Genomic DNA, 72,089 nt, shown 5'->3' on the forward strand with positions numbered 1-72,089 from the left:
TTTACGGTATCCTTTATGGATTTTTGGATAGAGACCCAAAATATTCTAAGTTTCTAATTCTGTATGTCTATACAGGTCCTGCTGTTCCTCCTGGACTAAGAAGGGAGATTAAAGCATCCACATATGTTCATCTTGTCACTGTGGTTATCAGGTACTTCAGTTCTCATTTTAGCTTTCACTCCCATCTCAAACATGTGAGCCACAGCCAGGATGAAGCTGCCTCCTGAAAGCAGCTCAGGCAGATTCTTGTGATGCCAGAACCTCCAACTTTCCAGGTTTGGAAAATTATTCTTGCTTCCACCCACAAGGGAAAATATTGAAACAGTGAAGGTCACTCCACAGGCCTTGCCTGGACTGAATTCATTTAAGAAATTATTTTTCTTCCACTGTGTTGTTCCAGGGTCTGTGCAGTAACACGTGCAGGGTGCCAAGGGGGTCCAGAGGAGGAGAGGCTGCAGGAGATTTGAGTATGGGGCTTGTAGTGGAAGTTAGGGACAGTTTCCCAGAGGAGACAATGTCTCAGCTCATCTTCCCATCACGAAGCCTATATGTTGTCAGACACTGGACTCGTCGAAATGATTATAGTTATTTTAGGGAAAAAAAGTCATGGGATTTCTGGCATTCTAAGGAAACTCAGAGACCATCGATTTCATTTCCTAATTTCATAGATACATAAAATGATTCAGTGAAAATTGTCAATCACACCATTGCATCAGCTGATAAAACTCACTTGGTATAATGTGTTACCCTAAATAATCTGTCATTCATTCTCAACTCATAACATTTAACTCTCCTTGACCATACTAGTTGGCTTTAGAAGTTAACACACCTATTTTGATTTTTTTGGAAGAAGGAAACATTATAGGACATGAAGAGATCATTTTGTCCAAAGAATAAAATTATTTGATATATCTCTGCATGATTTATTCTATCAGAGACTAAAATCACAAAGCAATAATTACATATTAAGAAACAGTTCAAAACCCCCAAAAAACAGACTGATGAACTACAACCGAGATTGATAAAATCAATTCAGATGATTATAAGAATCCCTAACAATAGAGAAATTACTATTTAATAAATAGTATTGGGCCATTGTGATACTGGTATAGAAAAAAAATTCTCTTAGAGTCATTTCTCATACCACACAGTGTATTAGTTTCAGGTGAGTCAGAGTTTAACATTTTTTTGATAACTAGGAAAAAAAAAACAACAGTTCCTCTCCAGCTATGGAAAAGAGATAAACCCCTGATACTGAAAAAATGGAATCTATTAGAATCTCGTCAGAGGCAAGATGGATGAGCACAGATATGTAAAACTAAAGCATCTGAACTATAAACCCATGCACATATGGTCACCTTATTTTTGATAAAGGAGGCAAGGACATACAATGGAGAAAAGATAGTCTCTTCAATAAGTGGTGCTGGGAAAACTGGACAGCTACATGTAAAAGAATGAAATTAGAACACTCCCTAACACCATACACAAAAATAAACTCAAAATGGATTAAAGACCTAAATGTAAGGCCAGAAACTATCAAACTCTTAGAGGAAAACATAGGCAGAACACTCTATGGCATAAATCACAGCAAGATCCTTTTTGATCCACCTCCTAGAGAAATGGAAATAAAAACAAAAATAAACAAATGGGACCTAATGAAACTTCAAAGCTTTTGCACAGCAAAGGAAACCGTAAGCAAGAGGAGAAGACAACCCTCAGAATGGGAGAAAATATTTGCATATGAAGCAACTGACAAAGGATTAATCTTCAAAATTTACAAGCAGCTCATGCAGCTCAATATCAAAAAAACAAACAACCCAATCCAAAAATGGGCAGAAGACCTAAATAGACATTTCTCCAAAGAACATATACAAATTGCCAACAAACACATGAAAGGATGCTCAACATCACTAATCATTAGAGAAATGCAAATCAAAACTACAATAAGATATCATCTCACACCAGTCAGAATGGCCATCATCAAAAAATCTACAAACAATGAATGCTGGAGAGGGTGCGGAGAAAAGGGAACCCTCTTGCACTGTTGGTGGAAATGTAAATTGATACAACCACTATGGAGAACATTATGGAGGTTCCTTAAAAAGTTAAAAATAGAACTACCATACGACCCAGCAATCCCACTACTGGGCATATACCCTGAGAAAACCATAATTCAAAAAGAGTCATGTACCACAATGTTCATTGCAGCTCTATTTACAATAGCCAGGACATGGAAGCAACCTAAGTGTCCATCGATAGATGAATGGATAAAGAAGATGTGGCACATATATACAATGCAATATTACTCAGCCATAAAATGAAATGAAATTGAGTTATTTACACTGAGGTGGATGGACCTAGAGTCTGTCATAGAGAGTGAAGTCAGAAAGAGAAAAAAAAATACCGTATGCTAACACATATATATGGAATCTAAAAAAAAAAAAAAAAAATGGTTCTGAAGAACCTAGGGGCAGGACAGGAATAAAGATACAGACGTAGAGAATGGACTTGAGGACATGGGGAGGGGGAAGGGTAAGCTGGGATGAAGTGAGAGAGTGGCATTGACATATATATACTACCAAATGTAAAACAGATAGCTAGTGGGAAGCACAGGGAGATGAGCTCAGTGCTTTGTGACCACCTAGAGGAGTGGGATAGGGAGGGTGGGAGGGAGATGCAAGAGGGGGGGATATGGGGATATATGTATATATATAGCTGATTCACTTTGTTATAAAGCAGAAACTAACACACCATTGTAAAGCAATTATACTCCAACAAAGATGTTATAGAAAGCAACATAATGAGACCATGCAATAAATATATCTGATGAAAACATACTATCATACACACACACATCTGTGTGTGTATAAAGGACTGACCTGTTATACAAATCAGTACCCAGACAGCGCCTCATAAATAAAGGAGATACACAAAATTTCACATGAAGAATGAGATAGAGGACTCTCATACGGGGGGAAAACACAGCCTTACAAACAATTAAAAATGATAACTAAAATAACACTAAGGTATCTTTGCATACCTACTGACATGGCAAATAAAATTAAAAAATGACAAAGCTTAATGTGGGACTTCAGGGAATTAGAATGTATACCTCAGGGTCACCAACTGGAGTCCGGTCAATGGGCTGCATCAGACCAGAAACATTTTTTTCCTCACAGTTTTCAAAAATACTTCCAATGTTTTGCCAATACTTAAAAGTTGTGAAATCTCCTCTAAAACCTGGATTTCTAGAATCTCCATATATTTTTGAAGTTCTATACCAACGTCAGAATTATCTTCTCACAAGGCAACATCCAGGCAATGTTGAGTAGAGGATGCTGCCCCTTCTAGATGGGGGCTGTGCCCTTCAGGTTGTTTCTGTCCTCAACACCCTCTGTGGTCAAATACCTGGCCAGCTGCACTCACTTATTTTACCAGTTTGGAAAACTGAGAAAAGCTCACGTATTCAGAATTTGAGTTTGGAATTTAGGATCTATAGGTGGCTGAAGTCACTAAAAATGTGTTTGTTCTCTCTAAACAGCTATTTGGAAATATTTAACAAGAGTGAAAAATCTATTAACATCTTTTGATATAATAATTGCACTTTGGGAATAATAATTGCACTTTCTTTCTTCAAAGAAACCTGCATGTATCTCTTAAACCCCCATCCTTCTTCCTACTCCAGCCAAAAGGAACAACACATGCTCACTCAAAAATAGCAAGAAGCAGGGGAAAAACATCTACATGTCCCACAGTTTATGAATAGCTAGATAAACTAAAGCACAGAAGAGACTTCCACGCAGTTATTACAAATGAAAGTAGATGGTGTTCCTAGATTGATGAGAATGTGAAAAAGTGATTAACGAGAAAAGTGTCAGGTCATGCCAACTACTTAAAGGTCTGGGGCTTTATACTGACAGAGGTGAGACAAATGAGGAATGATGGTAACCGAGTTCAATACGTATGAAATATATTTCACACAAAGGTGTTTACAATCATAATAAAAATCTCTAAAAGGAGGTACCTGTGCCTTTCCTTACATTCTTTAGAAGATTGACCCGTACGACTAGGAAAGTGGTTATGACCACTTGCTTCTTGAAGATCTTTCAGACCACACAGCCCCTTTCTTAGTTCATTCACTGTTTCAACACCCTGAGGATCAAGAACTTCCTCCATGCATCAAATCTAAAGCTGTCGAGTTCCTTGAAAGCGTACTTTCTCTTAAAATTTGAAAGGGTGGAACAACTGATCTACACTTATATAAAAATATTACTTATGTTTAAAGCCAGTAGTCAAATTCTAACATTCTACGCCCCTAAAAGTCAGTGAGTCAGGAATGTCTATTGATTAAAGTCACAGGCTTGGGAATAAGTCAGAACTGGATTTAAATCCTACCTCGAAACCCAAGCCATTTATCCTTTCTGGTTCTCAGCCATCCTGTCAATTAACAGGGTGGGTAGTGATTTTGGTCACATTAGGAACGCTGGGAGTGTGAATGTGCTAATAAATGGGAAGGGCTTAGTTTAGTGTCTAGCCTACACAACAAGTATAGCACTATCTACTATCTTTATTAAAATCATTCAAGCTTTAGCCTTGTTTTCCCTTAACATTCTGATATAAGTCTCAGTTTCCTCTCTGTAATATCTTTCTCTTCTTAGAACCCTCTCGGGATTTTTCTGCCTTCTTCTTTCAAAGTCTGACTTTCGCTATGTGGTGGCAAAGCATTCTGCAGTATCAGCTTCCAACAGGTTTGGCACCCTAAAAAGTGAGGCAAAGACTCCATAATAATAGTTGTTATGATCAAGGCAGGAAAGAATTTACTCTAACCTTCAGCGATCTGTCCTATAGTCACCATAAACTACTCGAAAGTCTACCAAAAAAAAAAAAAAATCTAGACACTGAAAACTATGTAAGAAAAAGAGCTTCTCAGTAGGGGCTCATTATCATCCCATTAACAAATCAAGTAAGCTATAATTTTGCCCACATACATTGCATACCTTCTAAACCTTTTGAAAGAAAATCTGATGCAAGTACTAAAAGATAGAAGCATGAAATTGTCCCATTAAATTCCCTTTTATTTATTTACCATTTATCATTCAAAGCCTATTTTTAAGGAAACTGACAGCATAACATTTTTTCTTTAATGTTTTAAGAAGTAACATGTATTACTTTGCATTTGATCTTTAAAAAAAATTAATGAATCCGTTTTTCTTCTGTTTTAAGAAAAACTGAATGATTGCACAGACTCCAGTGGAAGTTAAAGTGACAAGAATATACTTGTGACATTTCCCATCACTAAAAAGAGTGAGGAGACCCAAGGCTCTTTGGAGGTAAATATGCTTCTGACTCATGTTCAGTTGGAGGTATCAGAGATTTTCTTTCAAATGGAAAGGTACATCCACTTAAATTTTTAAATGATAAGAAGAAGAACAAAAAGAGAGGGGATTCTGATTATTTTTAGTCTTCAGTTGTATTTTATCTATTTTTTATTCCAGTTTTATTGAGATATAATTGACATACAGCACTGTATAAGTTTAAGGTGAACAGCATAATGATCTGATTTATATACATCATGAAATGATTATGATTAGTGATAGTTTAGTGAACATCCATCATCTCATATAGGTATAAAATTAAAGAAATAGAAAAGAAATAGAAAAAAAACTTTTCCTTGAGATGAAAACTCTTAGGATTTACCCTCAACAACTTTCATATATAACATTCAGCAGTGTTCATTATATTTAACACATACATTACATCCCTAGTACTTATTTATCTTATAACTGGAAGTTTGTGCCTTTGATTTTTTCAATTGTGCTTTTTTGTTTTTTTGCGGTACGCGGGCCTCTCACTGTTGTGGCCTCTCCTGTTGCGGAGCACAGGTTCCGCGGCATGTGGGATCTCCCCGGACCAGGGCATGAACCCGTGTCCCCTGCATCGGCAGGCGGACTCTCAACCACTGCGCCACCAGGGAAGCCCCTCAATTGTGTTTTTAATAGTTTACACTCCATAGAGATTTTAGTAGAAAAATTTTTAGAAGGTTAATATGAGTTTTGTTACATTTGGGAGTGGGAGTAGGGGTAAGTATGTCCTCCTAAGTATTAGTAGTATTCACATCCAAATACAGCCTTAGAGGAGGTAAAATTATACTTATTCCTACTAAGAATAAGAAACATGATAGGATGTTTTTAAACTACATGAAACCAGCTCCATTTGATTCATAAACCAACAATACATTTGTTCTATGACTGTGGAAAATAAGTGACAAATTTATTTTTGTCTATTGAAAAAAATAATAAAGGAGGGAGAATGAGTGCCATCTTGTGGAGAGACCTACAGCTACCACATCCAAGTTATCTGTGTCCTAAGCTTTTCCTTCTTTTGTTTTTTCCATACAAAGCTTCCATCCACCCTGCTCTTTTCTTAGTATAAAATAAACACTTTATTTTTCCAGCGGAAAGGGTACTGTGGGTTGGATCATGCTTGGAAAAAGCAACACTGCAGTCCAGACAATATTAAGAAAGAAGTCCCGGTTGGGATTCTGGGGCATTCAGAGGGATGTACAGACATTTTACAACCTTGTATATGATTGCCTAAGGAGCAATATTCATTTAAAAAAGGGCAGGTCCTAAAGGTGACTAAACAACTCATGTATGTGGTGATCTGGGTCCCTCTAGAATTTCATCTGTTCTGTTGAGGCAGCTTACTATATTCAGCATTTCCAAATTTCATAATTAATCGTTCATCATACCAATGAATTCAAAGTTCCATTTGTTTATTTTGTATTGGATATATTTAACTTGACACCTTCATTAGAAAAGAGTTTACTTTCAGTATATTTTAAAAGATCAACTGCTAAATAATACAGGAATAATAATAATCACTCTGTGAATTATACTGGTAGCAGTATTAGTGATAGTAATTATAGCAGCTATGATTTATTGAATACAGCATGACAAGAACTTTAGATATGATATAGAACTTCCTTAACAACCCTGCAAGGTATATGTCACATTATTAAGCAAACTGGTCAAGATCACAGGGCCAGTAGTAGCAAAGTTGGAATCTGAATCAAAACTCACAACTTCCCTCAACACCAAATTTACTCTCAGGTCTGAAAGTAACAGCACTCACAAACAACCATCTTGAAAAACAGAAGCCTTCCAAAATATGGCCTTAAATCCCATTTTAATTATTCTGGCTATATACCATTTTCCCAACATCTCAGCCAGGACTAGAATTATGAAAATCACTGTATGCTCCACTGAAAAACAGTTTCATTAGCATAGAATGTAATCCAGCTATTCATCGGTGGAGGGACAAAAGTTACCCTCGATTGTAAAAGCTTCTTAACTAGAGATTGCTTGTCAGTTGACTATCTCTATTCAACATTAGATAGCTCATTAACTATGAACCAGGAAGCGACTCAATATTAACATCTGCCTCAAAGCAGAATTTTCGCAGGTTTCAAGTTCTGTATCTGACCATAATACTTTTTTTTTGGAATGGAAACATTTTCTCTTTAAATAAAAACAAACTAAAAACTCAATAACATAAATTGAAAATAATTCTAATTATTAAAAAATAATTCTAATTCTTTCACTTTTGCCAGAAGTGGATGTGAAGACTTGGTTTTGTTGATGTTGTTGTCATTGTGTCTTTTTTGTTTGTTTTGGTCCCAATTATCTACCTTAGCAATTTTTAATAATAAATCACATATGTAGGTAATTAGCATAGAAAATTATTAAAATTACAAATATTATTCATAGCAGCAGTATATCTCCTGATGTTTCTTTACGTCAAAGTAAGATAGCGAGATTTCATCTGAAAAAATAAAATCTGTATATTCCAGGGAAATGTTTATCTAAAAACAAACATAATTTTCCATCCTTTTGGGCTTCCTCTATTTGTCTCAGGTATGGATTTCAATAAAGGCAAATTAGATAATACATTTTTGATTCATCCTCCTTTTATTTTTATTGTTTAGTGTCTGACCATTTAAATAATTCAGGGATCCCTTTGGGCTGCATTTTCCTCACCTGATTGATAGTGATCTTTAAAATTTTAGAGCAATGGTTTTCAACTTGTGGGTTTCAGACCACTGTAGATATGCTGAGTGATTACAAAGAGTTTGGGAATTCTTATGGGTAAATTTTTGTGTAGCTTGAATTAGGTCATACACTCTCATATATATACACAGAAACACATTCTTTATCAAATGTATCTGTTGCTTTTGATTAATTCAGTGGACGTTCATTTATAGTTTATTGGTCTCATCACTGTCATTTTTCTGTATATTCTTAGTTACACGAGATGAAGCATGCAACCATCATAGATGGGGTCAGGTTGGGAAACACTGTCCAGAGGTGACAGAGCTGCTTTTTCCCTGGTGGTCATCATCTCAATGTCACTCAGAACAAAGAGGTGCATGGAGCTGTCCAGGTGTAGCTTGATAAAGAGCACAGACAATGAAGAGGAATGTCATGTATCAAAAACTAGCGGTGGCCCTTGCCTGATTCATTACTTTTCTATTTCTCCTTCTAAGATGATCTGAAGGTCCACCCAGATCAAATGTCACAACTATAGCTAACTGAATGTGGTAGTCATTATGTATAAAAATGCCCAATATTTTTTCTATTGCTTTCACACAATGCCCAAAACTAACCTTTGGAAACTTTTCCTAAGGAAGAAAAGAAAAACTTCTCCATTACCCTCAGCCTCCTCCTCTTCACCCTTTTTTTTGAAACCATGGACTTTGGGTTGTTTTTGCCCATTATTCAGGGAATGATCAGTGAGGAAGTGCAGGAGGGACCAGAGCAGCCGCTGCTCTTTGGTGTGGGTCAGGAAGGCAGAGCTGTGCAGCCCGGCATCCTTAGCACCGAGGTGCAGAGACCACTGAGCCGTCCTGCTACAATGTGCAAGTTCAAAAAGAATAATTTCAATGTAAAAGTTCAGTTGGTTGCTCTGTAGTGAAATAAATTATTTCAGCTGTTACATTTTTGAAGTTACTCTATCAGAATTTTAAATCCTTTTCCATACAACCCCTAAGGGCGTGTGAGCTGAACCAAGCTTCCTTTCTATTTTATGATTTCTAGGCTGACGGGAGTTCACAGCAAAAATAACTTCCGAACATCAGTCAGGCTCTGTCCATCTGCTCTTTTATTCAACATGCTTCCTTTTCATTGTGATAATATACTCTTTTTTACATTTAAAACATGACATTCAATACAAATCATTCGTTAAGAAGAACTTCATATGAAATGCAAGCCTTATCAAATGCAGGAAAATTAATAGAAACCATGAAGGCAAAAATGAAAGAGCATAATATAGATTCAGTAGAATCATCTTTTACTGTACTAAAAGGGAATGCAATACAATTCCATGATGCATTTGAGTGCTTCTGTACTCTTATTTTAAACAAAAGTAACTTTAACCAATGTGAAAGGAGGAGGGGTATATTACCAAAAAGAATGATCTGGCATGAAAATGGAAAATACTTTAAAAAGTTCATAAATCTTCATAAGATTTTTCTAGGTGTTTCAAACAATTCCTTGGTTTGATTCTGGAAGGAATTCAAAAGCAAAGTGGTTACTTCTTGAAATGAAGTGTTTTATCAAACTGCAGGTTGCAACATTTTAGTGGGTTGTAAAACCAATTTAGTGACATTAGTTAATGAAATAGAAGAGACCAGATCAAAAAATATAGAACATTGCACATGGCAAAGATGGACCTTTTTTGTTGCTGTTAAGAATGTATATGTGCAAGCTAGCAATATAAAATGTATTAACTTACTGTGTACCAGACCAGACCAAAATGTTTGAAAATTTCGCTAGTTCACTAGTACATTTTACATCAACCTAATAGCATACAGCAAGGCAGGTTCTGGTGACAAAACAATACTTACAGCTTCTCTCTATATGCTCAGAGGATCATGGTTTGCAAAGTGCTTTAGAATTCTTCTATAGAAATATAATTACAAATCCTGCATAGTGTATATTACTTAATATAAAGGCAATGTGTACAATCCATCAGGGTATTTTTGGAAACAGTCAAGAATCATGACTCTTCACTTTTATTTTAGCTTATATACCTCTGGTTATTAAAAATATAAGTGTTGCCAACAGACTTAATTAATATCATGTTTGACAATAAAAGGACAAAACACCATCTTTTGAGAGCCATAAGCACACTTCCAATATCTATACATTCTGAATACTAGCCAGGTGTTTCAGCTACATCCAAGAGTCTCTAACTATCTGTAGAAGGAGCCACTTAACAATCAAGAGAACACCAGTGTTTTTCATCATGTATGGATTTTTAAGCACTCTGATGTTTGCCATAATTTCTGGTTAATAACATTAATGATAATATAATACGCAAAATATTAATAATGGTCGCATTTGTTGGGTAACCTAGTATATGACTAGACACTATAAATATATCTCATTTAATTTGCAGAATAACCCTATGAGGTAGATTTATGGCTTCCATTTTATGAGGAAAAAAACTCAGAAAAATTTAATAATTAGTGGAGTGTCCCAGGATTTAAACTCAAAAGCCAGTGTATCTTCTCATTGTCTCTCAGGATAAGGAGAAATAACAGAGAAGTTGTTCTTCTTCTTTACATTAATATTCCAGATTTCTTAGTGCTTTAGATGGAAGGATGGAAGGAAGGAAAGAAGGAAGGAAGGAAAGGAAGGAGGAAGAAGGCAAGAAGAAAAGGAATAAATGGATTCAAGTTTAAGTTTACAAAACTAAAGTGAAGTGTCAGAACCTGAGATTATGTACTTTTTGTAATAACTCATGAACACAATGAAAATGTACTTTTTAATCACTGTAGCTCTATTTCAAACGTGAATCTTGGTAAATGAGAAGTAGTTACACACATGCACGAGATAATAAAATGTTCATTCTTAGTTATCGCTCAGAAGAGAAAACAGGAAAAGGAGAGAGAGAAGGGAGAGAATGATTAAAGAGGAAGGGAAGAGGCGGGTCAAACAGCTGTCTCAACAGTGTTTAGAGGTGACTGAGGACCCCACCTGCTATTCCTTTGCCTGACATCCAGCGCTCACATGGCCTGACTACCTCAAGAGTAGGGTCATCTGATGGAAGCCGTGAAAGGTAGCCTGGTATAGAGGAGACTGCAGAGGCTGAAAGGTAAGAGAGACCTAGATTCACAATCTTGCTTTGCTCCTTCCTTGCCATGTGACTTCAGGAGAGTTAATTGAGTACAAATTAAAAGCAGTAATAATGTATGAGGAAGTGCCTATCACTGTTTGTGAGCATTCATTGTGTGCCAAACTTGTGGGTCTTATCAATTGAAAAGATTTAACAGCTTACTCCCCTCCAACAATATATTAACTTCTAATATCTAAAGATTAGTCAATTCCAACTTATTAAACAGTATTTTCTATACTTTTCTTAACCCTACCTTACTGTCATTGTATTTGTCAATCTAAGTACCACCCATATTACGGTGTTATTAATATTTTTCTTTAAATCAATATTACTTTTACTGAAAGAATTATGTTTTTACTATAAATGGGAAGTCTAAAATAAAGGTGTAACCATTGAAATTAAAACTTATTCATCCACATTACTGCCTTAAATAATGAAGAGCCACACTTGGAGAAATTATATTTTAACAGACACAGAGAGAAAAGCCTTGAAGGCATTAGAAAAGCATAGTTTCAGCAAATGGTAGTGGAACAACTGGATGTAGACAGGCAAAAGAATGAAGTTGGACCCCTACCTCATACCATATGCAAAAATTAATTCAAAATGGATTAAAGACCTAAATGTAAGAGCTAAAACTATAAAATTCTTGGAGGAAAACAGGTGTAAATCTTCATGACCTTGGACTAGGCAATGGTTCTTCAGACCTGACACCAAAAGCATAAGCTACCAAAGAAAACATAAACAAATTGGAACTCATCATGGGTAAAAACTTTTGTGCATCAAAGGACACTTAGAAAGAAAGTGAAAGAAAACCCTACAGAATGGGAGAAACTATTTGCAAATCATGTATCTAATGAGGGTCTAATATCTGGAATATATAAAGAGCATTTACAACTCAACAGTAAAAAGACAAATAACCCAATTTTAAAACGGGCAAAGAATTTGAATAGACATTTCTCCAAATAAGAAACACAAGTGGGGACTTGCCTGGTGGTCCAGTGGTTAAGAATCCGCCTTCCAATGCAGGGGATGCAGGTTCCATCCCTGGTCAGGGAACTAAGATCTCACATGCCATGGGGCAACTAAGCCTGAGTGCTGCAACTACTGAGCACGCGAGCCACAACTAGAGAGCCCACATGCCACAACTACAGAGCCCATGCACTCTGGAGCCCATGCACCACAACTAGAGAGACCACACGGCACAACTACTGAGCCCATGCACCACAACTAGAGAGAAGCCCGCACACTGCAGCAGAGGATCCTGCATGCCACAATGAAGATCCCAACAAAGATCCTGTGTGCCACAACTAAGACCTGACAGCCAAAAATAAATAAATAAATAGATAAATATTGTTTAAAGAAGAAATGCAAATGGCCAATAAACACATGAAAAGATGGTCAACATCATTAGTCAGTCATTAAGAAAGGTAAATCAAAACTACAATGAGATATCACCTCATATCACCTCATATTATGATGGCTATAATATTTTTTTAAAAGTGGAGATAACTTTTGATATGAATGTGGAGATTCAAGCATTTCATACATTGCTGATGGGAATGAAAAATGATGCAACTACTATGGAAAATCAGTTCCTTAAAAAGTTAAACATAGTTATCATATGACCCAGCAATTCTACAACTAGGCATCTTCCCAAGAGAAATAAATAAATATGTTCTCAAGAAACCTTGTACACATATTTTCGTAGCAGCATTATTCACAATAACCAATAAGTGGAAAAACCCAAGTGACCATCACTGATGAATGGATAAAATGTCCATTAACTAATAAATGAATAAACAAAATGTGGTATAGTCTTACAGTGGAATTATTCAGCCATTAAAAAGGCATGAAGTACTGATAAAAGCTAAAATATCGAGAAAACTTGAAAACTTTACCCTAACTGAAAGAAGCCAGGGGGGAGAAAAGGTCACATATTGTATGATTCCATTTATATGAATGTCCATACTAGGCAAATCGATAGAGACAGAAAGTAGATTAATAGTTGCCAGGAGCTGGAGGGAGGGGAGAATGGGGAGTGGATATGAATGGGTAGGAGTTTCTTTTGGGGGGGAATAAAAATATTCTGGAATTAGATGGTGATGATGGTTACACAACTGTGTGAATTTACGAAAAGGCACTGAATTGCATACTTTAAAATGGTGAATTTTATGGTATGTCAATTATATCTAAGTAAAGAAAAACAGAGCATAGTTTGGAAGGTTGGGGTGGGGACAGGAAGAGAATCTTGGAAAAGAAAGTAGTTTGAACACTGGGCTATGGTTTCACTCAGTCACTCAATAAACATTTATGAGCACCTATTATGTGCCAGGCATTTTGATAGTCACTGAAGACACTGAGAGGAGCCAAACTGGCAATTATCATGCAACTTTAGTGTTGCTGTAAACAGTCTGAAATTTTAAAAAGTCACGTTCACTGGACAACACAGATAATTTAAGGAACATGGTAAGAAGGTTCCAAAGATGAACAGTATCTCTACACTAATTTTGCTAGTGAGGTCAATAGGTAAAAATCATGTAAAAAATTTGTAGAGTGGAATTATGTCTTGCATATTTCTTTTTAAAAATTCATTATCATATTCTTATATCATCTGCACAATTAACAAAGAAATAAAACAAACCTGCACAACGTCCCTTCCTGGCAGTGCATTCACCTCACTGTGACTTGACTTGTTCCTTCGTCCATGTTGAAAGCCAACGCTCAGAAAGGGAAAGAATCAAGGTCTGAGGCTCTTTGACCTTTCTGCTCCATTCCATACATTTTGTAGAATGGCTACTGCTCTTTGGGCACTAAAGAGGTAACCTGAAGAAGTCCAGGGTGTAATATAGTATGTGTGTGCATATGCTAACACTCGAGTCTTTTTCCTCAGTTGTCGATTATGAATATTTGTTCCTGGCTTCCTCACATTGACGTTTTTCCTTTCCTTTTTTTACTCTTTATTTATTTATTTATTTATTTTTGCGGTACGCGGGCCTCTCACTGCTGTGGCCTCTCCCGTTGCGGAGCACAGGCTCCGGACGCGCAGGCTCAGCGGCCATGGCTCACGGGCCCAGCCGCTCCGTGGCACGTGGGATCCTCTGGACCGGGGCACGAACCCATGTCCCCTGCATCGGCAGGCGGACTCTCAACCACTGTGCCACCAGGGAAGCCCTCCTTTCCTTCTTAAAGTATATTTCTTAGAGAGTGAAGAAATGGACCATTTTCTTTACTGTTGCACGATGACGAGAACACCCTATTATACTGTCAGCATTTAGTTATGCACAGTAATGCAAAGAATCTGTTTTAGCTGCTCAGCAATTGCTCCTGATGATGAAGCTGAACGCTATTGTCCTACAGATAAAAATGTGCTTTCCCCTCAATCCACAAATTCTCCACCATAATGCGTCTATAAAATAGTTCATAAAGGATTATCAGGCAGAAGAGAAAGGCTTTAATGTAGATTTTTTACCAGATGGTTCTGGTTTCCAAAGCCATGTCCAAAGATACTCTAAATTATTACCATCATTGTCACCTTCTTGAGGGATCATCTATCTACCTGTAGATACTCATTCAATGTTAACTAACAATGAAGGAGACCCTTGAGGCTACATATGAGGAACAGTCAAACGGCTACATCATGCTAAGAGTAAAGCTAACAAGCACAGAAAAATAAAAGCCAAGGTTGAAACTTAGCTTAAACTGCCTGTGTAGTTAACACAACATTCTTGTGGTCTCTGTACCACTAAAAAGCCAGAACAAAATTTAAAAATTAATCCATATCAGATGTAAGCTACTGCCAGATGTGTAAGGCTGTTTGATTAATACAACTAATTTTGTTTTATTCCTCTTCTAAGATTCTTAGATTTCCCTATATCCATCAATTGGGATGGATATAATTGCACTTTTTTGCACTTGTAGTGTGGCAAAGCAAGAATAAAATAGATCTCTATCATTCTTTCTTTCTGGCAATGGTATTTACTGTTAAATCACAGGAGAAGAAAGAATATTAAAATAAGGATTGTAGAAGCAGCAGAATGTGTGTCGCTGTAAGTCACAGGATCTGAAATCCAATGGTCAACGCTTAACACTGGCTTTGTTATGAGAACTTAGGCTACCTCCAATCTGGCCTTTTCTCATATATAGAATAGATGAAGTACAAGCATGCCCTCACAAACTTACTAAGGCTATTTAATTAGATAAATTATTAGGTGAAAGCATGTTATAAAACAAAAAGAACAAATACATGCTAACTGGTCATAGTAAGTATACAATATAAATAAGGGAAAAAAATCCATCTTCATGTTTTATCCTTTTAATTGTTTGTGGTATGTTAGATGAGAGCAGGGATTTCTGCCTGATTTGTTCATAGCTATATCTGTAGCACCTAGAACATTTCCTGGCACAGAGTAGGAAATCAGTAACAGTTTGCTGATCTAATGAATGAATGAATATGTAATATGTATATTACTTTCCCTTTTGTCTTTTCCTAAAATATATATATCTGATAAAAGTATCATATATTTTTAATTTCTGCTCCATATACATCATAAAAGATTGTGTCATTTAATCTAATCAATTACCTGAAAGCAATAAAAGCACATTTTCAGTACAAAAAAGAGAAATTCAGTACCATGCATAAATCAGTACTGACTGAACGCATGTTACACAGCTACACTAACAAGAAAGGAGAATTTGAAATATTTCTAATGATTTTTCTTGATTTACATATTATTTGGACCTCAAAGCAGCAGGCAAGAAGTGACAAAATTTAGTAATATCTGGAATCTCTAAATCTACACTTCATCCCTCAAAAAATGGGCACCGCTTTTTTTTTTTTTGACAGCTTATTGGAATCACAAGAGAAGTATAACCAGGGTCAGTAAACTTTTTAAAAATGATATCCTAGGAAAGGGGACTTCTGTGAACAATTTATAACAGCAGACATCTTTCTTGATAAAGGGAAGCAACTTTATTTTAAAATAAGATTTGAAAATATATTAGACATCCCCATGTATCAATCATGATTCAAAGGAGTTTTCTACATTACCACATTTAAAAATTTCATCAGATAGGCATTCTATTTCCATTTTATATAGGAGTTGACAGAGCAACTAACTTGCCCAAGACCCCATAACTAGAAAGCAGTAGAGGCACATTTGAATCCAGGACTCTGACTCTACCTCCCATACCCCTTCCTCTGCATCTCTCCTGCCTATTTATTCTTGGAGAACCAGCACAAGTCACCAAGTAACCTCCAGCATGGAAAATCTCCCATGGCCGGGCAAGTTAGGAAGCTTGGATGGATATCATGAATTTTATTGGTCAGTGGGGATCCTGGCTGATTTTGGAGCCATAAACAGCTAGATGGGGAAAATACAGTGCATAAACTTGCTCTAGGGACACAGATTAATGGACAGTAGCTGCAGGTGACCTTAAATGCAGTTACAATGCTTCTCAAATTGCCCCTGGCCCGGTACGGACTCATCCAGCTCCTAGGATATGGAACTGTCCAGTTATCAGGGAAAAAAGAATTACCAAAACAGCAGCAAGTAATTCTAAAATTAAGTGCTCTCAGAAATTGAGAGCAGCTTCAGGCCCTTCATCTGAGTAGCTGAATAACAAAGCTCAAGACTTTAAGCCAGGAATTTTGGGAGGGAAGTTAGGTGTGTATCCATGTATGTACAAGATATATACAAACACACTTCATTAGCCTACAGTTGAAGCAGAGAGAGAAATGGAGGGTCACAGGAGGTAGTAATGTAGAAAATTTGTAAAAAGTTATCTGTAGGGCTTCCCTGGTGGCACAGTGGTTGAGAGTCTGCCTGCCGATGCAGGGGACACGGGTTCGTGCCCCGGTCCGGGAAGATCCCACATGCCGTGGAGCGGCTGGGCCCGTGAGCCATGGCCACTGAGCCTGCGCGTCTGGAGCCTGTGCTCCGCAACAGGAGAGGCCACAGCAGTGAGAGGCCCGCGTACCACAAAAAAAAAAAAAAAAAAAAAGTTATCTGTAGAGAGGAGCAGCGATATATAGCCAGGAAGCAAGGAACCCTCTGTGCGCAACAAAAGGGACCCAGTGAATGAGGAGAAAAGGGGTGAGAAAGCCTTGTTGTGCCATTGTTTCTGATGGTGAATTTAACCCTCATTGCTGGGGCTGGGAGGGTAAGAAGAAGGACCCAAAAAAAGGATAACTTCAGCCTCCATATAACACCTTTGAGATCCAGAAGTAGTTAATAGTCACCTCTGCTCCATGGGCCTGTGGGAATATTCCTGGGTTTCCAAGAACTTCTTTGGCAGGCAGGCAGGCAGTCTGTACAAAATCCCCTACTGGCAGTCAGTTACTCCTTGGCTCAATCTACGAGGTCTTGAGCTCTCTCTGGCCCCCTCAGAGATGCTATTGTCTAAGGAGGTAGAAATATAGAGCAATAAAAAGAGCCTGAAAACTGGCCAGACTAGAGCTTAGATCCTGGCTCCTGCATTTAGATCTCACTTTTGCTGTATGACCCAAGCCACTTCCTTGAGCCTCAGAATCCTCCATGTTAGAATGCTGATGACACATGTACCTCTGGGGTCATGAATACTAAGAAGATAATGCCTGTCAAGTGTTTGACACTATATCTTCTCACACAAGTTAGATGTTCCATACGTGACAACAAGAAAATCGTCTTCACCACCATTAATATGAACTATCAGTAGATTTCAGCCTTGGCTGCATTTTACGACTACATGAAGGAGAGGGTCTAAATAATACCAATGACTTGGCGCCAACCCAGATTACTTGGGTGGAAATCTGGAGCCCAGGCATGTTTTATTTTAAAGTCCCCCAGGTGACTCTAACATTCAGCTTTGGCTGAGAACTACTGATCCAACATGAGTCAATTCCTTGACTCGTTTCTACAGCGGCTCTTACTCCCTCTGGAACGACCCGCCTTTAAAGCTGACAAGGGCATCGTTCTGTACTCAGATGGATTTAAGATGAGTTTCTGAAATTTGAGCTTCAAGCTTCCTCACTTCCATAAGCCCCTTCTAAGGCCCTGGGTCTAATTTTGTATTCATAATTTTGTATTATTTTTATTAAATATGGTTTCCTTCATTGGATTAGTTTTGAGCTCCATGAAAGCCAAATCCCTAAAACTTTGTTCAACTTTTCTTGACATGAACAACGAGCAGAGGACCACAAATGCTTAGCTTGTGCCTGGATTGAATCTGCTGTTCAAACTTGGCATTGATTGTACTATTTGTTGGCCCTCTCTGAATATCTGAAGAGTTGGCGTTACCTTGAATTCCTACTGACTATCATTAAGTCCTTTGTCCCTTAAAATTGACTCTTCTAGTCTTTCTATTTTTAGCCTGTCAAAGAGCTGGCCCAGCTGGACAAACTACCTCAACCACCAGCTGAGAGATGACCTGAGTAGTCCATATTTGTACATTATATACGTACGAATATGAGAAAATCTGGAAGATATTTGTAGCAAGCTGACTATTATTTCTGGTCTCTTTCCAGAACTCAGAGTAAAAATTAACATTTCCTAAAAGTAACGCTACTCATTGACCTCCAGTCCAGTCTCTTATTTTCTTATCTAATAAAAATAACCATGTTTTTAAATTTTTATGAGAAATTTTCTTTCACTATCTACCCAGAATCAAAACAGCCCTATTTCTCTCAATCTTCCATTCCTCAAAAGCTTAATTATCTTGTTGTCCATTAGTGTTCTTGAAAGAAACTTTTACCTCAAATGAACTACATCAACTATTCACTTGATTCATAAATGCGATTTTGAAAGAGGCACTGTTCTTACTATTCTATTAGAATTTGGGGTTTGTCTCTCTACATAAAGTGGTATGTTTTTCAGCATGATCCTCCTAGAAGAAAAAAATAAAACCTCACGACCTAAAATATTCTGTTATTTCAAAGGCTGACAGTTCAATTCTCTGTCGAGAGATGTAGGGTCAAGCTGCACGAGTTAAAGTAGCAGATTTCAGCCCAGTGTAATTTGGTAAGGATGGAGGGGAAAAGGAGCAGCAAATCATTCCCTCCCGTAGGGACACACATGTCTACTGATGCCTTGAACTGTGTTTTTTTTCAAGGAGATAAATATCCATTGGATGAGGGTATCATTTTACATTAGAAACAAAAATTAATAAGTAGAAAGTAGGGAATTTAAGGAATGGGACCCCAAGTTGGGAAGGTAGAAGGTTTGGAAAGGTCAGGAAAGGTTTAGAAGCTGGCCTCAGGTGCCCTGGAGAAGACAGCATTGGGAAAGCCAGGCAGCATATCACATTAGATAGTGGTTTAGCACAGTGTAACTGCAAATGTTTTCGTATTTCTTCTCTTTGGAACAGAAACGAATTTTGAGGGAATTGTTAAGAAATAGGCAGTAATTTCAAGAGTGCAAAACTTTAAAAATAGATGTTTTTAGGTAATCTCCAAAATGTCACTTTAAGCAGATGGCTGTTTTTGTTTTTTCGTGTTTTTTTTGTTTGTTTTTTACTAAATCATCATCCTGGGTTTAAACTATTGACATCATACTAATCCAGACAGCAAATATTCCTGTTACTTCATTAGGAATCTTTATCATTTAGCAATAAGGAAATCAGAGCTAAACCTTGAAAAATAAAATGAAAACATTTACCAATTCCAATGAATCATCTCTCCCACCACCTTTTTTTCTCAGTATATATATTTTTTAATTATTTCATATTTTTAGTATTTTTGTTTCATTTGTTATCTTCTTTGACCATCCCTTAGTTAAGAGTGTTGTTTTTCCTTGACTTAAAAGGTTTTCAATACCTGGGGAGCCACTAAATGTCACAGAGAGTATCTGTTCATCTATACCCAATAGAAATGTGGCTGCATCTTACAGGAAATGGCATTCTGAGTTTTGCTGAGTCTTGATGAAATTTTCTAAGTTATTTAATTTGCAAATAAATGTTTTCATCTACCTTGAAAGGCCTAATTGATACAGCTTCAGCATTAGCTCAGTGAAAATAGGACTATTTTTGCAAATTTTCCTTTTGTAGCTCTTTGCTGTTTACCACCAGGTAACAAAATTATGCGCTTACATGCGGAAGTAGCTTAAATATGGTGCCAGCTGTGGCATATGACTGCCTCGGGCAGTTAGAAGTGTCTCCACGGATACCTCTGAGAGAGAAAATCATCACTCAATCTAACCGTAAAAGCTACAGAGAGACAAAAATCAATCATCCTTAAAGAATAAAGAAAAATATCAGGTATCATAAATATACAGTGGAAGCTATACGTTAATGATAGGTACATATTTATTTCCTAGACTTATAGTTTAGCATATCTCCAAAGAATATGCATTTAACATTTGTATATACATATGACGTGTATATACATACGATGCATGTAATGTGTATATACATATGTGTATATACCTAAGTGTTAAGCAATAACAAACATCCTAATACCCAGGCACAAAATAATTATTAAATAAAAAATAGAATTTTATATTTTAAATTCTTTTGCAGATGAGAATAACAAACTTGGAGGCAAAGCAAAGTTTGTGCTTAAATGCATATCATTACAGCACACTGTGTGTGAGTCTGCATTTTAATAAGATCACTGAAGACTCAGAAATGTTTTGCAAATTGGCTCCAGTCTACAGATCGTTAAAATTTCTGGTCATATTTGCTTTACTCTATGTACCCGGGTACCGTTTCAACTTTTTAGGTGTTTGCCTCTGTTTTTCTCCAAAGGTTACAGATTTCGGAGTTTTGAAAATTAGAAAGATTTAAAGGTAAACTTTCATTACTATCACCTTGTAAATCATAACTCAGCTCCCAAAAAGTAATTTAGAACCTAAGTAAAAAGCACTAACTTGTTCCAAATCTGTACTTCCACAATATCTAATTTCAATGATACCCCATTCCCCATTTTCTTCTTTGCATTGGATAAAGTGATACACTCCTCAAGATATTTTCTGTAATTTAAGAATGTTAAAAATGCAAAAAAACAGAACCACTACATGCTCTTAATCTTGAGAAAAGCAATCATATTACATAATAAAATGTCATCCTTAGAAGACCAATGTCAAGGAGGAAGGGAAATACATGCATGCAAACATACATACATATTTACATGCATACACAATACACATATTTAGGGGTGGTAGAAATTTGGGCAGGTAATTTCTTTCCCTCTATCACAAAACCCAGGTTTGGTTTCCTGCTTATCAGCTATTAAATAAACAAGAAACATCAATAAAAACAACAGATGATTATTTTCAGCTAGAATTAACCTCCTTTCCTACTTCTCAGAGTTATCCAGAAAGGTGTGACAACCATGCTCGAGATACCACATCAGAATGATCTGTTCTCATGATGATAGACTAGGTCCTAGAACAGGAATTATATCAAGCATGATAAAATCTGCTCTCAAAAGCACTTCTAAAGGCAGGTTGTGCCCCGCCTTGTGATCTTCATATGAAGCTGAAAGAGGAAAATGAGTGGAGGATGCAGAGGTACAAGATCAATATGTGAGTTTTATTGCCCTAAAATATATATTTTATAAGTGACCTTTCATGGGCTCTGAAAGGGGTGCTCATTCCTTATTTATGGAGAAGAAAAGGCACATTAAATTGAAAATTCTCTTCCCTAAAGAAATAGTTTCTTGGTTTCAATAAGGTCACAACAAAACTAATAGTGAAAATATTCCCACTAAATTTACAAACTTAAAGGAAACTCATACAAAACTTAAGTGAACGTGTCCATAATTTTCAGCAATTAGAAATAGTTACTTCTTATTAAGAGCAATGGAAATGTATCAATCATACTTGAGGGAACTTTACTACTGTGGTTAGTATTGCTTACTCTTTATGATCAGCATTAGGCACTCTTGCAGGTTTCTCTCATTCCATACTTCCATTTCTATTAAATTCATTTAATTGGTGATAACCTTTCTTCCGAAAGGTACACAAGATTTATTGTTTGGGTATTCCTCTGATCTACACTTCCAACCCACCTGCCTCTGCAATCACCCCTGCCGTTCTCAGTGCCTCACAGTTCATGGGAGAAAAACGTGGATGCAACAGAGCAGAAACACTTTCATCTTCTCATCACTAAACCTGCCAGTCTCTCTGCATCTGTATGCACATTCTTTGCATTCCTGGTCTGGAAGACACATCCTGGCCCTGCTCAGATGGAAGTCTGCTCTCTTCACTTGAGCCCCGGTTCTCCACCCAATACACCTCTTGGGGACATCACTCTGTCAATTACCCCCTTCTCTCCTGCATCTTCATTTGTTCTCTTTCAGCTGGAGTATTTCCATGAGCATACAAACTTCGCTAAGGTCTTTTTCTTAGAAAATCCATTTCTGGTCTCCTCATTCCTTCCTTCTCGACCACTGCCCTTCTCTGCTCACTTTCTCAGTAAAACTTATCAAAAGAGTGGTTCACTGGAGTTTGCATTTTATTGTCTCCCATTCACTCTTCCATAATAAGTTTCAGTCCCCTCTCCTCCACTGAACTGCTTTTACCAAGCCTACCAGTGACATTCTTTTTTTTTTTTTTTTTTTTTGAGGTACGCGGGCCTCTCCCTGCTGTGGCCTCTCCCATTGCGGAGCACAGGCTCCGGACGCGCAGGCTCAGCGGCCATGGCTCAGGAGCCGAGCCGCTCCGCGGCATGCGGGATCTTTCCAGACCGGGGCACGAACCCGTGTCCCCTGCATTGGCAGGCGGACTCTCAACCACTGCGCCACCAGGGAAGTCCTACCAGTGACATTCTTATTGGCAGCCCTCATTGTTCAGTAGGAGCTTATACCAATACCTTTGACTGTCTTCTCTTGATTGAAACTTTTTTTTTCTTATAGGTTTCTGTGACAGTGCCCTCTTCTGGTTTTCCATTGAGTTCAGTATGTAATGAAAAGTCATTCTGTGACACACCTACACCAAAGGGTGTGCATAGGTCTTTTCTGGACTCTTTTCTTCCAGAGCTCTACAAGACAGGCTCCCCCTGAGCCCTGTTCTTTCTTTTTTCATTCTCTCTCTGGAAGTGATGCCAGCCATAGTATTAATTAATAGCTATCCATCGAAGACCCCTGGACTTACAGTTTTGACTCAAACTTCTTTCCTTCATCTCCAGACAAAGCCCAATAGCATCCTTGACCTCTCTATATGAAAATATTTGGTCTCTTTGTGCAGAACTGTTCTTTCCACAGACTTCCATTTCTTGCTGTACTCTACCAGCTTCCCCCTGCTGCTCAAATGAAAAATCGACATTTCCCTCCCCTCCAGATCCCGCCTAGGAGTAATACCCATTCGATTTGCTTCCAAAAGGTGTTTAGAACCTTTCTTTTCTCCAGCTCCAATACTATCACCTTAGTCCAAGTCACACTCATGTTGTTTCTGCCAACTGCCAGGTCCTCCTAAAGAGCTTCTTCCCTCTCCACCCATGTCCCCTTTAAAATCCATTCTCCTTACCAGCCAAAGTGATCTTTTGAAAATAGCAATCAGATCAGGTCACTGAGCTACTTAAACTTTTCACTGCCTTTCCAGTGCTCTTTGAATGACAACATCCTTTCCATGGCTTCCCAAACACTTCCCAAATTACTTCTCTCACTTCATGTCTTACTAGTCACCATGTCACTTACACTTCAGCACAACTGGTCTTCCTTCTGCTTCTCGAATGCGCCCAGCTTGTTTCCACATCGGGTAACAGAATTTTCTCTTCCCTTTGCCATGAAGGATAGCCCACACCTTCACATAATGGCTCCTTCTTACTGTTCAGTTTTCAACTTGCCTGTCACCTCCTGGAAGAAGCTTTCCGCATCTGCCCGCTCGAATACTGCACTCCCCCATCATACTGAGAACTCACCACCACACTGCCTTTTTTACTTTTATCTATTAATCACTATCTGGAAAGATTTTATTTAGTTTGTTACTCACAAGTTTATTGTCTTTTTCCCTTGTTGAGACTGTAAGCTTCCTGAGAAGCTCAGACACCTTTTCTGCCATGTTCAGAACCGTCTTCCAGCACACTAGGATAGTCTCTGGGACACTGTAAGGACAAAGAAATATATATATATAACAGTTGAATAAGTGATCGAATGAATAGGGATGTTTTGCATGATGGATATCTAAAGTGCGAGGCTCTGTGCCAAGTCATCCATACACAGTATCCATAACCATCTGAAACTTTGTTGTTGTTATCATACAACAACAGAATACAGGTGCTACAGAATGCAATGAAACTTCAAAGGATAGGCATTTCTGAATTGATACAAACTCTACACTGCAATGTTGCTTCTCTTGTAGTTCCCAGTAACGACTCTACTGTTTTTTAGGAAATGTTTCAGTGATGGGAAGGAGAGCCACAGGGTTGTACAGTGTTCCAAAGGAAGTGTGATTTACTTGTATTTTGATTTATATTAACTCAGTCAAATCACTCTTTTATAATAGGCTTCTGAAACCTGTTCCTTCCCCAATATCCTTCATCTTAGTAAACTGCACCACCTTTCACTTAGCTGCTCAAGCTGGGAGTGTGGAAAATATTCTTGACCCCTCCTCACTCACTCCACCACCACCCAATCTATCATCAAGTTCTATTGATTCTACTTTCAAGTATAATTTGAAAATACATGCTTTCCTTCCTATTTATTGTTACCATCATATCTAAGCCACCATTTTATTGTCCTTGAACCATAGCAATGTCCTGACTTTCATTCATATTCCTACCAAACCCATTCTCCATACAGTAATAGCAGTAGCCCCACTGACACTCTTAGTTACTTCAATAGCTGGAGGTTTTTGCCAATTCGGGACCTTTACCCAGGATGCTTTATCTGTCTAGAAAGCACTTCTCCTCCATTTTCATTGGGCCATGGCTTTCTTGTTCTTCAGGTATTAGTTATAGTTAGAATGGATGTCTGCTGTGCTGCCTTGATTCCTCTTTAGAACTGAAGTGCTTGCCCCATGTCGCTGGGAGTGTTGGGGACTGAGTTTCTAACCAGGCGTTATCCTCATTTGAGAAGAGCAATCTTGCCCAAGATGATCTCTCTTGAGGGTCAGCCCATCCCAATGCCTGGGAAGGTGTATGGGGGCAGTGGATATTGTAGAAAGCCCAAGCCAATCCCCCTTGCTTCAAGGCAGGGACAGCTCGGAGGGACCACCTCAGCTCTCGAGCTCTCCATAGGAATGGCTAAGCCTCTGTCGAAACTGCACCACAGTGCAACCTCTGCCCAATTCTGCTTCTCTCATCCCTCATCATGTCATCCTCAAAAATACTCCACAATCAACCTCTTGACCTCAAATCTCAGAGTTTGTTTCCTAGGACCCCAATCTATGGTAACACCTGCTCCAAAAGTTCTTCTCTAACACCTGTAACCAATGTAAAATACCCCCAACTCCCACTAGCTCCACACATATCATTATTTTCCCTCATAGTATCCGATTCTTTTCCCTCATAAACCCTAATTCCCAAATTTGAAACTCTGCAGACTGAAAGTCCCATAGAGGCAAGAAACATCTCTATTACAGGGCTTGGTATATGTGGTTATTGAGTTTAAAAACCACACTTTTTTTTCATGGTAGACATCAATAAAACACTCTGTATTGTACTCATCCCTGATCTCCAGATTCCTCAAGGATGCCAGGGACCATTGCCACTACTGAGGAGAGGGTCATCACAGCTGTGACATTTCAAAGCCAAGTAGAACACAACAAAGTTGGACTTCACTGTTGCAAGGTAATCAGCTTAATAAAGATATTTTCATAAATTGAGCAAATATTTAAGATAATTAAAGACTTACAGTTACATATGACAGTGCCCCCTAAAGAAGGAACATAACGCATTTTTCAAACTCCAGTTTCTTCAATACTCAAAGACACAGGTCAATTTTGCCTCTTACATTTCTGAATTTAGACCATACAGTCCTAGGGAGAAGGGACTATATTTTCGTTTCATTTTCTTAAAAAGATGGGAGGAAATAAAAACAGAGAATCTCCCACTCACCAGGGAAATGAAGCAAAAATACTTAGTGTATGTTTTTTCCGATTTCAGTTACAAAGGTAATATTCTTGCTGAGCAAAGTGATTTTATTCCTGACCTTGATCCAAGCCTTAAATCTAGCCCACAGCTATTGATGAATCACATTTCAAAAGTTTTCCAAGGTAATTATTATACAAAGTCCGTTTTAGGAGTCATCTTAAAGAACAATATCATATAAGGATAATAACTTGATTTTTTTTCCTTCTTTAGAGAATTTTACAGAGTAAAGGTCATTGGGTCCACTTTTTATAATTATCATAATCATTGGAACTATAAATATCATTCTCTATTCAAGTGTCTCAAATGCCTTATCCTCATTAAGTTTAATCAATTGAAACTCTTAGGCCTTGACCCTGAACTTGAAATATGCTTCTAGTATCTGTAAGTGAATAAATGTATGTCTGTATGTGTGTGTGTGTGTGTGTGTAAATGGGTTTAGTAGATTTTCTGTAAGTCACACATACCTTGGAAAAGAAAATGGAAAGTGGGAATTTTCACTTGTGGTAACTTCTAAATAATGATGATAACTTAAACAAGTAAACTCAAACTCAAGAAATTAGAAAGCATTTGAATTGACATAAACCATTGTCAAATAAAAAGAGTGAAGTGCAAACTATGAGAATGAAAAAGGGCTAACAATTTCTTGCTTAAGAAAACTCGCTAGTAAATGACCACTAGTTTTTCCATTTTTCCTTTAGAAACAATATAGTTCAAAGAATCCTAGACAAATTAGTGCTCTCAACTTAGAAATGTTCCCCAGTTGGCAAGAAAAAGAATTATTTAACAATTAGTTTTCACAAAATCCTGCTAATCATTTGCTCATGAAAAAGAATAAGTGTTAAAACTTCACAACATTCCAGAAAAAGATAGAAACACAAAGTTAAATGAAACTCTGAAGTAATCATTTCATTTAACACTATATTAATTTGTAATTTTTTACTGCTGAAAGTATATGTTAATAAACTATAAATGTTTATATACATGCAAAACACAAAAAGGAAAAAGTACATCCCTTGCCCTCAATGAGTATGGCTCATTTTTGCATGGATCAAAAATGCTTCGCGATTGTGGGCCAGAAATACATAGGTTCCTTGCAGTGCACATTTTAGATCCAGTGGTTCATGCTCCTTTGGATTATAACATAAATATTGTAATATCTACAGAGAACTAAATCTGGAAGATTATATACTAAAATTTTGAAGTGATTATTACCACAGACTAGAACTTTCTGCTACATTTCCAAAGAATTTATATTTTTTATAATTAACAAACATTTTTGCAAGCACGAAAATATAAAAAGAAAAGTGTTTTTTATTGAAATGGATAATTGGAACTGAGCAAGCAATCTGGGGAAATGTATCTGTTAGTATTTGGTATAAAGTGAAAATTTCTATTCAGTTTTTTTATTTTTATATACATAGAATATGTGTGTGATTTTGCAGTGTCTGAATTAAGGTTTCATTAAGATCTCATTTTCATCAAGGATACATTCATTTGAAGAAAAATCTGCCAACCAAAACGAAAATCCTTAAATCACAGATATCATTGCCAAAGTCAAAGAGCGTATGTGTAGTGTGTATTCTCTAGCCAAGCTGAAACTGATCCAAGCTGTGTTCTTTGTCATAGTCATACATGGAAAGAAAAAAAATAGCAAAAAAACTTGAAATGTAAAAATGTTCTCTAGTTTTCCTATTTCGTCTGGAATAAAATCAGAGGTGCCCTGCCAACCCTCTCCCATATCAGCTAGAGTAGCAACAAACCTAGTTACAAAATTGGTAAAGTTAGGGGTGACTATTACCATCTTAAGAGTCAACACATAAAAAGAATATACTGGGAGACAGGAGAAGATGGCGGAAGAGTAGGACGCGAAGATCACCTTCCTCCCCACAGATACACCAGAAATACATCTACACGTGGAACAACTCCTACAGAACACCTACTGAACGCTGGCAGAAGACCTCAGACCTCCCAAAAGGCAAGAAACTCCCCACGTACCTGGGTAGGGCAAAAGCAAAAAGAATAAACAGAGACAAAAGAATAGGGACGGGACCCGCACCAGTGGGAGGGAGCTGTGAAGGAGGAAAGCTTTCCATACACTAGAAGCCCCTTCGCGGGCGGAGACTGTGGGTGGCGGAGTGGGGGAGCTTCAGAGCCGTGTAGGAGAGCGCAGCAACAGGGGTGCGGAGGGCAAAGCGGGGAGATTCCCGCACAGAGGATCAGGGCCGACAGGCACTCACCAGCTCGGGAGGCTTGCCTGCTCCCCCGCCGGGGCGGGCGGGGCTGGGGAATGAGGCTTGGGCTTCGGTCGGAGCGCCGGGAGAGGACTGGGGTTGGCGGCGTGAACAGAGCCTGCAGGGGGTTAGTGTGCCACGGCTAGCCGGGAGGCAGTCCGGGGAAAAGTCTGGAGCTGCCGAAGAGGCAAGAGACTTTTTCTTCCCTCTTTGATTCCTGGTGCGTGAGGAGAGGGGATTAAGAGCGCTGCTTAAAGGAGCTCCAGAGACGGGCGCGAGCCGCGGCTAAAAGCACGGACCCCAGAAACGGGCATGAGACGCTAAGGCTGCTGCTGCCGCCACCAAGAAGCCTGTGTGCGAGCACAGGTCACTATCCACACTCCCCTTCCAGGGAGCCGGTGCAGCAAAACTGAATCCCAGGAGCTGTGAGAACAAAGAAGAGAAAGGGAAATCTCTCCCAACAGCCTCAGGAGCAGCGGATTAAATCTCCACAATCAACTTGATGTACCCTGCATCTGTGGAATACATGAATAGACAACGAATCATCCCAAATTGAGGAGGTGGACTTTGGGAGCAAGATAGATTATTTTTTCCCCTTTTCCTCTTTTGGTGAGTGTGTACGTGTATGCTTCTGTGTGAGATTTTGTCTGTATAGCTTTGCTTTCACCATCTGTCCTAGGGTTCTGTCTGTCTGGGTTTTTTTTTTTTTTTCGCTTTTTAAAATTTTTTTCTTAATAATTATTTTTTATTTTAATAACTTTATTTTATTTTATCCTCTTCCTTCCTTCCTCCCTCCCTCCCTCTCTCTTTCTTTCTTTCTTTCTTTCTATTTTTTCTCCCTTTTATTCTGAGCCGTGTGGAGGACAGGCTCTTACTGCTCCAGCCAGGCAACAGGGCTGTGCCGCTGAGGTTGGAGAGCCAACTTCAGGACACTGGTCCACAAGAGACCTCCCAGATCCATGTAATATCAAACGGTGAAAATCTCCCAGATATCTCCATCTCAACACCAACACCCAGCTTCACTCAACGACCAGCAAGCTACAGTGCTGGACACCCTATGCCAAACAACTAGCAAGACAGGAACACAGCCCCATCCATTAGAAAAGAGGCTGCCTAAAATCATAATAAGGCCACAGCCACCCCAAAACACACCACCAGATGTGGACCTGCCCACCAGAAAGGACAAGATCCAGCCTCATCCACCAGAACACAGGCACTAGTCCCCTCCACCAGGAAGCCTACACAACCCACTGAACCAACCTTAGCCACTGGGGACAGACACCAAAAACAACAGGAACTACGAACCTGTAGCATGCGAAAAGGAGACCCCAAACACAGTAAGATAAACAAAATGAACAGACAGAAAAACACACAGCAGATGAAGGAGCAAGGTAAAAACCCACCAGACCTAACAAATGAAGAGAAAATAGGCAGTCTACCGGAATCAGAAATCATAAATAATGACAGTAAAGATGATCCAAAATCTTGGAAATAGAATAGAGAAAACTCAAGAAACATTTAACAAGGACCTAGAAGAACTAAAGAGGAAACAAGCAACGATGAACAACACAATAAATGAAATTAAAAATACTCGAGAAGGGATCAATAGCAGAATAACTGGGGCAGAAGAACGGATAAGTGACATGGAAGATAAAATAGTGGAAATAACTACTGCAGAGCAGAATAAAGAAAAAAGAATGAAAAGAATTGAGGACAGTCTCAGAGGACTCTGGGACAACGTTAAACGCACCAACATTCGAATTATAGGGGTCCCAGAAGAGGAAGAGAAAAAGAAACGGACTGAGAAAATATTTGAAGAGATTATAGTTGAAAACTTCCCTAATATGGGAAAGGAAATAGTTAATCAAGTCCAGGAAGCACAGAGAGTCCCATACAGGATAAATCCAAGGAGAAACATGCCAAGACACATATTAATCAAACTATCAAAAATTAAATACAAAGAAAACATATTAAAAGCAGCAAGGGAAAAACAACAAATAACATACAAGGGAATCCCCATAAGGTTAACAGCTGATCTTTCAGCAGAAACTCTGCAAGCCAGAAGGGAGTGGCAGGACATATTTAAAGTGATGAAGGAGAAAAACCTACAACCAAGATTACTCTACCCAGCAAGGATCTCATTCAGATTTGATGGAGAAATTAAAACCTTTACAGGCAAGCAAAAGCTGAGAGAGTTCAGCACCACCAAACCAGCTTTACAACAAATGCTAAAGGAACATCTCTAGGCAAGAAACACAAGAGAAGGAAAAGACCTACAATAACAAACCCAAAACAATTAAGAAAATGGGAATAGGAACATACATATCGATAATTACCTTAAATGTAAATGGATTATATGCTCCCACCAAAAGACACAGACTGGCTTAATGGATACAAAAACAAGACCTGTATATATGCTGTCTACAAGAGACCCACTTCAGACCTAGGGACACATACAGACTGAAAGTGAGGGGATGGAAAAAGATATTCCATGCAAACGGAAATCAGAAGAAAGCTGGAGTAGCAATTCTCATATCAGACAACATAGACTCTAAAGATTATTACAAGAGACAAAGAAGGACACTACATAATGATCAAGGGATCGATCCAAGAAGAAGATATAACAATTGTAAATATTTATACACCCAACATAGGAGCACTTCAATACATAAGGCAAATACTAACCGCCATAAAAGGGGAAATCGACAGTAACACAACCATAGCAGGGGACTTTAACACCCCACTTTCACCAATGGACAGATCATCCAAAATGAAAATAAATAAGGAAACACAAGTTTTAAATGATACATTAAACAAGATGGACTTAATTGATATTTATAGGACATTCCATCCAAAAACAACAGAATACACATTTTTGTCAAGTGCTCATGGAACATTCTCCAGGATAGATCATACCTTGGGTCACAAATACAGCCTTGGTAAATTTAAGAAAATTGAAACCATATCAAGTATCTTTTCTAACCACAACACTATGAGACTAGATATCAATTACAGGAAAGATCTGTAAAAAATACAAACACGTGGAGGCTAAACAATACACTACTTAATAATGAAGTGATCACTGAAGAAATCAAAGAGAAAATCAAAAACTACCTAGAAACAAATGACAATGGAGACACAATGACCCAAAACCTATGGGATGCAGCAAAAGCAGTTCTAAGAGGGAAGTTTATAGCAATACAATCTTACCTTAAGAAACAGGAAACATCTCAAATAAACAACCTAACCTTGCACCTAAAGCAATTAGACAAGGAAGAATAAAAAAACCCCAAAGTTAGCAGAAGGAAAGAAATCATAAATAAATGAAAAAGAAGTGAAGGAAATGATAGCAAAGATCAATAAAACTTAAAGCTAGTTCTTTGAGAAGATAAACAAAATTGATAAGCCATTAGCCAGACTCATCAAGAAGAAAAGGGAGAAGACTCAAATCAATAGAATTAGAAATGAAAAAGGAGAAGTAACAACTGACAATGCAGAAATACAAAAGATCATGAGAGATTACTACAAGCAACTAGATGCCAATACAATGGACAACCTGGAAGAAATGGACAAATTCTTAGAAAAGCACAAACTTCCAAGACTGAACCAGGAAGAAATAGAAAATATGAACAGACCAATCACAAGCACTGAAATTGAAACTGTGATTAAAAATTGTCCAACAAACAAAAGCCCAGAACCAGATGGCTTCACAGGCGAATTCTATCAAACATTTAGAGAAGAGCTAACACCTATCCTTCTCAAACTCTTCCAAAATATAGCAGAGGGAGAAACACTCCCAAACTCATTCTACAAGGCCACCATCACCCTGATACCAAAAGCAGACAAAGATATCACAAAGAAAGAAAACTAAAGGCCAGTATCACTGATGAACATAGATGCAAAAATCCTCAACAAAATACTAGCAAACAGAATCCAACAGCACATTAAAAGGATCATACAGCATGATCAAGTGGGGTTTATCCCAGGAATGCAAGGACTCTTCAATATACGCAAATCAATCAACGTGATACAGCATGTTAACAAATTGAAGGAGAAAAACCATATGATCATCTCAATAGATGCAGAGAAAGCTTTTGACAAAATTCAACACCCATTTATGATAAAAACCCTGCAGAAAGTAGGCATAGAGGGAACTTTCCTCAACAAAATAAAGGCCATATATGACAAACCCACAGCCAACATCATCCTCAATGGTGAAAAACTGAAACCATTTCCACTAAGATCAGGAACAAGACAAGGTTGCCCACTCTCACCACTCTTATTCAACATAGTTTTGGAAGTTTGAGCCGCAGAAATCAGAGAAGAAAAAGAAATACAAGGAATCGAAATCAGAAAAGAAGAAGTAAAGCTGTCACTGTTTCCAGATGACATGATACTATACATAGAGAATCCTACAGATGCTACCAGAAAACTATTAGAGCTATTCAATGAATTCGGTAAAATAGCAGGATACAAAATTAATGCACAGAAATCTCTGGCATTCTTATACACTAGTGATGAAAAATCTGAAAGTGAAATTAAGAAAACACTCCCATTTACAATTGCAACAAAAAGAATAAAATATCTAGGAATAAACCTACCTAAGGAGACAAAAGACCTGTATGCAGAAAATTATAAGACACTGACGAAAGAAATTAAAGATGATACAAATAGATGGAGAGATATACCATGTTCTTGGATTGGAAGAATCAACATTGTGAAAATTCCTACCCAAAGCAATCTACAGATTCAACACAATCCCTACCAAACTACCACTGGCAATTTTCACAGAACTAGAACAAAAAAGTTCACAATTTTTATGAAAACACAAAAGACCCCGAATAGCCAAAGCAGTCTTGAGAACGAAAAACAGAGCTGGAGGAATCAGGGTCCCTGACTTCAGACTATACTACAAAGCTACAGTAATCAAGACAGTATGGTACTGGCACTAAAACAGAAATATAGATCAATGGAACAGGATAGAAAGCCCAGAGATAAACCCACGCACATATAGTCACCTTATCTTTGATAAAGGAGGCAAGAATATACAGTGGAGAAAAGACAGCCTCTTCAATAAGTGGTGCTGGGAAAACTGGACAGGTACATGTAAAAGTATGAAATTAGAATACTCCCTAACACCATACACAAAAATAAACTCAAAATGGATTAAAGACCTAAACGTAAGGCCAAACACTATCAAACTCTTAGAGGAAAACATAGGCAGAACACTCTATGACATAAATCACAGCAAGATCCTTTTTGACCCACCTCCTAGAGAAATGGAAATAAAAACAAAAATAAACAAATGGGACCTAATGAAACTTCAAAGCTTTTGCACAGTGAAGGAAACCATAAACAAGATGAAAAGACAACCCTCAGAATGGGAGAAAATATTTGCAAATGAAGCAACTGACAAAGGATTAATCTCCAAAATTTACAAGCACCTCATGCAGCTCAATAATAAAACAACAAACAACACAATCCAAAAATGGGTGCAAGACCTAAATAGACATTTCTCCAAAGAAGATATACAGATTGCCAACGAACACATGAAAGAATGCTCAGCATCATTAATCATTAGAGAAATGCAAATCAAAACTACAATGAGATATCATCTCACACCAGTCAGAATAGCCACCATCAAAAAATCTAGAAACAATAAATGCTGGAGAGTGTGTGGAGAAAACGCAACACTCTTGCACTGCTGGTGGGAATGTATATTGATACAGCCACTATGGAGAACAGTATGGAGGTTCCTTAAAAAACTACAAATAGAGCTACCATACGACCCAGCAATTCCACTACTGGTCATATACCCTGAGAAAACCATAATTCAAAAAGAGTCATGTACCAAAATGTTCATTGCAGCTCTATTTACAATAGCCAGGACATGGAAGCAACCTAAGTGTCCATCAACAGATGAATGGATAAAGAAGATGTGGCACATATATACAATGGAATATTACTCAGCCATGAAAAGAAACGAAATTGAGTTACTTGTAATGAGGTGGATGGACCTAGAGTCTGTCATACAGAGTGAAGTAAGTCAGAAAGAGAAAAACAAATACCGTATGCTAACACACATATATGGAATCTAAGAAAAGAAAAAAGGTCATGAAGAACCTAGGGGTAAGACGGGAATAAAGATACAGACCTACTAGAGTATGGACTTGAGGATATGGGGAGGGGGAAGGGTAAGCTGTGACAAAGTGAGAGTGTGGCATGGACATATATACACTACCGAACGTAAAATATATAGCTAGTGGGAAGTGGCTGCATAGCACAGGGAGATCAGCTAGGTGGTTTGTGACCACCTAGATGGGTGGGATAGGGAGGGTGGGAGAGAGGGAGACGCAAGAGATATGGGAACATATGTATATGTATAACTGATTCACTTTGTTATAAAGAAGAAACTAACACACCATTGTAAAGCAATCATACTCCAATAATGATGTTAAAAAAAAAAACCACAATGAGATACTACCTTATACCCATTAGGGTAGTTATAATAAAAAAGAAAAAAAGGAGAAGTGAGGAGTTAGAGAGATGGAAACCTTTGTTTATTGCTGGTAGGAATGTAAAATGGTCCAAATGCTGTGGAAAACAGCTTGGTGGTTTCTCAAAAGGTTCCACAAAAATAAATAAATAAATAAATAAGGAAGAATATACTGTCGGGTTCAAATCTTAGAAAGATGAGCATTTCCCTTACAGGTACAATCTGTTTGACTAAGACTGTAATTAGTTTACAACTTTTTAGGGACAGATATTTTGCATGATGCAAGCACACTTATCTATCACTTATATTTAAAATTGGAAAATATATTTCTACTCTGTTTTCTTTTTTTTGTGGTACGCGGGCTTCTCACTGTTGTGGTCTCTCCCGTTGCGGAGCACAGGCTCCAGACGCGCAGGCTCAGCGGCCATGGCTCACGGGCCTAGCTGCTCCGCGGCATGTGGGATCTTCCCGGACCGGGGCACGAACCCATGTCCCCTGCATTGGCAGGCGGACTCTCAACCACTGTGCCACCAGGGAAGCCCTACTCTGTTTTCTTTTGATATTAGCTGCTACAAAGGAAGTTATAATCCATCACCAGTAGTAAATCTGTGGTGTTGGAGAGGATAGTTTGAAAACATGTGAAATATTCATTCATTTATTCACTCACTCATTTAACAAATATTAATTGAACATCCTATATATTCTAGGCATTGCAATGGACAACAAGCAGGAAAAAGCCTGCAAGGACCTCAGATGTGCAGATGTAAGTCAGCTTTATAGAAGGATTGTCTTCAAGAATGAATGACGATTCACCAAGTGGGAAAAGGGATATTGCAGCAGAAGTTCACGATGTCCAAAGGCAAGGAATTCTGGAGCATAAACCCTTATACAAGGAACTGCAAGTACTTAGGTTGAACCTAAATATGCTATGAACAGAATTTGTTATTTTGTAGCTCAAAAATGATAGAATATCCCAATTTTTAAAGGCTTATCTTTCTAGTTGAGAATGACTCAAATGGAGTGTGTATGTGGGGTACAGGGCAGAAGAAGGAGCTGGAGACATAGGTAGCAACTATTATGTTGAGCCTTGTTTGACATGCTTAGGAATTTGGACTGAACTGTCAACATCCATGCTTTTCAGACTTTAAGTGCATATCAATTATTGGGGCTTATTGCTAAAATGCAGATTCTGATTCAGGAGGTGTGGGGTAGGGCTTGGGATTCTGCATTCCTAACAAGCTCCCCAGGGATGCCCAGGCTGCTGGTACTAGGATTGTACTTTAAATAGCAAGGCTCTAGGGCAGTAAGTTTCAAATTTTCTTGTGAATAAGAGCCAACTGGGAAACCTGTTAAAATGCAGATTTGTGGGCATTTTACTGATTCCATGGATCTGGAGTAGGTCCAAGAACCTACACTTTTTTGTTGAGTACTCTGAGTGGTATTAAAGGAGGTCATCTTTCACTTAGGGACACTGAAAAGTGGAAAGTAGGAAGATGTGTTCATTCTTGCACTGTAAATAGCCAAAGAGATATCAAGATGAAGGAAGGGTGCAGAGGACAAATTATTTATTCAAAAAAATAAGGCAAGAGAAAGCCATGTGGAAGTGTACAGGGAGACCCTCAATCAGAAAAATATAATGCCCCAAAGGACAACAGCCTAACACCTTTGAAGAGTATCAGTAACTCTGACTGCCTGCAGTGCAATTTCATGATTCTCTCCTATGGCTGAATCTTGGCCCCGTGAAATGAATGTACCAATTTGTACTTTAAGACTGGCCTAGTGATGTATCCAAGGATCCTGCTACTAATTATAGTTCATCGTCCTTGGAAAGAAAATATGACACAGGCATAAATGTACCCAGGATAAAAACAAACGCACAGATGTTTCTGTAGCCTGCTTTTCGTGCTGCTGAGCGTGGTCTCTGCAGAGATGAATGCTCCTTAGAGCCACATAAAATAGCTCTACATTGTGTGTACTGTACACTCAGTTTAGGTTGCCTAAATGGGTTTAGGTTGCTCAACAGATATTATAAATATGCCAAATGAGGAAACTTTATGTTACTGTTTTCTAACTTTGGTTGAACATTCATAACATCAAAACAATACCATTGTGTTTCTGCAAACTGAACTTAATGTCATCCTCTGTGAAGTTTCAGAATATTACCATGCCCAGGGAAGACCTGGAGCAAAGGCAGGTATGGATGAACAGCTGTTACCATATAAGCCTGGTGGCTGGGATGAATCAAATTGGACATGGGCTTCCCTGGTGGCGCAGTGGCTGAGAGTCCGCCTGCCGATGCAGGGGACACGGGTTTGTGCCCCGGTCTGGGAAGATCCCACATGCCGCGGAGCGGCTGGGCCCGTGAGCCATGGCCGCTGAGCCTGCGCGTCCGGAGCCTGTGCTCCGCAATGGGAGAGGCCACAACAGTGAGAGGCCCACGTACCGCAAAAAAAAGAAAAAAATTGGACAAAGGATTAATGAACCTCTTAATCAAAGTGGTAGGTACCAAGAGGTAGTGCCAAGGTAAGATTTGATAAAATTTTGGCTTTTCAGTGTTCTGGAGTTTTGAATATACTGATATAAAATTAGAGATTTAGATTGGTTGTCCAAATACTAGATTTTATCCACTGCCTTTTTTGAAGTAGGGCTGGGAAGAAAAATGTAGTAGTATAAAGGGATTTTGCCATTTAATATCATTTTTTTCATTTTTTAAAATTCGACAATGTACTTTTACCATCACAAACATTTTAACAAATGAATAGAATTTTTACAAAGTCAGGAATCACTGGCTGATAAAGGCCTAGCTTGTGAATTGAAAAAGAAATGGAGAACAAAGCACACATTGGGCTATCTCCTTGATTTTGTTACTATTTCAGTCCTACCTAAAATAACTTTAAAGCGTCCATGACCTCTGCAGCAGATCATATGCCCAAAGATAACTGCAATGATAATTTGCATCCCGTGTGCTCTCCTCAAATGTGGTCCTGACACTCCACCAACAAGAGGCGGAGTCTAATTTCTCTCCTCTTCTCTCTGGGTTGGCCTTAGTGACTTGCTTAACAAGGAGAATGTGACAGAAGTGATGCTTTGGGATTTCTGACACTAGGTCAGAGAAAACCTTGAAGCTTCTACCTGGGCCTCCTAACGTCTGCTCAGGGAAGATTCCCACTTGGAACCCAGATGCCAGGCTCTGAGAAGCCCAAGCCCTATTGAGGGGCTTGTGTAGAGGCTCTGGTTGATAGCCCCAGGCCACAACCAGCATTACCCCTCTCCACACTCTCCTTTCACTCTAGGAGCTTTTGAAAAGCTATAATGAACAGCTCTCACCTCCCAGTCAATTAAATAACAATCTTAGGGTGAAGGGCCCAAGTGGTCAGTGTTTATAAAATGATTTCCAGGTGACTGGAGTCTGCAGCCAGGGTTGAAAGCCCCTGACTAACAGCATGGTGCAACCCTCAGAGGAAAATAGGCAACCGCCTTATATTCTCTCTGGGACTTCAAACCTGCAAAGTGATGTAATACTCAAGCAGATATAAGGAAACTGTATACATAAGTACCCCATTCCTGAATTAAATAATCTAGAAGATAGGGTTTAAGTAGCATTCCTTGAGTCTTTGTATCTGTTTGTTTTGCTTGTCCAATTAATGAAGCTATTATGTGCAATACTGCAGCTATAAATATAATAGTAAGAACTCCAATAATGATACCACTTCTTCTACCAGACTGCTCATCAGTGGATGGTCTGGGGAGAAATGCTTGTGAATAAATATTTGTAACGTTAAGCAGAAAAAACACAGTAATTGAAGTAAGTAGTTCACAGCAGAAGAAGCGGTTATCTTTCAGGGAAGGTTTCAAGGGTATGCATCCAGTAGTTTTGCAAATGGCTTTAATGCTCTGCGTCACCATCTTGAAATTACTTAATCACTCTACCTTTGAGTTTGTGCTTTGTAAGTGAAGTTCAATGGACCAACGGAGCAGGTACCACAAGTTTGGAACTTTAATTCACACAGTGTCCTACATCCCCTGGAAGTGTTCTCACCCTGCTTCTCCCAGACCAGCCCCTGCCCCACTGTGGACAGCTGTTGCTCTCTGTCTGGGGCGGGGGGACTGGGTTGGCCCCTGGTAGGGAGCCTGAGCGTGGCTGCAGGGAGGCAGGTCAGGGGGACCCCAGTCCTCAGGTAGGCTGCCAGCTCCATGACCTATTCAGCAGTCCACCTGGCAGGAGCCTCTTTCCCACCCCCGGTCCACCTCTTGTCCACTGCCAGTCCAGGCATCTAGTGCTAGAGGATGCAATTTTTCGGAAGTCACCTGTCCACTTGACTGTGGGAAAAGGAGACTGACCTCCTCACCTCCGGGTGAAGCCATGTGCTTTTTTTTGGCACTTAGCTCCACAGATTATGTAGCTGGTCCTAGTTATCTTTGTTTCTGAAGAAGGGGTGCTTACATCACCTCTTTGTGAGAAATTACTGAAGCACAGACCCAAGCAAGTCTATCTGTAGCATTTTGTTTCAATTACATATGTGTGATGTGTTAGCTAATAGCATAAAATTGGACTAATCACTCAATCACATTTCTCAACAGAGGTGACAAAACAGAACTGACGTGCATTAATTGGATGGCAGACAAGGGATGAGAAAGTAAAAGGCAGGCGGGAGGAAGATAAATTGAGAAACAACTTCTGTTTGGAAACTCCCCAACTATTTTCAGGTGGAAATTTGACCTTTAACTTTTTGCAGGCTGGATAAAAAGAAATAATCCCCAGCCTAAGAATAAGTGAAAAGGCTGGGGCAATGGTTTTAAAAGGTCTAAAATAACTCACAAGTCATAAAAAAAGAATCTTGTGATTTAAAAAGCTGTTATTAGACTATTGGAATTTGGCATCTAATTTCTGGTTTTAAGAATATCCATCTTGTGACAAATGACCTGGTTACATAAAGATTCCCAAGATAGGCATTTACCATTATCAAAGATCAATAAGAAATTTGGTATGACAACTAAAGTGAGGTTGATCTTTGATGAGAGACGGTGTTAAATATTTGAAAGTCTTCACATGACATTGCAAAAGATAAAATTTTCTATTATAGAACTCTGATTATCTTTGGAAATGTTTCAAGACATTTTGTGACTTGAAGATACTCATTACAAGACAGTTTCACTTACCAGGCCAGTGTTAAATTAAGGTTTCAGCGTACCAAAATATTTCATCAACATCATATCACAGACGTCTGGGATTGGATGATTTTTTTCCCAATTCTCTTGACAAGTTCCCACTTTTAAAATGGTTGCCATTTGTGGTATTAATTTGGAAAGGAAAATACGGTAGGAAAAAAAGTTAAGAAACATAAGTTGCATGTTTCTCAGTATCACAGCCAATAAGCTGTCTCTAAAACAGACTGGCAGACATTCTGAAGTGCTATTAAAACAGGAAGCAGAACATGAGAAGCCATACAAAGAATGCTGAAACACTTAGAGGAGGAGAGACCATTTATTGCTCTTCTCACTCTCTCACTCTTCAATGTGAACAGCAAGTAAAGAAAGATAAATGCCTTCTGAGACACATTTCCTAATGTGTAACAGGAAACTATCAGTCCCTAAGCAAAGAGATGGTTGCCCTTGTCTTTGATTAATTGGGTTATGAATCCTGGCAGGATAACCTGTATATTCAAGGACTGCTCAGGACTGCAGAAGAGAGGATGGAAAAATTCAGAGAATATAAGATGCAAAAAACAAAGGGACTCAAAGGTCTTCTCCTTAATCCTCATAGCACATATCAGAATCGGAATTCAGAAAACTGAAAGGAGTTTCCAAGGTTATCTTCTCCATCAAGCGCCACTAAGATAGCTTCCTTTAACCTGTCTAATTGCTTTCCCTAAAAACTGGGGCCAGAATAATAAAAGTCTTCACAAATCCTTTATCGATGCCAACTCTTGCAGTGGGAAGAATGTCACAATTTCATGAAGAACATACTACTTCTAATCTACTTCTGCCTCCCCCTCATTCCCAGCCTTCCTTTCTTGGAAGTATTATGTTTGAGAACATAGCATGGGGTTTCCAGTCTGCTCTACCACATATTAACTGGATGGTTTTGGACAAGGTGCCATATTTCATGAAATTGAAACCATCAGTGAATGTAAGATACACAGGTAGTTTATGTGCCACTCAGAAAAAAAAACAGAAATGCACTTATCTTCATAAAATACACTAATAGTAAGACAGTCCAATTTGAGAGATGTGAAAAATGTATGCTATGGTCTGAATGTTTGTGTCCCCATCAAAAGTTATACTTGAAAACCTAATGCCCACAGTGATGATATTAGGAGGTGGGGCCTTTGGGAGGTGCTGCCCTCATAAATGGGATTAGTGCCCATATAAAAGGGGCCTGATGGATCCCCATAGCCCCTTCCAACATGTGAGGACACAGCGAGAAGTCGGCAGTCAGCAAGGGGGAAGAGGGCTTTCACCACAACCTGACCATGCTGGACCCTGACCTTGAACGTCCAGCCTCTAGAATTGTGAGAAATAAATCTCTGTTGCTTACAAACCATCTGGTCTGTGGTATTTTGTTATAGTGACCTGAATGGACTAAGACAATGTATATATTAAAATTGATGAAATATGATGCTCATGTTTCTAATTCACAGCTTCCTCACCTGTAGTATATGTGACTACAGATAAAGGTAATTTACATTATTGAGAATTTAATGAGATGAAGACGACAACTATTATTGCTGTTGTTATTATTTTTACTGAATCTGATTGGACCAAAATATTTAAAGGTAATGTAGGATCAGTACACCCTATCCAATAGGCAAGATAGAATCAATACACACTGACCACGAGAGACCAGTAAAAATCCTATGAAATTTTCAACTTGCTAGAAATCCAGCAAGCATGAATAATCTTCTTGAGAAAGGCAGAGTTGCAGAGTTGCCAGGATGCACTGTCACAAACAGGATCACCAGAAGTGCTTCTGACCACCTCTGGGCTCTTCCACAGGGCCCTCTATTTAAAAGATGCAGCCAGCTGGGCCCCTCTCAGATAAGAGATCTGAGATGATCATAGCCAAAGGTAGTGTGACTGCAGGTCATGATTAGTATTGATCCTTTCTTTTTCATGTGGTACAATTGTTCTCTGTGCTCCTTACGTGAAACCCCTCTTTCCACTTGCGTATGGGGTGAAAAGGGAACGTGGGGAGGGGTTGAAAGCACGTGTACTTTTACAAAAGTTCTTACAATTTTTGATGAGTACTCAAATGAAATCGGCTAAGTGAATCTATACTACAGGTACAAAGGAGGGAGATTCAGTGTCCTTTTCCCGTGAGTGAAACACCAGAGGCTCAATGCCTTTGAAATACACTTGTAAGAAGCGTGATTGGCATCAGCTGTAAGGACAGAGTGACCAATATAGAAATAATGAGGAGAGGCCTGCAGGCAGAAACACCATGAAGGGTATGATGAGTCTGTGCATGACTGAAGATCAGTATGTTCAGAAGACAATGGAATGGGTTTCAATGAGGGAAAGAAATTGATTCAGATGGCTCGAGTGTGTGCAGGAAGACCCAGGAGGACTGACAATCTGATACCTGCCAACCCTGACATGCGGGAGAGACTAGGAAGGTCTCTGCCTTATAAATCGGCTGCTTTCCTGTTCAGGGTAAAGTAGGGTGTGGGGACTAATGAAGAAATGTGTTCTTATTTTTAGAACCAAGGACTCTGCATTTTCAAAACTGATTTCAAACACATGAGTCAACTCTGCTAAAATTAGTTCTAAGGGGATGGTAAATTTGCCTAAGACCTATGGCATGAGTCTACAGTAATCAAGCCTTGGAAATAAAGGTTAAGCTTACCATCTCTTTCACAGCTTAAAAGTCCAAGATAATCTATGCTAGACCCAAACTATGTCCATAGTCATACCACTGTTATACCTTCTTCTTACTATCAAAGGTCTCTGGCCTTACTGTGAAGAAGAGCTACATGCCAATTTCTTTACTTTGAGATCATTCGAGGGATGAGCAATGGACTTGAAGACCTGGCTCAGAAGGAAGGGGTTCTTGATCCAAAGCTTGCAAGAGCTAGATATTACTAATATAGACTATTCAAATGGCCAAATCATTTTATGAGCTAGCTGTATTTCCTTCCTTGATTTTGTAATCACACTCCCCCTAACTGCACATTTCTTAACAAATTTTCTGCTAAAACAAATCACAAATCATCAGGAACTTTCTGTCTTTTTCCTTTCCCTCCGTATTTGTATTTAGAAGATCTAGACTCCTAAAAATCATCATGCAATAACACCTTGAGATTTCTTTATTACTATTAATTACTTTCAAAAGCAATCAACAACTTTCCAAAGCAAATCTCTAAGTAAATTATTTTAAATATAATGCTTCATAATTGTAACAACAAATTAACATATTTACCATCTTTGGGCATGTTCTCATGATGATGTATGGATCAACTCTAAATTTCTATTCTAAACATTTCAGGGAAGAGCTGTTTCAATAGTGCAAAATGGAAAAGTATTGGTCTCTACTGGGATGATATGAAATATTCTTTCAACAAAAGTACATGGTCCCTGACTCCAGGGAGATTAAAGTTTAGAGGCTGTTACAGACAAGTGCACCCACAACTTAAATACAGTATAACAAATTCTGTGATGGGCACACTCTTGTGGGGGAGAATACATGGAAGGGGCACCTTACTGAGAATAGTGGCTTAAGGAAGGCTTCTCAGAAGTATTTCTAAAGTGAGGCTTGAACTAATTGTAGGGTGAAGAATGTGAGCTTCCAAAGTACCTCTTGCAGTTTTCTGGTTCCTCAGATCATTCACTGTTCCAATTACCTATTGGTACAATTACCTCCACTTCCCTATTACCTGAGGAAGAATTGTTCTCAAAATGACAGCCAGTGTTCTAGATTTCACCTTTCCTGGTATCTTATTCATGGCTCTTTTGGTTGAAAGTATCAGAATCCCTTCAACCTAGAAAAATAATGGATTAATCACAGAAATCCAGAGGAAGAGGGAAAACTTCATAAGATGTTCAAAGAGGAGAAAAGAAAGCCAGCAGGAACCTAGTGCTCGCACCTTTCTGCCCCTCCCTGACTCTCTGCCCGCCCCCTCACCCCGCCACTTTCTGCCTCTCCTGCTTCCTCTCCCTCCCATGTCTTGACTGATTCTCACTGTTGTGATGTACATGGACATAGTTAAATAGCACATTCAGAACCTGAGTTTACATGTCTGCATTTCCTGTCACCCACAGAAATAAATGACACATTTCTCAGGCTCGTTGAGAAATTTCTAGAAAAAGAGATCCTGATTGGCCTAGGTTGAGTCAGGTGCCCATTCCCTCTCTCTGAAAATATACTGTAGCCAATAGGGTGAGGTCACAAAATAGAAAGGGATTTCCTGGACTCACCCTAAAGGCAGGATGAGCATATCCCATGGAAGAAGCTGTCATCTGGCAGACATTTCAAAGGCGTCTACTACATCTCCCTCTTCAGGAACATTGTTCCCTGCTCTTCCTTGGCCTTTTTCTATCTTGTAACCACTTCAAGACGAACGAACAAACCTAGGAATTCATCTTCTCACCCTTAACGAGCATTCCATTTCTGCCTCAAATTCCATTGCAAACTCTTTTGAACAAGTTTTCTTTATCTTGCTCTCTGATCTTCTATATCAATCAAACAATTCTCATACTGCAAAAAAAAAAACCTGTATGTTATCATGGAATTCTTCTTTTTTTCCTTATCCTAAAATTACCCCCTCCTTGGGGTGTCCAGGCACTGTGTTATGATGGTTCTGCTTTCCCTCCTTCTACTCCCTCACCTTTTCCCCACTACTCTAATATAGGCATGTCTTAAAGCCTGGTCCTTGGTCCCATGCTCTTCTCCCTTGGGGAAAAAAAAAAAAAAAAAGCCATCCAATCCAATGATTTTAAATACCCAAATCAATATACCTCAGCCCATGATTCTATGATTCCATGATTCCACTGTCCTCCTGGTACCCAGGCTTGAAATCTTATCGTTACCTTCATCTCATTAGCTCTTCACAGCCAGTCATTCACTAGCCCCACTGATCCTTTCTTTGCAATGACTTTCAGATTTTTTTCAATCCACATCGAGCACCCTAGTATAGATTTCTCACTTTTGCATACCTGGATAACTCAAATAGTCACCTTTTTGGTCTTCATGCTTTCATTTCTGTTATGATAACTCTCAAAATAACTTTCTTAGCCAGTATTATATCTACCTGTTTCTTTGGCCCAAGAGCCTAAAAGAACAATTTAATGCATGTCAAAATAAAGTCAAACTCTAAAGAAAGCCTTGAAGCTGTGTATTAACTGGGTCACTGCATCATTTCATCTATCCTGATCTGGTCCCTCCTACTCCAGCAAGACCAGCTTCTAGGTGTGTCAATCAATACACACCCTGTTCTTTCCTAACACTGCTGCTCATAGCCTAATCCTACCTAATCATAACATCTTTCAAATTTCCTTTTGTCCATCCAGATCCTGAATTTTTTCAAGAATATCTTGCTTTACCCTATACTGATCATCCCCTAAGCACCTCCCTACATAGTGTTCCTTATACTGCGTTGTTCACGTGTTACTTTACAGACATTCGTAAATGTTTACTTCCTCTACTAGATTGAAGAAACATGAGTAAAAAAGGCATGATGCTTTGCATAGAGTCAGACATGCAATAGACAAGTGGTTGTAAATAGACAGCCTGGAGGCCAAAATGGACCTACTAAGATGCTATGTATCTTATAGAGTTAAAAAAAAAAATTACAATTAGTTTTAAACACTTAAATATCCAGATATTTCACCTGAAACATGACTTCACAGCTGCTTTTAAAAATGGAAATATATTTCACGCTGGGCAGAATAACTGCCACCCCACAGATATCCATGCCCTAATCCCCAGTACCTGTGAATATATTATATTATATGGAAAGCGGGAATGAAGGTTCCAGATGGAATTAAGGTTGCTAATAAACTGATGTGAAAATAGATTCTCTTGGATTATCCAGGTGTACCCAACATAATCATAAGCGTCCTTTAAATGTGGAAAAAGGAAGCAAAAGAATCCGAGTGGGTCAGGGTGAGAAAGTGTCAGAGTGGTGCAGGGTGAGAAAGGCTTGATTGGCCGTTGCTGACTTTGAGGATGGAAGGTGGCCAGGAGCCAAGTAATGCAGGCAGCCTCCATAAGATGGAAAAGGCCAGAAAAAAGACTCTCCCCTAGAGGCTCCAGAAGGAACATACCCCTGCCGACACCTTGATTTTAGCCCAGTGAGACCCATTTCAGACTTCTCATCTCTAGAACTATAAGATAATAAATTTGCATTCTTTTAAGTCACCAAGTTTGTAGCAATTTGTTACAGCAGCAATAGGAAACTAATACATATGCACACATTAGATCCCTGTTGCTGCACTGCAACAGTGCCAGTTCCCCACAATTATCTCTTCTTCCTACTGTTGATATCATAAGCATTTGACTTCATGACACCTAAAACAGCCATTCAATGACGATGACAAAAAGAGATATTACTATTATTAGGTCTAATATTAAAGGCAAAAGGTTGTAATTTTTTTAAAATAAAAGGTAACAGGAAAACATGTTCACAATTGAATAAAATCTGTAGAATATTATGTCTTCAAAATATAGCCCATAAAATTGTAAGTTTAAGGGATGGCTGTAGTTTTATGTGACAGTATTATTGCTGAGTAGAAATATTTTGATGGACTACAGCAGGATTTTAATATGGTTGATCATTTTATTAAAGCACAATGTGCAAACATTATATGCCATGGCAAATTTCAGAGAGAATTTCCAAGGCATCATAAACTTGAAACTGAAAGAAAAGTTGAGCATCACCATGGTTATCCACAGACAATTGAGCTAATTAAGCATGTGTTCTTCATCGTTATTTAAGAACATCTGATAGTAAGTGTTCTGCAAAATGAACAACTCCATATGTTGATACTATCCATTTCTATGTGCTTTCTAAGTCTGAAAAGATATTACTACACAGTGCTCTTTTCCCAAACCAAATTCAGATGTTTAAAGCTTTTTATGATCATAGAATTGCTTTGTTTTATAGAGTAGCACAAAAGCCTTAGAGAACATTTCTTGTTGTGACTGGTGAAATGATTACTTCGGAATTATTGTGACTTGAAAACAGGTAAAAGAAATCTAGGCTGCAATGATCTTAAAACAAAATGGAATCGAAGTAAGATAGAAAGCCAATAAGACTCTGCTTTTACAAGCTGAATTTAACCTTCAGATCATTGTGACCCCAGAAAAAGCCCTCACCTCTGCGTCTTAGTTGAATAGATGTTCCACCAGAGACATCGCCAAGTCCATATGCTGCCCTATCACTGAACGTTTTAGATAAAGACTCAAGTAACAATCACCATTCAGACTCTTCTGAATTGTTTAAAGGCAAATTACATGTCAGAGAGAGTACTGTCTTATACAACACTTCAGAGGATGTAATTTCATAAAGCTGTTTTAGTATTTCCTTTTCCCTACAAAAATTATTCTTTTGAGAAGTGAGCCATGACTTTTTTTTCTCAACATAAAGATTATGGAAGTCAAATAAATATCATGATGATGAAATTCTAACCTAATTTCCTTATTCAGTAGTTTAATCTTTAATTGCCACCAACTTGTTATTCTGCTTCTGATCTCTCCCTTAGATTGGCTGCCAATCAAGTCAACCTACTGGATATGAAGTTTCTAGGATAAAAACTCAACTTGTTCTCTAGCTGAAAGAATCTCTACACTTGTGAACTTATCAAAGTCAAATTTGAACCCAAACAAATGATAGAAATTTGAAAACTCACTGTTCCATGGCCATTTGGTTCTAAATTGAATAAATTAGCCCAAGACCTGTTCTTGGAGTTCTGTGAAAGAATAACTGCTTGAGATTTTCCTCCCCGCTGTGAATTCACTCTCTAAAATGGCTACTTTTGAAGCCATTAGCCTTTTCAATAATTAAATTTGAATCACCAAGCGAGACTCCAAATTCAAGTACAGAGCTAATATTCATTGAATCACTGCTTTTTGGCAAGCATTTCCCTAGGAGACTTAAATATGCTTTTTATTTAACAATTTTAATAGTTATTTATTATTATTTTCTGCAATTTTCAGATTAGAAACTCAAGGTCCAAAGAGGTCACACAACCCAATGAGGTGAATTGAAAGCCACTCTGACTCCCTGTTCTTTCCTCACCACCAGCCCAACCTCCCAGACTACCCACTTTTATACCATAGAGACGGTGCTGTGAAGACTTCAGCCAGTTCCCCCCGACAAGCTGAAGTTGTCTTTGTTTGCATGATTTTCTGTTGGTTCATGAAATAGTTTCTATTATAAACATTTTGTATTACAAATATTTTAAAACATAGTTTCACACACAATAATCCACTCTCATTTATTACCTCTATAGAATTCCCATCTGATTTCATTTTCAGGATAAGAAGCAATTGTGGATTCAATTATTTTTTAAGCCTTTACACATTGATGAGGTTTCTACATTCTTTCTCAGTTACATGTTCTTGGTCATTATACGTTTCTCCATTAAAACGGTTTTATTGGCAAAGAGGCTTCTGGAAGTCTCAATTCTTGGGAACAGTGTAATACAGTCGGGTAATTAATTAGAAATATACTGGAATCAGCCTTTCCTGCTTTCTAATTTTTTTGTTTACAAGCATGATTCCTTTGACAGGTACATACTCTTTTTAAGTTATTTATAATTTTCTCATAAATTTATTATAATTTCTTATAATTCATATTTATCAAGGGTAATAAGGAAAACAAAAATTTAAAGTAAGGAAATTTAAAACCCCATCACCAAAAAATTTACTGTTAATATTAACAGGAAATTAAGGAAGGAGATTTAAAGGAAAGTAAGGAAATTTAAAATCCCATCACCAAAAATTTACTGTTAATATTATATGCATATTCTTTTTATTTTTTTAAACATCTTTATTGGAGTATAATTGCTTTACAATGGTATGTTCGTTTCTGCTGTATAACAAAGTGAATCAGCTAGACATATGCATATATCCCCATACCTCCTCCCTCTTGCATCTCCCTCCCACCCTCCCTATCCCACCCCTCTAGGTGGACACAAAGCACCAAACAATACTGTTCTTTAATTTGAAAGTTGCTAAGAGTGTAGATCTTTTTTTTTTTAACATCTTTATTAGAGTATATATGCATATTCTTGTTGTCTCTTTTCTTTCACATAAATACTTTTCTTAAAAGAAACAAAAAATATTATATAGTCTTTTTTTAATAAATTTATTTATTTTTAAAATTATTTTACTTTTGGCTGCATTGGGTCTTCGTTGCTGCGTGCAGGCTTTCTCTAGTTGCAGCGAGCGGGGGCTACTCTTCGTTGCGGTGGCTTCTCTTTTGCAGAGCACGGGCTCTAGGTGCGCAGGCTTCAGAAGTTGTGGCACGCGGGCTCAGCAGTTGCAGCTCACGGGCTTAGTTGCTCCACGGCATGTGGGATCTTCCTGGACCAGGGCTCAAACCGTGTCCCCTGCGTTGGCCGGCAGATTCTTAACCACTGCGCCACCAGGGAAGTCCCTATTATATGATTTTTACTCTCCTTTTTCACTTAATTAATCAAGGATAGTTTTCAATGTAATTAAATATTATCTTAGATGATCATTTTAATGCTCACTTTGTTAACCCACTGTTTGAATAGAGCATAAGTAAATCAACCTGCTATTGTTGAAGATAAAAGTAGTTACCAACTTTTTGGTATTATAAAATGGAATTGCTGGGTAAAAGTGTAATGCTTCCTATAAAAGATTCACTCCCAGCAGCAGTCGTGAGAAAATATCCCACATGCCAACAAAGACTGGGAATTGTATTTATTTAAAATATTTTTCAATGTGATCCTCAGAACAGTAGCTTATTTATTTAATTCACTTGTCCTCACATATTCTCCTCCTCCTGACCCATCCTGCCAACTCCGACACATACCTCAGAGTGACAAAAGTGATTTGCAGTGAATCACCACTAAAACACATTTTATCAACCCTTCCTGGTCTTCAAAGTGGAGTGAGAATGGGTCTAGCAGGCCCGCTGACTCAATGAGGTGGATGGATTAAAAGAAAAACACCACTTAGAAAAACAGATACTTTGGGGGAAAAGGAGGCACGTATGGCTAAGTGTACACCATGCCGTCTGCTCACTCTTATTTCTTTTACTGAGCAGTGCTTTTACAGAATTGACAAAGAGGGCACAGGGTTCATAAAGAGACTCTCTAACAGCACTTTCCCTGCACTTCAATTCAATTATCATGAATTAACTTTAAAAACAGCATTAACTTTTCAGCATATACAATGTGCCCAAGAAAAACAGCATGCTTACAAGTCCATTCTCTATTATTAAACTCTTTCCCCTTTTGTTGAAACCAGTAAGTAGCCTTCAAGAAACGATTTCTCGTTCCACTGATGGGATGTCACTTATTTTAAAACTATGCTTAAGACTATCTCTTCTTTGAGATGGCTGGTTGATTGGACAGCGTGGATTTCTGAGGGAAAAGTATAGTCCATTTCCGGGCAGAAAAGTAGATTAAAATGTGTGAGAGAAAACTCCGTCCCCTGGCCACACCACCTTGATGCTCTGAGTCCTCAGGTCTACTGTTTGAATCTTAAGAGCTCACCTGAAGATGATGAGTGATTAATTTATAATCCACAATAATAATGTGACAATTACACTGTGTATATTTCTAGAGCCAGACAAATTTTGCATTTCATTCACAGGCCCTCTTCCTGTCATCAAGGTACTTCAGTTAAAAATGTGTAATTATAGGGCTTCCCTGGTGGCGCAGTGGTTGAGAGTCCGCCTGCCGATGCAGGGGACACGGGTTGGTGCCCTGGTCCGGGAAGATCCCACATGCCGCGGAGCGGCTGGGCCCGTGAGCCATGGCCGCTGAGCCTCGCGTCCGGAGTCTGTGCTCCGCAACGGGAGAGGCCACAGCAGTGAGGGGCCCGCATAACGCAAAAAAAAAAAAAAAAAAAAGTGTAATTATAATATGCCAATGCTCCAATTAGAGAGAATCATATGAGAATCAGTTGAGAGGCTTCTTTCAAATTATACATCTTTGTAGTTTTCACTATTTCACCCAGACATACTAGTGTCATCCAGGAACTGTAGGAACATGCCTCTGTTAATAATATGACACGAAGTGATATCTCTATGCTGTGGTGACACAGACAAGATGCCTATCACAGTATCAGAGCAAAGGAACTGAATTGTTTCATGGGTCATTCCAACCAAATTCTAGAAAGAGGGAATGCCAATAAATACTTACTGAACGCTTCTTACATGCCAGAAATGAAGTCAGGTAATTTTATTTAATTTATTCCTAACAATCCTATGGTGGTATCACTAACTTCACTTCAAAGATGAAGAAAGAGGATAGAATTTAACAATATTCCTGAGGATAGATGGTTAACAAGTAGCAAGATAGCACCCAACACATCTCCCTACTCCAGCTCAAGAATCAAAGCAGTTTTATACTACAGATACTTATATCCAAATACTTATATCCACTAGAGAGGAGTCTCTACTCCATTTAAAGGTAAATTATTCAGTTTTCTATATCCCTTATTACCAGCCAACCAGAACATTTATTTTAACATTACCTCAAGAGGGAAGAAGAATCTTACACTGGTGCTATTTTAGTTAATATCTGAAGATACCACTATCTTTTTTTCTTGAGATTTAGAAAATGCCTGTATTTCCTATAAGTCCTAAAAGTCCATTAGCAACACATGTGTAAACCTTTCTTTTTAGGTTGCAATACCTCTGCAGATGTAAATCTCATACATTTTTAATTGATTCTTATTAACTTTCTTTTTATCAGGTGATCATTTTTAACTGAGTCTATTAATTCTATAGCCATATCTGCAGTGCTCAAACATATTGAAATTTCCAAGAAATCTGTTTGCAAAAATGTTTCCCTTTAATCTTGTGCTCTACTCTTCTATACTGGAAAATACAATGTTTATTTTTTTAAAAAAATCACCTTTATTTAGAACTTGTCTCCTTTCCAGTCAAGAAGAAAGTTGCAAAGTTAGGAAATGACAGTATGAGAAATAAAAATCCAATCTCTATACTGGACCCAAATACCTCCATAATACTTAGCCAACAGCTGATGGACTATAACAGCAGAATTTTATAAAAAGCAAGAGTGTAAATTAATCAGCATGTACAATTCTTTATTTTAAAGTTTGTCACTAGTTTAGCAGAAGCCAAAATTGATTTCTTAACTACCTTTATTTTATTCATTTTGGTAACTCATTGCATGCCAGTTAAGGAAAAGAGATCCCAAGCATTTGTATTTAGGACACTTTACCAGCATGTATTACATGATGTAGATTCTGGTGAATAGGACATGTTAGAAGCTCTTTATCTTTTAAAATGAAAGACTTCCCCTCAGAAGCACATCTTAATAAAGCAGAGATTTTTTTATTGTAATTATTATTACTAAGAACATCTCTCAGTAGTCCTGGGGAAACGTCTGTCCCTACTAATGAGTAGGACAGGACTCATCGATTTTATCTGTTACCTTGTTAAGTCCTTGAGCTCAGTGAAGTGCCTATAGGAAGCTTTCGAATCTTGTTACAAAAAAAGGTCATGGGTAAAGTTTGCTGTAATAAATTCTGATATCAATATGCCAGCCCAAAACTCTGTAAAACAAGACAAATATGCATATATCCCAATGAACCCAATGACTACAGTAGCATCCTGAAAACTAAGTAATTCTTGAACTTTACTAAACTCTCTCAGGATGCATTCAAAGTTTCCTCTTTTGTGAGTAGATACAAAGCTTACAGTCTTTAATTTCAAAGAATTTTTGCTCTTTCACATTCATCATGTTTACTGGCAGCCGTGTCCACTGGTTTTCAGACATGCCCACACTTGTCTGATCCCAGTTTGGGCATAGCATTCTTCAAACTGAGTTTCCCACTTTCCATCTCTGACCCTTCAATTTTTTTTTCATTCATGATTTTTTTTTTCTACATCTTCAGAGCATAGTATCTTGGATCTAGAAATTGTCCACTCAGAGTACTTCAATTTTGTGTTAAAATTTGTGTATATGTTTGATACACAGCACAGCACACTCTACTAGCTTGCCTTCACAAAGAAGACAGTCTCTCCTCAACTGCAATAGTTACACATGAGGAAAATCAGATATGGATGATAAAAGATCCCTTCTGGGTGAAGTTAAGTCAAATGTGTAATATCATTAAAGGCCACCCTCTCTGATCCGCCCAAGTCAAAACTTCTGCAACATTCACCTTGCACTTTATAATTTACGCAGAGCACATAACATGTCAGACCTTGCTGCTCTCAGTAAGTTAAATGGTCTCTGGTGGCAGGAAGCACACTCTATTCATTTTAAGAATAATAGTTCTTAATAGCTGCCCTAAAATTATTGGTTCGAATCTAATTGAACTATTTTTTGCCAGATATTTTCTCATAAAAATTAACAGAAAAAACTCGTGACTTTTGCCTAATGAGCAAGCTTGTGGGAAGATGACATGTAAACAGCTTTATTACTTTCAGGAAAAGTTGGGAAAGGCTTTAAAAGGGCAAAAAGACTGCTGAATGCCCTGTTTGATGCACCCTTCTTGGTTACCTATGCCTTTCGTTGTCTTTGAGCTAATTGATAACCCTGTAAATTATAGAAAACTGAAAATATTGCAAATCATTCCTCTCTGTAGAAATGCAAATGAATTGAGTCCTGTGAAATGCAATTCATTATTTCCTCGTAAACAGAGCAGTTTTGCATCTAGTTGTACATTCATTTCAACTTTCCTTATTGTTCAAATATATGTGTCTGTGAATTCTCCTTTGAACTAGTTGTAGCATCTTACTGGTTTTCTCTTTAATTAATGAGTCAAATAAAATCTCTGACATATGTTCATTTTATATTTGTATAAGAACTGTGATTTTATCTTTTTTAAAAAATTATACTTCAACAATACACTTCCAGTTTTTTCTAGCCAGATCATTCAAGTGTTTCCATAAACTTACTAGGTTATCTTAGAGACTTATTCATTTTTTCAGAGAACAGTGAACATACTTTCTGACACAAAGCTCTTAATGGTACCAGAATGTAATAACTTAATATATACTAAGAAAACAAATTTCTAAATAATGAAATAAAATATCCATTAAAATGTATCCTTTAAGCTACAAATGAGAGCCTAGAAATCAGTGTCTTAAAATCATAATCACAAATAAGAGCGGAAAAGATTATACTCCTAATCATGCTTGTTGGAAGAACATTTTCCAGCTTCATCTCCCCTATTTAAATACTAAACAGACTTTGTATATTATTTTCTTATATTCCCTTTCTCTAAATTAAGAAGTGTATTTCTAAGTTTTTCTTTTAGAAATTGATCTTAGTGAGGAAAATCAGAATTTTTCAGTATCCAGCACCAATGCTCTGGCTGTAAAAATCTGTATTTTGAGAAAATCTGCAAAATAGGGGATGAATCTATGCTTTAGAAATCTTCTCCTGTATGACAAAATGTTAATCATCAGACTCACAACCCATTCCGCAAACAATTATGCTGACCGTGATATCCTGGCAAATTTCCAAAAGAGGAAATTAATACTCTGCTCATCGCTACTTGAAGGATTGTCTCTTTGGAGCAGTTAACATGGTCTAAGACAGGTGATGGAGCTGGTGTGTGTGTTTAAGACACTCATGTAAACTATTCCCTCGGGTCTGGTTTTGCCCAAGCTAGAAATAAACCCATCATTGGGAATCTGTTTAAAATTGGAACATACTCTGTGACTTTATAAAACACCCAGAGCACAGAAGAGGTACTGCACAAAACTTTTTCCAACTTGCTTCATTAAGCCAGTAAACCATAATGGTCCTTCAGGAGATATCAAACTTTATTGGACATAGCCAGTGAGACTGAAGACAAGAGGGGTTTATAAGTGTGCCTAAAGTGCTGGCATATTTTCACTCTGAAAATATCTATTAGAAGTTTTCAAATTTATGTAAAGACTTTAGTACAGACACACAAATACTGAACCACAGAACTGTTCCTATATTTTATTACTTATTTCATCAAAAGGAGTTTTTGAAGATCTCTTTAATCCCTAGACAATGAAATTACCATGATTAATCTTTACAATAAGAAATGGTTTTAATGCATATTTGTGAATGGCCTTGGGAACCATAATTTTAAAATAAATTTGATGAATGATTACGCTTCTCGGAAGGCAGTCATTAAAGCCAAATGCTAGTGTTTACCTGCTTCCTTGTTTAACAAGATACATTAGACTAAAAACATGAAAAACAGTAACCCTGAAGGAAAAATGCCTAGTCATAAAATATTAGATATATAATTTCATTTCCACATAGCAATTCTAAGCAGAAAAAGAGAATGTTCTCTTTCACCAGGAGGAGGGAAAGGAGTCCCATTACCTCATGCTATCTATTTTAGATGGACAGTCTCTCGGAACACTTAAGTTATGAAGCCTTTCAAAAGGCAGTTTACCTCATTAGCCAAAACGTAGAGGAGGCAGTAATGACTCAAGAGATGAACGTGCCAGCCTTCATTTTCTGGGATTATCAACTTTAATTAACGGAAATTATCCAGAAGAACATATAGCTACCTAATGCGTAAGAATGTACCTAGGAAAAAAAACAAATCCAAGACGACAAACTCATTTCTTTTGCTAACTATCTATACGGAGATAATTGTAAAATAAAGACAGAGATTATACCTTTTGGCCTAATACATTTATTCTGTAAAAAACTGAGTTGTCCTTGGCTAATTTTTTTTTTTTTTTTTTTGGCTGCATGGCATGTGGGATCTTAGTTCCCAGACCAGGGATCGAACCCATACCCCCCTGCAGTGGAAGCGCAGAGTCTTAAGCACTGAACCACCAGAGAAGTCCCTCCTTGGCTAATTAATATAGGCAGATTCAATATTGAACTGCAAAAATTATGTGAATTTTAATGGAAACAATTTCAATTTGACCTGTTTGCTATTTGTTTGATAGAAAAAAAATGTAATTAACCTCTTTAAGTATAATTAAAGGAAAACTCTATTTTTATTTTAAAAGATGGTCTTTGCCTGTTCAGACACTGTGTTTACCTGTAACCCCACATTTAAGGTAGGCTTTCTCTTCTGGCTGATAAGTAGTGACATCAAAGAGCACAGAAGATTTAGAGAAAGAAGACAACATAAAATTAGCTATTCCTTCTTTGATCTCATAGTTTCCTGATAATTATCAAGTTAGAGGGCACAGTTACTTTGCTCTTATAACAAAGAGAACCATTTATCAAGGTCAGTAAAAAAGGATGAATAAGTTACATACTGAAAAAGGAAAGTGAGAAAGTGAAACTAAGAAATGATTTAAAAGTTGACATTTCAACTGATGGAAGGAAATAAGAGTCCCAGGGCATGTAAGTTGTTTTAAAATACCTCAAATGAATCAGAAGATCACACTGTTTCTGGTGTGATTCTAACCATTGTTTTATAGAATTTATTAAAAAGCTGTTTCACTGTAGGTAAAGGGTACCCATTGGAATTGAATCTCAGTATCCAAAACTACATGATTTGTATACATTCCACAACATAAAGCAAAGAAACATCACATTAGTAAAAGAAATGAAAATTAAAATAAAGTATCTCCAAAGAGTTTTATTTGGGTCAAGAAAAAGGGATGATAAAGGCTTCCTCATCAAATCTATATTAAGAAATTGTGCTTTCAAAAATGTAGTAGTTTTTGCAAAATCTAATGAAATTATCTACTGCAGACTAATTTAAAAGAAAGACAATTCAACAATGTTTTTCGTCCTATAAAGTGAATATTTATTACAATACTTGGAGATATGTTTTAATTCACAGAAATCCTATAAAACTACTTAACTGACCTCCTGGCATTTCCAATCACAAGATTCCATTCATAAGCTCAATTCATTTAAGTATTTAGCACTTAAAATTGAATTTAAGTTTCTTGCCTACTTCCACCACAGTCAAAAAGAATTGAGTTTGAAACAAACTCAACTTGAATTCTGCTGGCATGTAGATTAATTGGCTCAAAAATTAGAGCTAAGATGGTTACTTAAACTCAATACATGAAATGCTACCACAAATAAGAACATGATATAATAATCTCATTAATGTTAGACACTTTTGATGACCTCAGAGCCCAAGCCATAGAATTATCCATGGGTTTGTACTTTAAAATAGCACATTTGGGCTTCCCTGGTGGCGCAGTGGTTGAGAGTCCGCCTGCTGATGCAGGGGACACGGGTTCGTGCCCCAGTCCAGGAAGATCCCACATGCTGCGGAGCGGCTAGGCCCGTGAGCCATGGCCGCTGAGCCTGCGTATCCGGAGCCTGTGCTCCACAACGGGAGAGGCCACAGCAGTGAGAGGCCCGCGTACCGCAAAAAAATAATAAATTAAAAAAATAAATAGCACATTTGACAGTTCAATAATTAACTTCATTTGGATAAAGCTCTTCTCCATCACCAAAATAGAAATACACACAAAATAAAATGAACTTCCTTTCAAGTTTCAAACAACAGAGAGTTAATAATGCTCTAATTTAATTGGGGCAGGGTAAGATGAGATCTTGTTTGCTACTTTCTAGGAGTTTTCAGCTCTTTTCTTAACTGCTATAAATTCTGACTAAAATTCTTACAGATGTAATCATCACTATTAATAGAAGCATCTGGTTTTCTTCAGAATTAGAAATTTTCATTTAAATTAAAACTCTATCAAATCATTGGTGTTCAAGTCATTAATAAGCTAGCTAGGCAAGCAACTATTAATTATTTACAGCAAATGGAAGTACACTCCAACACAGACTTCTTAAAATTATTTTTTAATAATACATGTTCAACAGAGGAAATTTTAAAAACAGAATTGTTAAAAAGAACAATCTCATTACCCAGAGATAATCACTGTACACAAATGACCACAGAAGACTGTAACTTAAATTATTTTATTTGGATAATATAATTTTAGAGATTGTAAGCAATTTATGAATTCTAGGGTAGAAAAGAGAATTTTCCTGTAAGGGAATTTTCTTTTTGAAAGGGATCACTTTTGCAAGCCTTTTAGTTAATCAGGCATTTGGTTGGTACCTTTCCATTGTCACTGGGAAACTTGCTTCAGATTGAGGCACTGGGGGTTCTTTTCAGTGTTAAAAGTTAGTTCTTTTGGCAGGATTGTACCTTTGCAGAGTTAGAAAGTATCTTGTCCCCTAAATACACATTTGGTTTACCCTATGATAAAGTTTATCTTTAGTGCATGGTGTACTCTTATACAAACGTCTGGTCACAAAGAAACTGGGAGATTCAATCATGGCAGGAAGGATGTGTCTTCCTGATCAGCCCCCATCACTTCATATTCTAGTGGTTTATGACCTGGATGGGACTGTTGTCCCACATCAATGCTATTTAAGACTTCAGGAAATGTGCTATGGTTACTGTGATTATCATAGAGGTCATGAGGATCCAGCATCCTCCTTGTAAGAAAAATTTCCTCTGCAGGAAGTAAACGTTTCCATCATCAACTATTCTGGATCAGAACATTCAGGGAGGAATTTGACTTTAGGCAGAAAAGTCTTTATTCCTCTTACTATGGCTCTCCACGGCTGCAGCGCATTAAGACGCAGATTAAAGCTATGACCCTGCCTGGAAATTCCCATTTCTGGAAGTTAAGCTAGTGCATGGAGATCTTCTGAGAAGGCTATATATGAGACTACATTCAGATTATACATGCTGTGAGTTGCCACTGATAGGAGCAAATCTGTGCTCTACTTCTATTACTCCTATGGCTTTGGCAAAGTCTGGAGGGATTGTGCTGTGGGGTATTAGGAAGAGAAGGGTCCCCACTCCCAAGATTGCAGCAGCAGTGTTGGCCACAATGGTCATTAGAGGGCAGCCAGTCCCTGTGAAGTGCAGATCTCCCAAGGTCCATCAGGCAGCAAGGTCAAGACACAACAACCCGAACAAAGGCCAGAGAAGGGCCTGTTACAAAGCATGAATAGACCTGCCCATGAGAAACCCTCAGTGATAACTTAAGGGCCTGCTTCCTGGCCAGTTGGCTGGTGTGTAGAAGTAACATATAGTCACATTTTAGGCAGTGAGGCTGATGGCATATGGGAATGCATGTGTAAATGTGTCATTATATCTACTTCCAGCTTAGTATTCTGCTTTTGCTTTTAATATAGTACTATAATATAAGCATCTGTATATATCCCCAAATTGTCATTAAATATATAGTTCTATTGGTTGCATAATATTCCTGTGTGAATACTACAAATTAATCATTTCCATTTATTGAGGATTTAAGTTACTTTTTTCCTATTAAATACTTTGGTTATATATATCTTTGTACATGGATATTTTTCTGCAACTGTGATAATTTTCTTACTTGCATCAGAATTCCTGACTCTGCCTAAGGTGATGGGGGCGGGGGGTATTCCAAGTCTACATCTAGGACAGGAAATACTGATACCCAAGGAAAGGAAACAAAAATGTGGCTGTCCATAACAGGATCTGAAAGGGAAACTCGGGCATGGAGGCAACTTCTTATTCTCTCATTGCATGGAGCATATCTTATTTTTGTTCCTCACTTCCAGGCTGCTGCATTGTCCTGAGTTTCTCCTGAGTCATTTATTTGGTTTCTTGTGATTCTCCTCCCCTCAAATTCAGTTTCCAGTGATTGCAGCCTTCTTGCATGAACCGAAGCCCCATATTAAGACCAACTTTCTTCTCCGTCCCTCTAACTGGAATAGTTTCTATATTACTTAGTAAAAATCGAATGCTAAAATATTCAGTTGTATACTAAGCAGAGTATTGGTTTTATATGGGTTCATGACCGGTCTAATCATTTATGGGCAGAGAGGGGTAAGGTCTTATATTTTATAAAGCTGTTCCTACCAGTTCTGCCTCATTCCGGTTCTGTTAAAAGGCAAAATTGAGTATCAATTGAAACTAGAATGTTTATAATAGTCTGCCTTTGGATATAAAGACATGGTATTTCTCCATTTGTCTGAACCTATGAAAAAGAAATCTGCAAATATTTTACTGGAAGATATGTACTACATATTGCATATTAGGGCAATTCTTGGATGTTTTTCTGCAATTTAGAATAGATTAACATTTTTTATGGTTATTGATTATTACTAGCATACAGAAAAATATTATTTTTGTTTTGACATTTTCTTAAATTCCTTTATGCCACTTCTAAGACGTTTCATGATGATTCTGTTAGATTTTCTGGGTAAAGAATTACATTATCTTCATATGATGATAATCATATAACTCCTTTCCAATAACTGTATCTCCATTCTTGCCTCTTATCTGAGCAGAATTGGATAACCAACTGGCCACTTGAATGTCCACTTGAATATTTATTAAGCGTACTAATCTTCAAATGCTGTTCCCCATCCTTGCTCCTCACGCTGTTTTCTTTCTCATCAGTGATATCACCATCCATCTAATTGTTTAGGCCCAAAACACAGGAGTTACCTTTGGTTTCTCTTTGATTCCTCATATCTTACTACCAAGCCATCACTCTGACCTGTTAGTTATCTTCCAAAATACACCCAAATTGAACCATTTTCAACATCTCTACTTTGACCATCCTATCCCAAGCCACCATTATTTCTCACCAGAACTACAGTAATAACTTCCTAACTAGCTTCCTTCTTTTCCCAGCCTCTTTCCTCCACGATCAAACAGAGTAGCCAAGGTGATTCTTCTCCGATGTACACAGATCAAGACACACTCCTGCTCAACATCACCAAAAATCACTCATTAAAATCAGAATTTTCTACACTGTAGCTAAGGAAAGAATTCTAAGACCCAACGAGTGGCAAAGCTATGAATTGTGAAGCACCAGAGCTGCCCTGTGTAGGAAACTTGTCTTGAGAAAAGAGATCCCTCAGTAAAAAAAGAAAGAGGGCAGACACAGAGAATTCTGGTGTCATTCGGTATCACCAGTCTTGATGTTCCTGATGCTATATGTGTGTTTTCCTTCCCATCACTTGATTACTTAGGCTAATACAACCTACATTTCTGCCTGAGCTATTCTGAATTGGGCTTCTCTCACTTGATGGAATCTCAAGCACTCCAATCAATGTGTAATAGTCTTGGATGAACTTTAAAATCAGAAAATAAAGCTTTTGCCTTCTTTTCTTGGGTAAATTCTAATAAGTATTATTTTTTCTTTAAAACATAATAGAATCTATTTTGGATAATACGTACAAGCAAAACATCTAGATAGTGTATTCATTTCTGGTTCTGCTTCCTGTCCCAGGATCAGGCCCAGCACTATTCATGCTTCTGGAACCTACTGACCAGGTGGCATAAGTGTAGCAGCAGCAATGAAAGTAGCCAAGGAATGAGATCACTAGCTACAGGTTCTCCAGGACTGGCAGCAGGGACAGACAACAGTATGACAACAATAATGGCAGAACTTGGGGGACCAAGGCCCATAACTGAGTATAGAGAGAAAGGAAAACTAATAGGCTTGAAGTTGCAGAACTAGGATGGAATTGAGGCAGACAAGAAGGATTAGAATCTGAGTCAAAGGGCTCAGGGAGCTGATCAGAGGAAACAGATCTGGACTGGGGACTCATAATTTCAACCACAGTAAACAGAAAGGGTAACAATATGTACATCATTAAGAAATAGCATTCTTAATAGGGCTTTAAACAAGTTAACAGATATTCGGAGGCACATCCAGCATATTTTGCCTTTATAAATATTAGGAGTATTAAATACTAAAATTTAATCACTATTAATAAGAGTCCCAGTTCTAGACTTTTAGAATTAGAATGGCTTGACTGAAAAAACAGCTTGGATTGTAATTATTGTGTCCTTTGATGTTGCATTCGTAGACTAATTCTATGAGGCTGTTCATCTGATTCTTGAGCTTACATGACAACAAAAAGAAGTTAGGCTAATGATGAAAAAATCTTTTGTGACAGTTCAAGTTATTAAACACTGAAATAAGTTATAAAAGAGATCATTGAATCATTTTCTCTCAAAGCTTAAAAGAAAGCACAGATTCCCATCTCACTTGGATGACTTAATAATAGCAGCTTTTATTGGAGGCAGATGTAGGACTGAATAACGGCCAAATTCCTTCAAATTTGATGATTCAAAGCCTGTACAATTCAAAAAAGACTGAATTATGTGACAAAGTTCTTCACAGGCACCAGAAGTCTACATCTGAAAGCCACTCTAGAGTGTTCAATCACTTCTGTATTTTCATTTATTTTTTATTTTTAAAATTTTAATTATTTTTTTTAATTTTAGTGGAGTATAGTTGATTTACAATGTTGTATTAGTTTCAGGTGCACAGTAAAGTGATACAGTTATACATATACTCATTCTTTTTCAGATTCTTTTCTCATGTAGGTTATCACAGAATATTGAGTAGATTTCCCTGTGCTATACAGTAGGTCCTTGTTGGTTATCTACCTGGTATATAGTAGTGTGCGTATGTTAATCCCAAACCCCTGATTTATCCTTCCCCCAACGTCTCCCCTTTGGTAACCATAAGTTTGTTTTCTATATCTGTATGTATTTTTTCTAACTCAAGACTATATTTGTAATGGGAATAAAGAAGGAATAAACAAAGAAGAAGATGTAAAAGGAAATTTATTACATTCTCTTTATTTACCTACCTGGGACTATCAGAATTAGAAGTCGTTTGTCATGAGCACAAATTACAAATATTATATAGGCTTCTACAATTCTGCCTGTGGCACAAGTTATCATGCACTGTTTTGCTCTACATAAAGCACTATCATCATGGCACAATTTTACTTTGAATTAAACAATAAGCAATAGATTTCTCATTTGGGGAGAGAAAGAAGAAACTCTCTAAGTAAATGCAAAAAAAAAAAAAAAAAAGCAAATAAACAAATATCACAACTTAACATTACAACATGGATACTTCCCAGGTTAATGCCAGGAACCTGGCTTGAGTAAAATCACCTAAGACTACTCAAAAAAAAAAAAGTATCACTTTAATAAGTGGCTGCTGTAATGTTTACCTAAAACATTTGTAAGAATTCCATGTGTTCTTTTAAAATGGAAATTAATTTTTTTATTAGTTTGTTGAGAGTATTAGGTTTTTCTAGCAATATTCTTTTTTCAGACCCTAGCTTCATTTTTTTTGTGTGTGTATACTACGTATATAGAAAATTTATTCTTAAAGAAATCTCACATCTATAACTGAGCTTTTGATCTTATCAATTTAGTGACTGGATGGGGAAAGATAAAATCTAAGTTTAATAATACCAATAACGAAAATGCTTGAAAAATGTGAATTGCTTTGAGACAAATATTAAGTTGGGCCACAGAGACAATATAAATGCAAAGGCAAAAACTGGAAGGAAGGAGATTTCTAAGAAAAATGATTTCAGGTTCTCAGTGAAGTTGCCCAACAAATTACAAAAGATGTATTGCTTTTTGGAAAGAAAAATAAAAGCAAGAAAGAAATGAAGGAAAGAAGGAAGGGAGGAAGAAAGAAGAGAGGAAGGAAAAAAAAGGAAGATGCTGATACAGCTTGAATCACTGAAATTTTAGGCACAAAAAATATAAAATGTAATCTGTTTAGCAACTTTAATGCACAGTGTCATCACTGATGACTCTTGGAAGCAGACAAATGACTAGTAAATCTTAAGTACACCAAGCTGCCTGTGAACATGCCAATGTAGTGACAATACATAAAGCACCACAGAGTAAATGGCGCATCACTCTGATTCAGTGCTTGCTGTCGTTTTCACAAAGATACGTATACAACCAAAGGTGATGTACGAGTGATTCTGGAAGGATATTGAAGAGACGCTGAGCAAATATACACAGCTATATAAATCCACTCTTGTCCGTAGAAAATTCAGAGGCAGAAATAAACCATGTTATTTTAACACAATGTAGCTACTCTCAGTACCATAAAGACAATAAACATCAAAAAGATACTTTCAATGGCTCTATGAAGTCATAATGGAAATAACTTTCATATGGAAAATGCTCAAGCACTGTTTTCAAAGATTAATTCACTTGCAGTTGATTTATTTAAAACCATTTCCAACTCCCGCATCCTGACATGCTTGCTTCTTAGTCATTAAGCAATGAACCCTTTTGATGTTAGACCACATAATCACATTAGTAAAACTGAAATGTACAGCAAAGAATTTTATTTAAAAAGTATAACTGCCAAAAGAAGATGGAAATTAAAAGCATTTTTACCCAATCACTGAGAATTGTATTCTCAGTAATTCCCTGGGTTAAAGTGCCCACAACTACAATATCTCTGTACTAGTATTTTAAATGAAGCAAACAGCATTCTATTACCACTAGCTGCTAATACACAGAGAAGTTTATGGTTAAGTAAGAGAAATCAGTTATTATGAATAAGTTGATTCAGGTCTATGGAATATTATCTCAGAATTACAGCCAAGAGGTAGGCTCCAGGTCAGGCCAGTGTAGTTGTCTTTGTTTTGTCACTTCCTCATTGTATGACTTCTTGGAAAGGCTACGTAAAGTTTTGTAAGCCTCAGTTTTCTCACTGTAAAAATGGGAGATAACTGTGTCTACATTATAGGTTTTCTGAGGGAACTGAATACAGTAACAAGTATGGAGTACTGACTTCAGAGTCTAGCTTACAGATAGCCCTAAGTAAAAATCTTTACTATTACTATTATTATCATGAACCCAATTTTTCTATCATATAGGAAAAGTAACAGAATTTCATTGGTCTGTTTATGTGTGAAATGGGTAATAACCAAAATGCAAAGTTCCCTAGTGAACTTAATAGTTTCTTTCTTAAGAGTTCTTAGTAACCGGGGGGCAAGCTACTTTCCAGAATCTGGGGAGAGGCGAGGAGGGAGAATAGAAAAAACCTAAAGTGAGGAAAGAAATATTTACCAAGGATCTGTACAGCCCCTGTGTCAGACACTCATATATTATTTCATTTAATCCTTGGATCAATCTGGTGAGATACTCATTTCATGCATGAGAAGTCTTGAAGGATACCCAGGATTTTAACCCATGCCCCTTTTTGTATCCAATGATGCTTCCAGGAAATAAACTATAATTATAGAATACTAATAGTAGAAATAAGACTATATCAGAGGAATTTTTGAAGTTCACAAGTCTTACATTTAATACCAGGGATCAATTCATCCCCTAATATAGTCATAATTCTAATAACATTAAGGACCTCCTCTAAATAATTATCTTTAAGACTGTAAAGGGAAGTTCCATTTGTAAAAGCCCTGCATTCCAGCAAGAGATGATGTTTAACAAAAGAGAGGTGGAAGGAGTAATCTTAAACAGCATTCTACAAAGTGTGGTCCATAGATGACGTGCTAGATTTCGGGGGTACCTGCTGGGGCAGATTTACCGAAAAGCTACTTGTCAAGCTTAAGCTTCTGGGATATTTACTGTGACACTGTACCTAATTTTATACTTATAAGTTTGTGTTATTTTATACTTATAAGTTTGTGTTATTTTCTTTCAGAAGAGCCCTTACAAATCTGTATTAAGTCCTAGATTTTTTTTTTTCCTGGCCCTACAAAACTTAAGATATTTTTTCCCCCTCTCTGTCTATCCAAATGCAGATTCCTGGGTCTCATGCCAGATTTATTAAATCCAAATCTCTGGGAATGAAGCCTAAAATATCTAGGAGACCCCAGGTGATTTTCTATGAACATTAACATTCTGAGAATCACTGTCCTGGAGACATAATATGCATTGCAAAATACTGAGCATTTTATGTTTATTCATTTCCATGACAACTCTCTGTTATTCACATTATGGCAATGTAAGTAAGCCCTCAGACCTACTCTCGTTTATATATCACGGTTTGTATTGGTACTTATACTTGAACATGAATTTGTATGTTGTAGTGAATTAATCCTTCCCCTAAGACATGTCCACCCAGAATCTGTGAATGTGACCTAATTTGGAAAAAGGATGAGATGCAGTCATCCTAGAGTGCCAAAGTGGGCCCTAAATCCAATGGCAAGTGTCCTTAGAGACAGAGGAGAAGAAGACATGAACAGAGAAGAGGGAAAAGCCATGTGAAGACATCACAGGCAGAAGACTGGAGCGAGGCAGCCACAAAGAAAAGGAGAGCCACCAGAGCTGGAAGAGGCAAGGAGAGTTTCTCCCCAGAGACTCTAGAGGGAGTGTGGCTCTACTAACACCTTCATAAAAGACTTCAGACCTCCAGAACTATGAGAAAATAAATTTCTGTTTGTTTTAGGCCACCAAGTTTATGGTAATTTGTTATGATAGGCTCAGGAACTAATAACTCTGTGCATTCCAATATTTTACATAACATACATTCATATTACATTCTCCTGACTTCTGTGTATTCTCAAGTTCTATCTCAAATCCCCACTGGCATCACCACCACTTCCTTTTCTTTCTTCCTCAGAAAAAGGAAAAGATAGGACCTGGGGAGAATCCAAACACTTTCTTGGAAATTACTGTGGTGGAAAGATCCTGAAGGATAGGAATTATTCCAGTCACAAATACCAGAAATACACTCTGTGTTAAAATATGAAATTTCTTTTGATCCTTTTATGGCCATAACGTTTGCATTGTTACCATTTAAATATAATATTAAACTAAATAAAATAGGTAAAATAAACAAAGTTTTACTTCATTATGACCATTACTAATTCTGTCAAACCAAATGAGTTTAATTGCATTAGATATGTACATCAGTCAAGCGTAACTGTGTAATTTTTTCAAAGGCGTCATCAAATACAAAATTAACTCCATCCAAATATTACCAGATACTTTGAAGATGCAGAATATTTTTAGTAAGAAATATTTTAGTAAGATGTGGAGAATACTGAATCATCATCTCCTTTTAGTTTGCTAATAATAAAGCAATTATCTTACGGCAGGTAATTAAACTAGTGTTATTAACATATCAGGCACTGGTATTCACTGACTACTTAATAATATCAAGAAAACAATAAAAGTCATGCCACAAAAGCAGAAAAGCCATTGGGCTGTATTAGGAAAACATTTTTAAATATATATTTTAATTTTTAAATCTAAATTAGCTTTGCAAGGATGAATAAATACAGGTTAATGCTACTGGGGATATCTTATTATGACTAGGATATTGCAGAATACGTCAGCTCTGTATTATTCTACGTGTTGAAGACAGTATTTCTGGCAGTTTCGTTCTACCTTATTTATTCATCCAGCCAATTTTTACTGACTGACTTTTGAAATGTGTTAAGAATTACACTAGACCAGTGGATTTCAAAGCCTTTTAGCAGTGAAACCACTACCACAGATCAAATTATACAACAAATAAAATTGGAACTACTCTAACTTTAAAGCCAGGACACCTAAATCCCAGAAGAATGTTGGTAGAAACCCTTAAGTGTGGTCAAGGAACAGTTTACAAACCAATGAACTTGGTGTATAAAGTCAAAAAGGATCTTATCTCTGCCATTCAGGAACCTTCAATAAATAGTAATAATATTCATATCATCCACTAATTTACTGATTTGTCCATTCAACCGATGTATTTAAGTACCTACTATAAGTCAAGCATTATTCTAAATCTGAAGATACAACAATAAACAAAAAGTCCTGACAAAGTCATGACACTTACATTGCAGTGAATGAGAGAGGCCAAAAACAAGCAAAAGAATGATTAATATGTCAAGCAATGATAAGTGTGATGAAGAAAATTTAAAAAGGTCAAAGGGAAATGAAGTGGGTTCTACTTTAAATTGTTTAAGTAACCTCTGAGCAACCATTTGTATGGAATTATTTGGACATTAGCAACTAAAAACCCAGGTAGAGGAAATAGCAAGGAACAAGGCTCTGAGGCAGGAGTTGAGATGCCACAGTCAACGAAGAGCAAGGATGCCAATGAGGGTGTGTTGCAGCAAAAATAGAAACGAGACTTTTCTGATAAACAAGGAAAATAAGGAAACAATGAACAGGCTGGGGAAACAACATAAACAGGCCTGAAAGAGTTAAGCAATCTTGGTTATTCTTTAGCTGTTACTACTAACAAACACTTGTAGCTAGACTTGTCCTTCACAAAGCTGATTACTCTCTGACTTCATATGAATTACCCTTTGTACCTGGCATTTCTTCTCCCCCTACACTCCCTTGTAGCACTCTTCATTTCAGAAAGAAGGTCATGGCCAGCCCGATAACTTCAGGGACACCAGACCCAGTTGCTGAGCCACCTGACGCCAGCTTTGGCCATGAATTCGCAGAATAAAAGAAATGCAAGACCTTAATTACTTTCAGCCTTATCACCTACCCCAGACCAGGAGCCCTGGGCTGTATAACCTTTCCCTATTCCCCAGGAAAGGGGGGACACAGTTCTTGAGGCGCTAGCCTACTGTGTTCCCCTCTTGCCTGGCAAAAGTAATAAAGCGACTCTTCTATTTCCTCCAAACTCTGTCTCTGTATTTCTATTCAGCATTCAGTGGACAGGGAGTCAAGATTTGGCAACAGGTAGAGTGAGAGAGCAAAGGAAGAGCTGTAAGAAATCTAGTTGAAAAGGGAGCCAATGGCTGAGTCCTGCAAGACTGTAAAGGCAACCGTAAGTACAGGTATCCCTCGCTTTCCAAACTCTCTCTCTCTCTCAAATCAGAACTGAATCTACTTAGATAGCAAAATATAACAATAGTTTACATTCTATGCTAAATATTACAGGAACCCATACGAGAGTAGGAAAGGCACATGACCTAAGGTGCCAAAAACTTTCTGTGATTATCTCAGTTAATACTCTAAACAAGCCTAAGTGGCCCTATTTGATTTCCATTTTGTAGACGTAGAGAAAGGGAAGGGAAATTTGCCTAGCAACTATCAAGAGTTGGACTAGGGCTTCCCTGGTGGCGTAGTGGTTGAGAGTCTGCCTGCTGATGCAGGGGACGCGGGTTCGTGCCCTGGTCCGGGAGGATCCAACATGCCGCGGAGCGGCTCGGCTCCTGAGCCATGGCCACTGAGCCTGTGCGTCCGGAGCCTGTGCTCCGCAGCGGGAGAGGCCACAGCGGTGAGAGGCCCGCGTACCGCCAAAAAAAAAACAAACAAACAAACAAAAAAAAAACAAAAGAGTTGGACTAAGGGTTCAAACCCAGAGTCCAACCTCTGAACCACACTGCTACCCACATTAGGACAACTTCACTGTTAAAAACACGAGGCTAAATGTACACGCACAGTTCATTGGGAGTAAATATGCTCAGATGCCCTTGAGATTTCACATAGAAATGCTTCCTAAAGTCCTTGACATTTTATGTCAGCCATAGGGGATGAGTAGGAGTTCTTCAGGAAGACAAAGAAGAAAAGGGCATTTTGAATAGAGGAAGCAGTGTGAATAACGTCTTGGAGATGTGAAACAGCATAATGCATTTGAGAATTACTTCATTATTCCGTGCGGTCTGGGCATGAGTTCTAAAGCAGGGGAATGGGGAGAGATGAAGCCAGGACAGGCTAGCTCAGGAGGGCCCAACATAATATGATATGATGTTTGGATTGAAGTGCAAGAAATAAAAGCCATCAAAGGGTTTTAAGGAAAGTAGTACCATGAACAGGTTAATTTTTTAAGAAAGATCACTCCCTCTGACCTCACCAGAGTGTAGATGGATTGATGAGAGTGGGACGGCACCACAGAGAGAAACATCCCTTGAAGGTTATTACCATAGGTCACTGAGAAATGAACCTGAACGCGGGCAGCAGGAGATGGGAAAATGCTGCAGAATGAAAAGAACTTGCTTACTAATTGGCTGTTGTTAGAGAAATGCAGAAAGCAAGAGTGACCTGCCCACCTTGTGCCTCAATTTCTCATATATAAAATGGCAATAATAATAGTACTTACAGCATTGTGTGAGGATTAAATTCATAATAACTACAATTTACTGAGTGGCTGCCCTGTGTTGGACTACACCTGGTACACGTGTTATCTCGGGTGACTGCCTCAATGGTGGTGTGGTGTCAATACCAAGATAAAAATTATCAGTAGAGAAGTAAACGTGCAGGGGGAGGGGAAGGAAAAGTCTAGTTTCAGAGAAGATGAATCTGGGGAGCCTGGGGACCCCCTGTGGAGACAGATATTCGGCACGTAACAGGATAATACTACATGGGTTGCAAACTCACCAGTGTTATCTGGCTGGAGATTCAGATTTATGAGACTGGACCACAAGCAGAGCAGTGAGAGAATAAGCAGTGAGGAGAGAAGACGGCCAAGGCAAAGCCCTGTGGACTACCTTCCCTTCTGTATGGGGATAAGAGGCTGACAAGTAATGGTCAGAAAAGTAGGAGAAATACCAAGAAAGGAGCATGTCTCAGGAACTAAGAGAGTACGGAGTTTCAAGTAAAAGAGAGGGTCCACAGTATAAACACCAGAAACAAGTCAAGTCCAATGAGATCTGGTGCTTAGGAGTGGAAGCAGTATTCGGGGATGTTGAAGAGCAAACAGAGGCTAAGGAAGTAAAGGCAGACATTGTACATGAGTCTTATAAAGAGGATGCCTGGAAAGGGAAAGAGTGGAATAAGGCGGTATCTTCAGTGAGTCATGGGTTTGAGGAAGGGTTTTGTAAGATTCAAAAGACTTGGGCAAGTTACAGGCAGTAGATATTGAGCCAGCAAAGTGACAGAGTGAAAAATGCAGGCAAAGGAGAGAGAAAAAAATGTTGGCAGTTGCTCTAGGTCCCAGAGGAGACAGAAATGCTGGCATCAAGAAGAGAGATGGAAGGTAAACCTTGAAAGGAAGAAAGAACATGTTTCCTGAGGCTGGGTGTAATTTTAAAGAGCCACAAGTGTTAACCATAATGTTTACTTCCCCAGAGAAAAATCCTACACATGTGCTTATTTTATTACTTGCAATGTTGCCATAACACCTGTTATAGAGTGAGAAAGAGACAAGGTTTTGAAGTCAGATACAAAATCACATGTTGTCCTCTCTATTTGCTTGTTTTGGACCCTTAAGTATTCTACACAAGCCTCAGTTTCTTCATCTTGAAAAGGGAGATAGTGATACCTATCTTACAGGGTTGTTGTGTCAGTTACTCCCAATATAAGGAGGGTGTCTAGACTAAAACATGGCAGGTACTCAATAAATAAATGGCACTTAATATTACGTTAACCATCAAAATAACCCTATGAGCTAAAGTACACATGGGGAACTAAGGCACAAAGAGCTGAAATGACCTGTCCAGGGTCATCTGTTTGAGAAATGTTGCTCAACCTTTTTTTTCAATATCACCCTCTAAGGAGCCTATTTAGATATTTTTTTCTGACTATGCCATCCCCACCCCATGAAACTTTAACATCACAGATATATTTTATATATATATATATATTTTTTTATGTTGTTGAGTAGGATTGAGCTTCAGAGGGCCATAATCCACGGTAACATCTAAAATGTTTTTGCCCACCAAGAACCAACGTTTGTTCCCTTAAAAACCATATTGCCTGCATTGAGAAAGCGTGGTTTAGACCCACAGATTTTTAATACTGTACCATTTACTTTAATCAATCTATAGATTAAAACAGGGGTTTTCAATCTCAGCACTATTGACCTTTTGAGCCAATATTTACTGTGGGGAGTTTGTCCTGTGCCTGGTAGGATGTTGAACAGCATCCCTGGCCTCTACCCGCTAGAGGCCAGTAGCATTCCCCTCCAGTCATGGCAACCAAAAATGTCTCCAGACATTGCCAAATGTCCCCTTTGGAAGTAAGGGGAGCAAATTTTTCCCTAGTTGAGAATTTCTGGGTTTAAAAAAAATGGACATAAGGGAATTAAATTATTTTTCCAAGGACACAAGAAAATAAGAAAACTCTCCACTATAAACTAGTGGTTTTCCACTTCTCAAAAAGGTCCTCAAAAAGAAGAACAGTATTCAGTTTATAGCAAATGCTATAGAGAAATGATTTATCCTAGTAAATTATCATTGTATTAAAAGCTAACAATCTTCCATTTTATAATTCAGTACAATGTTATCACCTTGCCTCTCTCATAAACTGTATTCTGAATATCTGACCAGCTTTTATTAAAAACTTTATGTAATAATATGTAATTTTGAATGTTTTTACCACAGTCCTCCAACTATATTTATCTCTTTAAAGTCATCTGTGTAAAATTTCCAGGACT

This window comes from Monodon monoceros, unplaced genomic scaffold, assembly GCF_005190385.1.
Source record: "Monodon monoceros isolate NGI ecotype Baffin Bay Population unplaced genomic scaffold, NGI_Narwhal_1 Super_Scaffold_11, whole genome shotgun sequence".
In the NCBI taxonomy this organism is placed as follows: domain Eukaryota; kingdom Metazoa; phylum Chordata; class Mammalia; order Artiodactyla; family Monodontidae; genus Monodon; species Monodon monoceros.